Consider the following 72,089-nt stretch of genomic DNA (forward strand, 5'->3'; position numbering starts at 1 on the left):
CTGTAACGACCCGCTCCCACTCACGGGCGCCACCGGTAAATAATCGACCGGATTACTCACCCGACAAACCACAACTAAAGGGTTGGACTATGTTTCGATAGGAAACGCCCTAGGTGGGAACTAGGCTTCGTCCTTCCCTTCGCTCCACTCAGGAATCGGTCCCAACTCAAATAAGAAAAATCCAGCGGACCAAGGCCCGAAACCCGAGTGAGCTTCACCTCTCTTCAGCTCACCCCATAGCAAGCCAGAGGTGACCCAGGCACAAAGCTAGCATACAGACACTTCGCTGAGTATTGGGGATTTATGAGAACATACCTTGCTGATCTTGACTCGGTCCGAAACTTGGCTTTACCGACTATGTCACATTCAACAAGCAATCTCACAATCATCTATCACACTATGATGATTACAACAATTAAATACATTTAGACTCGATAACACAGACATTTACTCACAAGGGTATATATACATCACGCCCCCTAGCTACATACAAGCAATATTAAAAATACATAACTCGGGCAACTCAGCTAGTTGCCACAACGGCCTCCCGGCGCCATCCCTGCTTGCATCCGGACTTGCATCATCTACACATGAGGTAAAACCTCATGAGTCATAAAGACTCAGTAAGGGTGCAATGTATGTAAATATGAATATAATCATGTTTATGTATGCCAACTGCATGCAAATTAGGCTAGGCTCACACATCCTCACAACCCACTAAGGTTTGAGGCATCAACCTATCAGCCCCCACCACTAGTCCTCCATATGGCCACAGGTCCACTAGAGCTTGCATCACACAAGATATAACCACTACCTGGCTCGAACGTATTTACCGACTTGCAAAGCCACCTCCACATGGGGCTATCCCTTACCTGGCTCGAAGCTTCATCCCTGCCTCGGCGAGAACGCTAGCCCGAACTCCGAGCTCTTCTAGGATCACCGCCTCCCTGGTCGAACCTAGATACAAATGCACACAAACCCAACTCTATCAACATCCGGCATTAAACCAATGCCCTCAACTTCGCCACACACACCATCAAAACCATCCATCAACAATTTCCAATCAACCCCACCGAGGGTTCAATTCAATCAATACTACACAATTCAGTATCTCGAATAAGAGAAATTAACTCGAAAAGGAATTTAATTAATTACCTTAACAATCTGGAGGACAAATTCGAAAAATGCCCAACCCGGCAATGCCTCATGGGAGGCCACCTTGTGCTCAAAATCCCATTTCCAAGCTTCTAGCACGCTCATCGAGCCCCAAAATACTTTCCAGACTTTTCTCCCATTTTTCTGGACTTTTCTGGCATTTTTTTTCCATATTTTCCAGCATTTTCCCTTTTATTTTCTTTTTCTTTTCTTTATTTTTTCTTTATTTTTCTTTCTTCCTCCTGTTTCTTCTCCCGCGCGGCACTGTTCATCGTCTTCTTCATCATCCCCCGCGCGCGCACAGCGCTTGCCCGAGTCGCCCGCCACTGCCGTTTGCTCCACCAGCCACTACTCATGAAGCCAGCAACCGCCCCAGCTCAGCCGCGTAGGGCGGCCTCTACCGCAGCAACCATCACGACCCCCCACGCGCACGCTACAACTGACGAGGCCGCCATTGCCGTCTTCCGAAGCTCGGCCTAGCCATCATGGCCGGCCAAACGGCCTCCTGCCGCTGCTAGTCGCGACCCACTGGCCGCTCCATGCATCGCCGCAAGCCATCGTCGCTCGCTGGACCGCCTCTTCAGCCACCTCAGTTGCTGATTGCTGCTTCGACACTACTGCCATGGCGGAACCAGCCACTGCCCGCTGCTTTCCCTTGCTTCTGGCCGAAGCTCGGCGCTTCAGGCCGCTTCCAATCAGCCACCTCTCCCTCGCGATCTAGCTCCATCGCCATCGCTGCACTCGGCCACTGCAACTGCAGCGCGAGGCTGCTACCGCCATGGCCGAGTTCGGCCAGCGAGCTTTCTCTCTCTCGCATCATCTCTCCCTCACAATCTCTCGCAATGCCTCGGCATCTTGCTCTCGGCCACAAGCTCTCACTCTCCTCTGTTTTCTTTCTCTATTTCTCACTCTGCCATTCGGCCATTTCAAATGATAGAGGCGTACACTAGGAAGCTTCAAGGAAGCTTCCTCACGCCCGCGCATATATACTTCCATATATATATTTAAATTACATCTTTGCCCCACTCTTAAATTATTAATTCCACTTAAGCAATTTATTAATTGCACTTTAGGAATTTACTAATTACTCTTGGGCCTCCCAATGCTTAAATTAATTATAATTAAGCCACCCAAAATCTTGGTTTAATTGAAATTAATAACTGACCGCTACTCGAGAATACCGACCTTGTCCCTGCCCCTGCACGGGACCTTTATTCGACCCCGAAACACTTAAGGGTTGCCTTACTCAGAAAACCGAACCACCCCTAGGGTCCCTTCAGCTTCCAGGAGGTCCCCTCCGACTATTCAGTATTGGCACCCACTCGGGCTTATACAAAATTTATTCCGAAAATTATTCCCGGTCGAACCGCTTCCAGCGTCTTTAATCTCATCTCGAGACACTCACCAATCTCTTGCCCTCTTCCCTGGACATCCAAGTCCCGAGGCACTCCCAGCCGTCAATTCGGCAATTTTATTAATTAATTACTCGTAATTGACTTTTGGCCTTCTCGGACCACCCGAGGTCCTGCCAAATTAATAAAAATTTATTTATTTTCAATACCATGTAATACCGGGTATTACAGGTACCTTCGACATGAAAGTGCCCCAATGAGTATCCTTCAGGTGAGTCTAAAGACTCTTCGGAACCACCGAGTGAGTTGGGCCAGGGAGACTCAGGGTGAATCTTCAGGCTAAACATGCTGAGGCTCGATCGTCTCGGAGACTTTTTGGAGGCTCTAGGGAACTCTTGTTCGGGAGACTCTCCAGGGTCATTTGGGCTTATGCAAAATACTTCTCCGAATTTAAGATTTTTGAATTTTCTTAGGGCACCCCGCAACAATTTCCTTACTCGATTATAAGTTATTACTCGATTGAGTCCAGTATGTTAACTGATTAATCTATTTGAACCTTCAAACCCTAATATACCTTACTTGATTAATAATATTCATTACTCGAGTAATGTTTAAAAGTTAGTTAAAACTAACATTTCCTAACATAATTACTCGATTAAGATAGAATGTTATTCGAGTAAAAGGTATGTTAATTGATTAATGAGTACTATTACTTGATTAACAACCTATTTTCAATTTTATTTTAATAGATTATATTTGAAGAATATATTTTGTAAAAAGCATCAAAATCTATTATTCAACACTATGCTATGTTGTCTCCAAACTACAGGGCTTTCACTAAAAGGATTGACAATGTGAAGATACCTAATCTTGTGGGGTGCCTTAAAATCCTCCTAAATCTCAAAGCAATTTTCAAAGTTCATTCTTTCCCGGACAGTCTCCGAGACGAAAGCCTCTTGGACCCCCGATGGGTCTGTTGGGATCGGCCTAGCATGCATAAAGTCCAAGGACACCTTTCAAGGTCTCCCAGACCTAAGTCATTCGGTGGCCCAAAGCCCTCTTCGAGGCTACCCGGAGATAGCCATCAGGGTGTCCTGCCCCGAAGACTTCTCTAGACCCTCCGACCTTCCTAAGGCACTCCCCGAAAGAGTCTTTCGGCTCAACCATGGGTCCCATCATTTTGTCTATAAATACTCACCTCTTCGAAGACAAACGAATCCTTTTTAATCTTTTAGCTCTATTAATCCTCTGAACTCTTTTCATACCTTTGTCCTAACACTCAATCTCTCTCTAAAACCTATCCAGGAACATAAATATCCCTTCGAGACACAGAATAGACATACACTTGCATCATACATCATACTTCGGACATACTTTAGACTATTGTTTGACTTTAGCATCAAAGGGCTCATGTGTGGGAGTCCCCTGCATGCCTTTCTGACTTTTATTTGTGACCGCAGGGCAAGTCCAAGCCTAGCTCACTCGAAGGACTAGAAGTCCTGCCTCTCGAAGACCCATTGGGATCCCTTTCTCTTGACTCCCCAAAGGCCCATCCAAGCACCTCATCCAAAAGGCCCCGAGGACCCATTCGGGTTCCTACCTTATCTAGTTCTGGCTCTGACTCGTTCCATATCCATTTGGCCTCGCTCGTGGCATCTCGGACCCTCTATTGTGGTGAAGGACTCTACTCTGGCTGATCCCAAGACAAATAAATTTAATTATTGTAATTAGGCGACAACACCTAAGAATATTCAAAGTTGCCTCAAAGATCCTAGGTGCAAGGCTATAGTCCAAGAAGAAATGAAAGCTCTAGTTGAAAATGAGACTTGGGAGATTGTAGCACTTCCAACTGGGAAAAAAAATTTATGAGCTATAAGTGAATTTTTTCTGCTAAAGTTGGATTAGATGGAAGCATTGAGAGATTTAAAGCTAAGTTTGTGGCCTAAGAGTTTACTCAAACCTATGGCATCGACTATGAAGAAACATTTGCCCTTATTGCTAGACTAAACTCAATTAGGGTATGCTCATTTCACTTGCTGCTAACCTAGATTGGGAAGTTCATCAATTGGATGTGAAAAAATGCTTTCTTGAATGGAAGGTTAGAAAAAGAAGTGTATATGATGATTCCACCCAATTTTGAGACTAATGATCTATCTGGAAAAGTGTGCAAACTAATAAGATCTCTATATGGTTTAAAACAATCATCAAGGCCTTGGTTTACTAAATTCAATTTAGTGGTGAAAAAAATTGGATATAAGCAAAATCAATTAAACCATACATTATTTACAATAAGATTTCTATATCTTAATAGTTTATGTTGATCATATGGTGATTATTAGGGATGATTTACAGGAGATTAAGAAGCTCAAAGAACAACTACAAGTAGAATTCAAAGTTAAAGATCTTGGCTTCCTAAAATAATTCCTTTTCATGGAGGTTGTAAGAAGCAAGAAGGGGATTGTAATATCCCAATGAAAGTATACCCTTAATCTCCTAAACGAAATAAGTTATATAGGATGCAAGCCAGCAAGCACCCCTTTGGAAAGGAATTGGAAGAAGCAAATCACTAAATTGATCCTTTGGTGGATCAGGAAAGGTACCAATGTTTAGTTGGAAAATTAATATATCTCTCCCTAACCAGACCTGATATTACTTTTAATGTTAGTATGGTATACCAGTTCATGCACTCTTCTACTCAAAGACACTTAGATGCAGTGTATCAAATACTTTGATATCTAAAAGGCTACCCAGGTAAAGGTCTACTATTTAGAAAGACTGATAACAAAAAAGTGGAAGGGTTTGCTAATGCAGATTGGGCAGGATCTGTAGAGGATAGCAAGTCAATTACTGGATATTATACTAAGCTCTGGGGAAATCTAGTGACATGGAAAAGTAAGAAGTAGACTATTGAGGGTAGAAGTAGTGTAGAAACTTAATATAAGGTTGTTGCCTAAGGTATTTGTGAGTTGATATGGTTGGAAAGATTGTTAAGAGACTTGAATGTACCTTGGACAGGTCCTATGGAAATATAGTGATAGTAAATCTGCCATTAGTATATTCCACAATCACATTCAACATGATAGAATGAAACATAAGAGGATTGATTGGAATTTCATCAAATTTGAAATTGAAAAGAGGTGATCAACCTATTCTATATTCCCACAAAATTGTAGGAAGCTAATATCTTTACCAAGGCTCTACAAAAATTAGGATTTGAAGACTGTGTTGACAAGTTTAGAATGATTGGTATCTATTCCACAACTTAAGGGGGACTGTTGGGATCTGAGAAATCTGATCTGGCTGGAAATCATTCAAATTCATGATTTTATATATCTTGATTAAGTAAGATCTTTTTGATTTTTGTATCATAAGAGTAATTAATAGTTTCTTAAATTGTACATTCCTAGTTTAAGAGATGTATTTTCTTAGTATAGCTAGATATCTTGATCCTAATTTTTCTATATATTGTAAATTCTCGATAAATGAAAGATTAGAAAGAAAGTTTATTCATTCTGCCATCTGTTTCATAAACTAATAAAGCCCATTAGGTTAATGGTGGGGAGACCTAAGGGAACTCTATATAAAGGTAAGACTACTATCTTTTCCTATCTAATAGAAAATGAGTCATCATTGTCTTACCCATTGGGAAAAGCTTATAGAGAGAGAAAAAAAAGGGGGGGGGGGGGAAGTCCCCAATGCAAATTTAATCATTTGTTGATTTCGTGGCTTAAGTGAAGATAAGTGAAAGATCATATTCGTCTATGTATCCAAATTTAGTCAGTGTTCTAAGTAATCATGTATGCGATCTAGTTTATATGTCATGTTAATTATTTATTAACATGTGATATTAGAGCTGATTGCATGATCATAGAGTCTATAAAGAATCACAATGCTATTATTGTTTTTTATGTAAGCCATAATATTGTTCGTAAAGATAACAATAAACAACAAATGTCATACCCATAAATCTATAAAACTTCATGTTTTTTCAAATAGTATGAATAAATAAAATAGACCTTGATCCATTGAGACTTCAAGACGTAAAAGGCACTACCAGTTTATAAGAGAATTAAAGAATTTGATTTCTCTCCTTTTATCTCTGGTCTTGATGATGGATGAAAAATAGAACGATAATTTTGTTTTTTGTAATTGGGGTAGAGAAATGACTAAATTCCTATTTATAACTATATATGCAACCTCCCATCAACATTATCAAGAGTTATATATATCTTTATAATCAAATAGATTTCAGTAATCAATTATCTTATTAAATCTTTATTTATCTTATCAGATAAATAGGACCATATCTAATCAAATATACCTTAATTATCATGTCAACCACAGATAATTCTTACATTTTTTCCAAAGACTCATATGATATTGTTTTTACGATTTAATAAGAAGAATGTAACATGCACAAATGAATGAAATCGATCAATTATCTTTTCTCTCAAACTATGTCAATTACAACTGTCGTTGGCCTCATCCTTTAACCCGACAACCATTGACAACTGTTGAAAACTGCCATCAACGATACTTGTAATTGCTATTATCATTACCATATCTAGCAAGCAAATTGTTTCAAGAGGACTAGTTATGGTCTAGTGAGTCCTCAGTTTTCCTCCAACGTACGTTTTTCCTTTTGTTGTTGTTGAATTACAACAATGAATTTATCTATGGGAGACTGATCTAAGGATGGAGCAAGGGTGGCTTATCCGGATGATAGGTGACTATCCAAAGCAGTGGATGACTCTTTCGGGGTGGAGTGGCAACGATGGATGACTCTTCTAGGGGAAGCGACAGCGATGGATGAGTCTTCTGAGGTGGATTAAGAGCGATAGATGACCCTCCAAGCAATAGATGACCTATTTAGAAAGAAAGATCGGTTAAGGGCACGGGTGAGGATCCCCGCACAGATCCTCTGATGCCTAAGTTAGCCTCTCACAAGTATGAGTAGTCAAATGTAAGAAGGAAATGTGAGTATAAGAGAGAGCATAACGAATAGGAAGGAAGACCCCTCCCCCCCCCCCCCCTATTTATAGCAATGGAAGAGACTGTCAGGTGTCGAGTGACCCGATTTTCTCAACGAGTAACTCAGAGATGGTTTTGACCGGGTCCTGTGAGGGTAATTTTAACCTAGTCTCGTGAGCATGGTCGCACGGGCGTGGGCACACAGGTGCGCAGGTGCAAGAGTGCGTGCACGAGCATGGGCATGGGTGCGCCCATGGCATCCCCAAGTAAGGGTCACTCAGGAGTGTAGGGCGCTAGGGTTCCCACTCGTGACCCACCCTTCCCCTCCTCACGGGGTGCGGCTGCGGCCATGAGCAAACACACGACCTTGTGTAAGGGCCTCCTCGCCTGGCCCTACCACCCCTGAGTGACCCTCACCCGGGGGTGCGACCACCCCCAGGTGACCCTTACCTGGGGATCTGAGGTGACTACTCGAGTGGCCACGTGGCACGACCTCTTTCCTCCGATTCCTCTGCTTATTTTCGCTAATCCACTTTTTCTATTATTTTGCGGGGCATATCAACCTTCATTTGTTGTCTTGCTCTTTCTTTCATACACACACACACATATATATACTATATTATATACTCATATACATACATACTAGTAGACTACTGTATAAAGAAAATATGTATTGGAATAGATATATGACACATTCTCATGTATATGTATATTATTTTGACATACGTATCTACATATGCACATATATACACAGTATACGACACCAGAAAACAAATCCAATAGCTATGATATCGATGTTAGAAATATAATATATAAACACATAAATAAGAAATAAGAAAGTAATAAAATCTTATTGGTTTCTCTCGCAAAAGTACCAAGTATCTTTGAACAGGTTGAATCATTGTTCAGAAACGAAAATCGCTTACCAACCACACCTTAAATACCCTACTTTCTCGATATACAAAAAATACTTTTGAGAGATTTGCAAGAAAAGAGATTTTACAGCAAATAGTATATCAAAATTCTGCTTATACACCAGCATGCACATGCCTGCATGTTGAATGCTACCACTTCTCTCCAATATTGGAGAAAAGGGCAAAACTGCACACAGCAGTCAGGTAGCCCGCATGGGCAGGCCAACCCGGATCCGTGACCTGAATCCGGGTCCGAATCTGTTACGGTTCTTGTCTTTTTGATCAACAAGTCATCAAATTCTAGCTCTTAATATTCAACCACATCAAGCCCGCCCAGCGCATCAAAATATCAGTGTTTGATAATAGAGCTTATTAATTCTCAACGCACCCTAAACTAAAACAGTTTAATTCGAAACTCATTAATATAAAACTACCAACAGTAAGTGTCGTTTACGGGTTATCATCGTCATGGCTATGACTTCACCATCTTGTGCGATAAATTAAGAGATGGGAAGATTCTCTCCTCCTGCCCCGTACATGTACTTTCGAAGAAACTGAGTAATAGAATTAGTATGGTCAAAATCAATGAACACGTTTCCGACATTTTATATTCCTAGTTATATTAAACCCCCAATAACCCTCCAATTCAGCTTGGCCGCCAAGTAACCTCAAGCTATATAAAGGGTGAAGAAAGCTTCATAGGACCCAAGTCAAGCAACCAAAAGAAGAAGAAAAATCTCAATTAGCTAGCTAGCACTACCTGTGATCAAGCAGAGGAGTATTCTGTGTGTATTCTTCATTTCCGGCCTCCAGGTTCTCTTCTAAATATATTAGCTAGCTTCAATTTAAGCAAAGATATGACGGTGGTGGTGATGAGCAAGGATAAGAAAAGCAGTAGTAGTAGTGGGTTCACATCATCAATCTGGCGATCAGTGGTCTCCTTCTTATCTTGCGCTCCCGACGAAGGCCGAAAGAGTCCAAAGCCCGCCGCTGCAGCAGCACCGCCTTCTGCACCAGAAGCCACCATGATCGCTGCGGCTGACTACTTCTCCACCAAAGTAAAGTTTCATTAATTTCTGTAATCGAGGTGATTCTCACGCATGCGGCTCCAATCCAAAGTGAAGAAATTAATTCTTGCGCACCGCATGGCCCCGCCATGGCCTGATCGTGTGGCCCAGTTATATATTCGACCAAAAGAGAGGTGATCGGATCGTCTCTCTCATCAGTTGATTCCGCGCCTAAAGCTCAAACCGAGCGAGCTTTCTTCAGAGACTCCCGTTGTTTCACTCAATCTGACGATCTGTTGCGATTGATTGATTTTCTATATATGTTTGCGTTCCCATGTCAAAAATAATCAAGATATAAGTGCATCTTCACGGAAAGCATTACCTGTTTAATTGTTAAATAAATAAAAATAAAGGCGTCATGCCTGCTGCTGCTCCCATTTGCTAGTAACCATTTGACCGCTAAACAGTTCCTTCAAAATGCAATTAAATGAAGCATACGTAACGCCTGAGTAAAATCAGACGATTCAGTGTACTTACTTTTCATATCTAATGATGTTAACTTCTACACACACGACCCAATCGTCAAATGGAGCATTTTTCCTACATAAACCCAGTTTGGAGATGTCCAGAAAATCTATAATAATCAGCTGAACATGTACAATTTTTAAACATTTAAGGAAAGAGCATGCAAGACCCAGATTCCACGGCAAGGAAATTATGAAAACCATAACTAATTCTCCAAATTATGTAAATTAATTTCCTCACTACATTTGACTCCCACCACATTCAGAGATATTCCAAGCCATACAATACAGGTAATTAGGAAAAAAAAAAAAAACAAAACAAACGGCAACAAAACTAAAACGCCATATGGCGAGCAAGCCTGCTTCCCAATATCCTTCTGTCTATGGCTGCATCGATTGAGCTCATCTGGAACATACAAACCACAATAGAAAATGTCAGCCAAAAAGACTGCCAAAACACCATATATGTAAAACGGATTACTACAGCTTTTGCTCCCATACAAAACTTTGCGGAAGAAGCTGACCTGGCTGAGTTTGAATTCACTCACCGTTTGATCATAAAAATAATATCGAAATCACAACACTTGCACGCAAATTTCTGATGGGTATATTCTCATTCCATTCAAGTCCCAAACCTCAAAACGATGCATGACAAGGATATATGACCATAAATGAAATAAGCAATCCAAAGAGTAAATACATACACTCTTCATAATGGGGTGCAATGCTAGATCGGAGCATCCTCACATCGATCACAGAAAGCTTTGTCAGATTGTAATTTTACTAATGTAATTCCTAGTTGAATCTTTGATGGCCGAAAAAATGGTAGGATAGCTTGACAGATGGGAAAAGTGGATACAGAAAAGGAACAGAAGAAATAAAAGAAGCCATTGATCGATGGGGATAACAATTAAAAGAATGTTTTACTGCAAGCCTCATACATTCTTAGTGCAGTTCACACTATCTTCAAAATGAATAAAAAATTGAAGTATATAGCAGTACCTCCATAAATTGACATAACGCGTAAACAACCAAATCTGAAATCCAAAGGTAGGAGACTTCACTGGAAGGCTCGTAACATTTTTAGTGCAGTTCATTCGTTTTCAGAATGGATTAAAGAAAGAAAATAAATACAAAAGTACCTTTATAAGTATGAAACAATGCGTAAACCGGATTGTAACATCTACCCATCTGGTTAGATGAGTAAAGCAACCTCATTTCCACTTGAAAGAAAAAAAATAACAGGAGTGCTTATAACTTACCTGGCTAGTTTCATCATGCACCTGATACTTCGGCAAGGACATTCTTCTTTCCTCCTACAAATACCATTTTAATAGGTTGAAGAGGTGAAAAAAGATGTATACTGGCACAGAGCTAGAGAGAAAAAGAAAGAGAAAAACCAACCATTGACATAGCTTCATCATCCCAAACTAAATAAACCTCATTTGAGGCCAGCTGGGTAACAGGAGCTTTGTTTGCAATTACAGGAGGCGGTCCAATTGCAGGACCACCAGTATTTGGACCAGAAGCATAAGAGTGTGAATTCAGCAACATGCCACCTGCAGTAAAAGAATGTACATTAAGAAACTGAAATAATTAGCAAAATTCAAAAGAGTCAAACATGCCTAGGTTATCACAATCACAAAACATATTGTTTAGTTTGGGGACCCTATAAACAAACTAATTAAGCAACCAACTCTTAAGTTTCTTCTAATTGTTGCGTGCGTGCATTGTGTGTGTGAAAGAGAGAGAAGTTACGTGCAGATTTACATTATTAGCATAGTAGAATTGGGTTTACCCACAATGCGAAACCTAATATATAGATGATATAAACTGATCAGAGAAGAAAAAACAGAATCTATCCGTTGAGCCATTCATATGGACAAATTGTTAAATGTATAAAGGGCCATTGATAAAGAGAAAAGCAAACCTGTAACCTCTGAGATATTCAAATGGAAGTTCATAGTAGAAAGGCACATCCATAAGGATAAAAGCAAACATCTTAAAACTAATAATCCTCCAATTTTTGAGTACTTAAATTAATATGCAATGCAAGGAAGAAAGCTATGAATAACTCTAAATTATTTGAGCTCATAACACCTCAAATCTAATAAATTTCTGAAAGGTAAAATGAAAGCTTCTATTGGCCAAAGGGTGGGCAGCATGCCTATCCGGTTAAAACTAAAAATCATTTATCAAGAACATGGTAATTTCAAATATCAGCTCAAAAAAAAAAAACCTGAATAAAAAATATATATATATATATATGCCTGAATGCAACTTTAGTTCCTCAATTTCAAGATCCTAGTTCTATGCACATTGAGAAAATTTGTTGGATTTTCAAAAAAAACATATCAGGAATCATTTCTTTTTAAACCACAATACTAGACCCTGATAAATAGCAAGTCCAAACTTCAAAGCATTTAAGAGGAATCAGATAGTGGGAGGAGAATCCAAACCTTGATTTCCAGGCACGTGGTAGTTATTTGCCACAGAAGAATTACTTCCGTCAGTTAAGCTTTTAAGGTCTATGGGAGAGCTTGATGGAATGTTTGTCGAAAGCATGGACACAGAAAAAGGTAAATTATGACTAGGTATAGTGTTGTTGGCAACAACAGGAAACAGTGGTTGAGATGACGGGATAGATGTAGCTGGGGGCAGTCCTGGCGGAGCAGTGGTCAAAGATGGTTGAACTGATGGTATTGTAGAAGATGGCAAAGGAGGCCTAACATTCTGTACAGGAAATAGAGGCTGCTGCACAGCTCCTGGATGTGGAGGGAGGACTGAAACAGCTGGATGTGAGGGAAACCAAGGTTGTGGACGAGGAGGAACTGGCCAGCCACCAGGTGGCACTGCCAGTGCAGGACTGTAACTGCATCCAAGCAACCAAGTAACTCTCAGTGAGTAAAACTTTTACTTGCATACAAATATTAAATTCAATATTTAAGAATATAACTAACAAATGGATACGCAGATAATTATCCTTTCATTTTTTTGTACAAAAAGAGATAACAACTTAAAGCAATCCAGCAAAGAGAATAATCAAAATAGAGACTCTGGTTCCACATATCAACTACCCCATCCAAAAAAAGATTTATCCAAACAACTAAAAATAAAAGGCAGATAACCAAACTATCTAGAAAGCTCCATGGTGGTTTCTCTCTGGAAGGGTTATGGATGAATGAACAAGATACACAGATCAAGACATAAAGACAGTCTTATCAACCTAGACTGCATCCTCAACCAAAAAAAAAAATGGGCATCAATACTGTTACATGACCTGAGCATCAAGAGGAAATGTCTAAAGAAAACGTATGAATAACATGAAATGACCAAAGTAACACCTCCCAGTGTCTACATTGACATATCAAAATATGCATGCATGCGTGAGTGTGTGTTTGAGACACTAGAGGTTTCCCAGCAGGAAGTGATGATCAAAAAAAAAAAAAAAAGCAGAAACCATACACTGGCTGCATTGTGCCTAGAGTTGGCTGAGGAAAAGGGGCGCCTAACGATCCCGGTATCACAGATGAAGGAATCTCCACTTTGGCCATCTTTGATGGGCCATCATTTTCTGAAAAAAGAACAGCAGTCATTAATAAGTTTCCAAACTAAGGTAGATGATAAGACCAACATCATGTGCAACCATCTAGACATTTCATTCTCACCATATTTCCCAAGGAAGAAGCTTCACAAAGTACATAAATTTCATAACCATTGCTATTAAATCAAAGGATGCAAAGAATGAGAAATACCAATCCATCACCAGCTTCTTAATTTGTAAGAAAAATAACATTGCTATCAACAGCAAAGATCTAGAACAAAAGGAAGATAAACAATGCATAATCCCAAGTCACAAAGTGCAAAAATATCTAGCAGATTTATTCACCAGTTGACAGCAACAGATAAATGAATGAGAAGATCTCAAAGAAATTCTACTAAGATGCTAACTCAATTTTTGATTCCAGGAACTAATATAAATATTAGTCTCTAATTCAAAATCCAAACCAGAACACTATACATATGAGAAATTATCAAGCTTTCTCACACAAATCTAGTCTTTCTCATTCCTGCTGCAGTTTATCACAATATAAAAAGCGTACAAGGAGAGAACAATATGGACGAGGTTATGATGAATTGGATTTCACTATCCACAACTATAGAAAGTTATGGGATACCCTAAAATAAAGCTTGCAAAATCCTTGAGAGGCCCTTCCAGGAATATGGATGTCTCTTTACAAATGGCACACACTAGAAGACAAACGTTGAAGCTAATACTAATGGATTAACAGTGTGTGATGTAGATGCGCATAATGCTTGAAATTTCTACAAGGATATCAATAAAATGATATGTTATGCAGTCATAGTTAAATCTTTAAGCAGTCTACTCAGAATCTTAAAGTTTGCTCCCATCCCATGAACTTTTAAAAACCGAGACAAAATTATAACTGCCAAAGCAGTTTTGACCACTCACAAGTTTTAGCCTACCAAAGGATACCACAGATTAAGGACAACCCAGCCCCCAACCCAAAAATATATATATTGAATCGTATAATTGGAAAAAGCCTCTTTAAAAAGTACAATGGAGGATCCACACAGTTTACATCTCTAAATCAAGTGCAGATCAAGGTTGTGTCTCTCTCATATAATCATTTCTCAGTTTCTTGGTTCATTTAAAAATTCAGTGAGCCTAAGAAGGAAAAGTTTCAAAAGCATTTTGAAAGGATAAGGATAAATACCAACAAATAGAAAATGCAATGAACCAATTAAAAACAGAAACTAGTACCTACATAGATGACCATATGAGCTGTATACTTAAATATATTTGAGCTTTATACATATTTTTAAGGGTGCACCTTGGTAGTAACAGTAAGGTTGCTCTTTTATGACCAAAAGGTCACAGTTTCAAGTAGTAAAAACAACTCCTTTAAAAAAAAAAGAGCAAGGAAAAGGTTGTGTACAAGTACAACTCTCCCTCAACCCTCGCATAGTATAGAGCTTTGAACATTAGGGATGCCCTTTTTTTCTGCACATATCTTTTGAATAGAATGCACAATTAAATTATTGAGAGTAAAAATTACAATGTAAAGACATACAGTCACCTCTCTTGAATAACAGATGGCAATTAACAATTGAGGTTGGTCCAGAATATTCATGCCACAATCCAGTTGGGGCAAACATCTGACAACATCTGGATATGGTGGAAGGGGTGCAAATGTTTTACCAAAGAGGGGGAAGTGAATCATGAAGTTAGCAATTAAGGCAAGCAAGCCTATTCAAGTGTCTAGCCAATGAAGCTATATCTAATTCAAATTGAAACAACAAACAGAAGGTTGGAATGTCAAGGATCTGGACCTGACTTAGGGTTTTTAGTGGGATTTGGAAGAAATCAAGGGAGAGAGAAATCAGAAGAACAGAGAGTGAGATCAGAAAGAACAAAGAGAAAGAGAGAAGGATGAAGGAGAAAACAGAGAAATTCGGGACAGAATTAAAGAGAGAGAGGACTTGAATTCTGTTATTACTCAATATTTCCCAAAAGATCATCTCGAGTAGCTTATATAGCCACTCTTATAGATAGTTCTTTCAGTTATAATTTGTAACTGAAAGTATTACAGCTGTCTATTCTAAAACAGAAATATAACTGGAAAAAGACAAGTTGTGACAGAAAAATACAAAGCAATAATTGCACCAAGCTTTAATGACCATTATACCCTAGGGTCGTGACAATCCCTGCACCCCTCCTTAATGCATTTCTTGTCCCCAAGAAATCACAATAACTGGCCACTGTGTCTTCATCCAATCCCTACTTTCACTATCTGATTCATCCTTCTTAGATTGTTCCTTTGCCTTCTCTTGTTCCTTTCTCTTTCCCTTTTCCTCTCTTTCTTTCCCCTTCTTGTCTTTTTCCTCTTCTTTTTCTGAAGATCCACGAAGTAGCTTTTGAACATTCGCCTTTCCTCAGCCTCCAGCTTCTTTCTTTGGTCCAAGTACTCATTGAATGCCTGTTTATGCTCACCAAAAGTTCTTAAAGCCTCGTACCTCTTGTCACTGATGATTACTCGCATTGCCTGCTCCTAGGTCCAGTTGGATTCAACATTTACAAACTCCAATAGTGCTTTAAAAGCATCTGTTGCTTCCTGCTTGCTAGCATACACCAAAGGTTCATCTTCAACAGATTTCTCCTCCAATGGTGTCGCAGTGAATTTTCCGGCAACTGCCATTCCTTTCTTGGCATCCTAATTGCATAGGAAAAGATGAGAATGTTCCACAGGTTCCTTAATGGCTGAAACATGACCTCCATATCTAGATTTAACCACCTGTAATGATTTTCTGGAGTCCATAGGTCCAAAATTCCCAGTCTAAGGACCTCATCAGCCTTATGATCAATTTCCTTGGAACCAATATAAGATTTTTCCGGTCCAAATTGCCCAATCAGAACTTCTTTGACTGCATGTGGAGCGTCAAAAGCTTGATCCAGCCTAGAATAGATGCCAAAGGCATACATCTCATTAGATGCATGAAAGATCTCTTCATCGCGACTTTCATCTCCAACTTGATTTATAGCCGGAATATCTAATGACTCAATGTTTCTAACAAATTCAGATTGTACCTCAGCTTCTTGTACGTCAGAAGTCTGAGGAAGGACTCCAACACCAGTATCCACACAAATGAATGATCTTTCAATCAAACTTGCCTGATCCAATGCAGGCGATTCATCAACTTCTTGCAGACTGTAGGTATTAGGTAGGATTCCAGCTCCTGCTCAAATCGGTTCTGCAGTGGATCTTGGAAGACAATCCACTGGTAGATTGACCTGAAACATCTTCGAAACCTTATGCAAAAAGTCATCCAGCTTTTGGCCAAACTTAGTGAAGTCTTCCTTGATTCCTTTCTCCAGTGTCTGCATTCTCTCATGAGTCTCTTCGGCCATCTCCACAGTTAAACTTCTTCGAAATTCACTCTGCTTGCCTTCAACAAGAATCACCAGAATTAATAGCCAAGAATCGACTACTCTGATACCAAATGTCAAGGATTTGGACCTGACTTAGGGTTTTTAGTGGAATTTGGAAGAAATCAAGGGACAGAAAATAGAACGGGAGAGAGAAATCAGAAGAACAGAGAGTAAGATCGGAAAGAACAGAGCGAAAGAGAGAAAGATGAGGGAGAAAACAAAGAGAAATTTGGGAGAGAATTAAAGAGAGACAGGACTTGAATTTTGTTATTGCTCAATATTCCCCAAAAGATCATTTTGAATAGCTTATATAGCCACTCTTACAGTTAGTTCTTCCAGTTATAATTGGTAACTGAAAGTATTACAGCTGTCTATTCTAAAACAGAAATGCAACTGAAAAAATACAAGTTGTAACAGAAAAATACAAAGTAGTAATTGCAGCAAGATTTAATGACCATTATACCCTAGGGTCGTGACATGGAGTTTTAGGTTCTTGGAGGTGGTTGATCCAATAGGTGGCTTGCACAGAGTCATATTGAAACTTAGTCCAGCTGGGTATTGGCAGGTCAGATCTGCTAGGAAAATAGAACAAGCTGGGCAGAACATCACTGGGCAAAACGCATTTACCAAGAGGATCAGAAACAGATTTTGTCAGGGCAAGGAACCAAGTGGAATGGGCCACACCAAGACTCAGAGGCAGCAGATAACTCAAAATTCATTGTAGAAAGGCCAGAATCAAGGTGGACCAGTTTTTAGATAGGACCAGAAAGGTTTCCATGAATTAGACTCTAGTTTCAGACACAACATATTTTGCTCTTGCACAACTGAAGAGGTAGAAACAGCAAAGGCAAAAGGCTCATACTAGATGCAGCTTGACCAAGTTATTCCCAGAAGGAAGCAGAAGAAATTGAAGAATAAAAAGAACAGACAGAATCATCACAGGGACAGACAGATAATCATCGCAGGTAAAGGCCTAGAAGCTGTGTTAAGAAGACTTGGCACAATCTAGAGGAACTTCCCACTGGTCTCAATTGATGAATTTCACTCTTGAATCCCAAAGACTAAACATTAAGATCCACTAAAAGACCAGAAAATTATGAAATCACATCCACTTCTATGTCCTTTTAACTTTGTCAAATACTAAGTTTCTATAGAAAGAATGCTGCTTCCAATTGCAAACAAAAACAAAATACTTTGTACATTTAGGAAAGAAACGTGAAAAAAGTGCACCCACAAGCACCAAGACAACAGGGAACATAATGCAATAAGACATGCATCACAATGGGCTGCCAAGATGTCCACACCTTCCTCCCCATAATGGGCTGCCAAGATGTCCGGTGGGATGCCTTGCATTCCATATATTTCAATGTCAGTCGATTCTCTACCAGGTTTTGCATTAGGCACCCTGTAACAAGTTTATGTTGATTTAGTTAACCACAAAAAAGAAGCAAAAATGGTCATTAGTAAAGCAAAGTCAAAAGCTTATGAAAATTTAAAAAAAAAAAAAAAAAAACTTGATACAAAAGATGGAGAAAAAGATATACAAAGTAGCTAAAACAAGATATTTTTAAACCAAGTGAAATGCATAAAAGATGAAACAAATTTATTCAATTATGGATCATTTTCCAAATTCAATAATGACGGGATTAAGTTAAGGATGTGATAAAATAGTGATGCGATTAAGTAATTGGTAGAACACTTACACAATTGATTGAATTTTAGCTCTCACATTAGGAACTCCTCAATTACAATAGCTTACAGCAATGGATATTAGCAAATGCAAAGAAAGAAAACAGGCCTATTCGAGAGGGCCTCACTCTCCAATGATTTCTTCAACAATTTTCCAGATCCCTTCTCTCTCCTCCTCCCTCCCCTTTTATACCTATCTCTCATTCTGTTTCAGCCACGGGAATGAATATTCCCCTCTAACCAACTTCTGACTCTTTTGCCCCTAACTCAATTCCCTTGGTTGCCCCTATTGTTCCTCTCCTTTTACGCCTTTGATAGGTGAGACTAATGGGAGTCCTAACAATACTCCTACCCACAAGTTTCACCTTGTCCTCAAGATAAAATTCAGGAATTAATGCAGGATCTGATGATAGGGTTCCCAGGTGGCCTCTAGGGTGGCAACCCCTTCCATTGTATCAAGACCTCAAGGCCCCGTAGATTCTTTCCCCGACCCGACCTTACACCCAACAAAATTCTAGATGCACCTTCAATTCTCACTCAGCTATTAACTGGTCAGGAAATTCGATCGTTTCCCGCACTGCTCCTTCCGCTTTGCAAAGCTAGGAGACATGGAATACGGGATGGATCGCACAAGAATGGTAGGAACAGCTTGTAGGCCACCTTCTCGATCATTTTCTCCACTACAAAAGGCCGGTAGAACTTAGGTGACAGCTTCTCATTCATTCGAGTAGCCAAAGTCTTATGCCTGTAGGGACGAATTTTAACATAAACCAGGTCACCCACCTCGAATTCCACATCCCTCCTTTTATCTATTGTCTCCTTCATCTTTGCTTGTGCCCGCAACAGTTAGGGCTGCAACTCTTCCAAAACAGAATCCCGCTCCAACAACTATTGTTCAATTATCGAAACAGGCGTGGTGCCCTTCTCGAACCTCAACAGTAGGGGAGGTTCACACCCATAAACTACTTGGAATGGAGTCAATCTAGAGGAGACATGGAAAGAAGTGTTATACCAATATTCAGCCCATGGCAACCAGCTGCGCCATGCCTTAGGCTTAGAGGAGGAAAAGCATCGAAGGTATGTCTCCAAGGTGCGATTTAAGACCTCCGTTTGGCCATCGGACTGTGGGTGGTAGGATATGCTTCTTCTCAATTGAGTTCCTGTAGCCTGAATAACTCTTCTCAAAAATGGCTAACAAAAAATTTATCTCTATCGAAAACTATAAAACTTGGAACCCCATGTAACCGCACTATCTCCTTCACAAAAATCCCCCAACACTAGCCGTTGTAAAAGAGTGTTTCAAGGCAACAAAGTGTTCGTACTTACTTAGTCGATCCACAACCACCAAGATAGTATCCATCCCAGCTAACTTAGGTAACCCTTCGACAAAGTCCATGGACACATCTTCCCAAACTCGACTAGGAACTAGAAGTAGCTGCAGCAATCCACTAGGTGATAGAGCCTCATATTTATTCTACTGGCACACATAACATTGTTGAACATATTGTTGAATGTCTTGTTTCATTCCCACCCAATACACACTGGCGGCTATCCTCTTATAAGTCTTGAGGAACTCAGAATGACCCCCGACCAATCCATCACGCCCTTCCTTCAACATTAACAGAATTAATCCCGACCCTTTAGGAAGATACAGCCTGCTCTTGAATTGCAAATGGCCATCCACTAGCACAAAGTTGGGTCTGCTAGAAGGATTCGCCTATACCTCTCTAATAATCAGTTGGAGTGTAGCATCTCCTTTCACCTCCTCTTTTAGTTGGTCTAGCTACGCTATTCGGGGAATGGAAAGAGCCATCAATGTGGTAGAAGAAGGGAGGTGTGAGAGAGCATCGACTGCTCGATTCTCCAATCCGGGACAATATTGAATCTCAAAATCGTACCCCATCAGCTTCATGACCCATTTTTGACACTCCAGGGCTAACCACCAGCTGCTCCATAAGAAATTTGAGGCTTCACTGATCTGTTCTAATAACAAACTTACGCCTAAGTAGGTAATGTCGCAATTTCCTCACTGCAAATACTATTGCCATCAATTCCCTCTCATACACAAATCTAACTCGACCAGTAGGGTTCAGGGAATGGCTAAAAAAGGCAATTGGTCATTGCTGCTGCTGCATCAACACTGCCCCTAATCCATGCCCAAATACATCAGTTTCAACAATGAATTCCCTCGAAAAATCCAGCAAAGCCAACACAGGTAGATTGGTCATTACCCTTTTAAGGGATTGAAAAGCCTGCTCCGCTAATTCATCCCAAAAGAGATTACCCTTCCAGAGGCAGTCTGTCAATGGCCATGCCACTTTTCCATAATCCTTTACAAATATCCAATAATACCCCGTAAGACCCAAGAATCCTCGAAGTTCACGCAAGGATTTGGAGCTGGGCCATTCCATCACCACCTTAACCTTAGAACTATTCACAGCCAGCCCGTCTTGAGAGATGACGTGCCCCAAATACTCAATCTCCCGTTGCCCAAACTAACACTTCTTCACATTGGCATATAGCGGGTGGACTGTTAGGAGCCCCAACACACACATCAAACATTTCCTATGTTCATCCATATCCTTACTGTAAACCAAAAATGTCGTCAAAAAACTGTCATGGAACCGAGGCCAATTTTGCTGCGGATTTATTTACTTTCGCTGTTTCTCTTTATTGTTTAATTGCAATTCTCTTTTCCAGCTGTTAGTTAGTTAAAAGGAATGTCCAGGTGTAAAGGTGGCTAGGATAGGACAAAATAGTTTGTTATAGAGGTTATGATATGCTGTGGTAGCACCCTAGAACAAGCTATATAAGCTCAGATTTTCCCTATAAGAGATTATCGATTATCAAGAAAGAATTCAATCCTTACTCTCAACTTCTTTCACACTCTCTTTCTCTCGTTCTCTTCCAATCTCTCCCTTTCCTCCCACAGTTCTTCAACTATCTCTTCCAATACACATTGAATTAGAAGGATTCTTATTGTCACATTCCATAACTGTGACATTTGGTATCAAAGCGTCGATCCCAGCAGTGGAGTACAACACGAGAGAGATGGCCAAAGGGACTCGCATGAAGAATATGGAGTCACAACTCCAACAAGTCACTTCGACCATGGGAGAGTTCCAGCATCGCGTGGATCGTTTGGAACAAGGATCCGAGAAGAATTACGAGGCGATCAGGGGGACTAGAGCGTAGGCTCAAAGGTGGTTTGAATCAGATGAGGGAAGATATCAACCAGATGAGAGAGGAGATGGGGAATCAGCTTCAACGGTTCATGCTAATGTTCACCTAGCAAAATCGGGTAAGAATGGCCCCTAACTTCCCTCCTAGAACTAGAACAGAACCTATTTTACATAATGAAAGGATGAACCAGGGAAATGGTGCTTCGGAGATTGAGGTTGAGCAGGACGATGAGATCGAAACAGAAACAAGGAGGGGACGGGAGGACAAGTTTACTCCACCTCAACCAGGATTTCCCATGCCACGAATGGAGATTCCGGTATTCGAGGGAGCTAATCCCAGGTGGTGGATTAGGAAGTGTGAGTGGTTGTTCGAATGGTATAATGTGCCAGCAGAAAGAATGGTGGCCTTAGTTGTTGCCTACTTTGATGATATGGTAGATGTATGGTTCCAAGGGTGGACCCGAACTAGGTAGAATTATACTTGGAGGGAATTCTCAGAAAAGCTATGTGAAAGGTTCGGGGAGAGGACCACGTCGGACACTATAGAGGAATTCAATAACTTAAGGCAAGCTAGGAACGTTGGGTCTTACTTGAGACGTTTTGAGGAGTTGAGGTCGTTGATGAGTAACAATGACCCCCACCTGTCGAAAGCCTACTTTGTTTCTAGCTTCCTTAGCGGCCTCAATGAGGATTTGCAGCCAATGGTAAAAATGATAAGACCTTGGACAATGGAACAAGCAGCGGAGAGTGCCAAGTTGCAAGAGCTGGTGGTTGAAGCTCTTATGAAAAAACAGAGACAACAACAGAAAGCGACGTCCGGGGGAAATTGGCAACAAGGGTTGGCAGCAAAGGGACTTATAGAGACCCGATTAAAGGAAATATAGGGGGGAGAAATGTTGGTGGTCCGTATCAAGGGGGACGATTTGAGAAGCCTAAGAGGCAACCGAGCGCATGTTACAAGTGCGGTGATAGGTACTATCCTGGGCACCAATGCAAACGCCAACTATTACTGCTGGAAGGAGATAGAGATGGTGGACTGGAGGTGGAAGAAGGAGAAGAAGTAGAAGGTCTCAGGGAAATTAGAGGGGAGGATGATGGAGAAATAACCCTCCATGCCCTCAAAGGAATCACCAACAACAAGATAATTAAGGTGGAAGGGAAGGTGAAGGAGGGCAGTTTGTCAATTTTGATTGACAGTGGAAGCACACGTAGCTTCCTTGACGATAGCACTGCTAGGAAGCTAAAGTGCCAACTCACTGGAACACCGCCCCTAAGTGTGGTCGTTGCTAATGGAAATCAGGTGTTGAGCAACTCGGCCTGCCTGGGATTCATATGGGAAATGCAGGAAGAAAAATTCGAGGCAGACCTCAAGCTGTTGCATCTAGGAGGGTGTGATGTGGTGTTAAGAGTGGATTGGATGAACAGGGTGAGCCCCATAAGCTTTGATTTCAACCGTATGGAAGTCTCCTTTGAGAAGAATGACACTTACAAGTGGGCAAGAGGTTGCTACCTACAAGATGATTACGAGTAAGAGGATGCAAAGGGTCCTCAAGAGCAAATGGAGCCAGCTCACACAATTGTTTTCCATTGTGGAAGTGGAGAAGAATCCTAAAGGGGAAGGACTTGGGGAGCTACAACTCACTATTAGCCACCAGCAAAAAGGTGACCAGGTATGCACACTACCCTTTATTGATTAATTGTTGGCAGAATTTAAGGACCTCTTTGTGGAACAAAAGACCCTTCCTCCTAACCAAACTTTAGACTATGCCATTAACCTAAAACCGAATGTGGAGCCAGTCAATGTCAGGCCATACCGTTATGCCCCCGTTCAAAAAATTGAAATCGAAAGGATGGTAAAAGAAATGATGAACCAATCCTTCATTAGACCAACTCAAAGCCCCTTTGCTTCCCCGTCGTGTTAGTAAAGAAAAAAGATGGTTCTTGGCATTTTTGTGTAGATTATCGCTAACTTAACTCTCTAACCATCAAAGATAAATTTCCCATACCTCTTGTAGAAGACCTTATGGATAAGCTACACCAAGCCAAATTCTTTTCCAAGCTAGATTTGCGCTCGAGCTATCACCAAATAAGGATGAAACCCGAGGATATCCGCAAAACGGCCTTCCGAACTCACCATGGCCATTTTGAGTTCTTAGTGATGCCCTTTGTGCTCACCAATGCCCCAGCCACTTTCTAATCTCTAATGAACCAGATATTTGAACCCTATCTGAGAAAATTCATCCTTGTGTTCTTCGATGACATCCTTGTATATAGCCCCACCTTGGACCAACACCTTATCCACCTAAGAACCACTTTTGAGGTCCTTAGAAGAAACCAACTATTCATCAAAAAATCTAAGTGTGCATTCGGCCAAGACCAAGTGAAATACTTGGGACACTTAATTTCGGAGAAGGGGATCAGTACCGACCCAAGAAAGGTGGAAGCTATGCTTAGTTGGCCAAAACCCACTACAATAAGAGCTCTTAGGGGATTTTTAGGGCTCACTGGTTACTACTGCAGGTTTGTTAAAGATATGGGGTCATGAGCAAACCACTTACAAACTTATTAAAAAAGGGAAACTTCCAGTGGGGGCCGGAGGCAGACTCTACTTTCGGGGAACTGAAGATGGCAACGAGCAGGGTACCCATATTAGGGTTGCCGGACTTCAACAAGCCTTTTGTGCTTGAGACAGATGCTTGTGGGGTTGGGATTGGGGCAATTTTGATGCAAGATGGCAAGCCATTGGCTTTTCTAAGCCAAGCCCTCAATCCTAAACACCTCGGACTGAGTATCTATGAGAAGGAATTCTTGGTTGTCCTAATGGCTATGGAAAAATGACGCCATTATTTGGAGGCGGGAAGGTTTATAATCAAGACGGACCATGAGTCTTTGAAGTTCTTGCTCCAACAAAAGCTTCAAACTCAACTCTAAAAGAAAGGAATGGCCAAGCTAATAGGGTTGGATTACTCCATTCAATACAAGAAAGGAAAGGAGAACTTAGCAACAGATGTCTTATCTAGATGCCAAGAGGAAGCAAGTGCAGCCGCTTTGATTGTTGTAATCCCCGAATGGTGTAAGGAGGTGGTGGACAGCTATGAGGGAGATGTCCATATTAAAAGCCTGCTGGAAAAACTGGCTCTAGGAAACAGGGAGGCAGAAGGATATACAATGGTGGATGGTCTGCTGAGGTATAAAGGCAGGATAGTAATAGGCCACAAGGAGGAGCTCAAAATACCTACTTGAGGGTGCGGTATCTATTCCACTATCCTGGGCTTAGGGTGACAGTCAAGGATTTTGTTTTGGGGTGTGATACATGTAAGGGGTGCAAACATGAGAATGTGGCATACCCAGGGCTGCTGCAACCCCCACCCATCCCAGAACAGTCATGGACAAGTGTGTCCATGGATTTCATTAAAGGGCAGCCAAGATCCAAGGGCAAAGATTGTGTAATGGTGGTTGTAGACAAGTTGACTAAGTTTGCACACTTTGTGGGGTTAGCGCACCCCTACACAGCCCAAGAAGTGGCTAGGGCATTCATTGACCGAGTAGTAGCGATGCATGGGATTCCTAAGACTATCATATCAAACCGGGATAAGATCTTTACCAACCATTTTTGGAGGGAGTTGATGAAGAACATGGGCACGAAACTCAACCTTTCAACTGCCTATCATCCCCAATCAGATGAGCAAACAGAAATGGTGAACCAAAGCCTCGAAACCTACCTTCGATGCATGTGTTTGCTGCAACCCAAGAGTTGACATAGGTGGTTAGCTCTAGCATAGTGGTGGTATAATTCCAACCACCATGCATCTATAAAGATGTCCCCCTTTAAAGTTATATTTGGGTTTACAGTTTAAACCTCCTATCTTACTAGCCACTGAAGAGTGTACCTTAGCTGCAGCAATTGATGAATATTTCCAGCAAAGGAGAGGGGTGTTACAGCAACTCAAGCAGGAGTTGGCTGTAACTCAAGCAGGAGTTGGCATCAGCACAAAACCAGATGAAACAATAGGCCAATAGGAGGAGTGATCGAGAATTTGAAGTGGGAGAAAATGTTTACCTACGACTGAGGTACCCTCATCTTAAGTCCATTTCCCGAGGACCAGTCTCTAAACTCAGCCCTAAATACTTCGACCCTTTTCCCATAACTGCCAGGGTAGGCAAGGTGGCTTACCGTTTGCAACTTCCCGAAGGATCCAACATCCATCCGGTCTTTCATGTTTCCTTACTCAAGAAGACAACTGGATAGGAACGAGTGAACTCGAGGTTACCCATGTTACCCAAGGAGAAGGAAGCCAGAGGCTATATTGGACAGAAGAGTCATCTACCACCAAGGGGCCCCTCTTATTCAAGTGCTGGTCAGATGGCAAGGAGGATCTGCAGGGGAGGACACCTGGGAATACCTTCTCCAGCTACTACAACAATTCCCCAGGACAGCCAGCCTCTTAAACATTTCTTGAGAATAAGAAATTGCTGAAGGGAGGGGTATTGTCACGGAACCGAGGCTGGCCCAGGCTAATTTTGCTACAGATTTATTTACTTGCGTTGTTTCTCTTTATTGTTTAATTGTAATTCTCTTTTCCAATTGTTAGTTAGTTAGAAGGAATGTCCAAGTGTAAAGGTGGTTAGGATAGGACAAAATAGTTTGTTATGGGGGTTATGATTTGTTGTGGCAAGCACCCTAGAACAAGCTATATAAGCTCAGACTTTCCCTATAAGAGATTATTGATTATCAAGAAAGAATTCAATCCTTACTCTCTCAACTTCTTTCACACTCTCTTTCTCTCGTTCTCTTCCAATCTCTCCTTTTCCTCCCACAGTTCTTCAACTATCTCTTCCAATACACATTAAATTAGAAGGATTCTTATTGTCACATTCCATAACTGTGACAAAAACACTAAAACGAAGTTCCTCACATGCTCCTTAAAGACCTCGTTCATCAAAGATTGGAACGTGGCAGGGGCATTTGTTAACCCAAACGGCATAACCAAAAATTCATAATGCCTCTCATGTGTGCGGAAAGTAGTCTTAGGAACGTCATTAGGTGCTATTCGAATCTAATGATACCCCGATTTCAAATCCAACTTGGAAAAAATAGCAGCCCCATTCAATTCATCCAATAGTTCTTCAATAACTAGAATTGGAAATCTATCGGGAACTATTACCATGTTTAAAACTCTGTAATCAACACAAAATCTCCAGCCACCATCCTTCTTATTGACCAGCAACACCGAGTAGGAAAACGGACTCACACTCAGCCTGATAAGTCCTGCTGCCAACATTTCTTGAACTAGCCTCTCAATCTCGTTTTTTAGAAGGTGGGGGTACCGGTAGGGGTGTACATTCACCGACGACACTCCTAGTTGCAACGTAATCACGTGATCCCTCCTCCGGTGTGGGGGAAGCCCACACGACTCCTCAAACACATGCCTAAACTCCGCTAGCAGCTCCTGCAAGCTACCAGGGACTGCCAAGCCCGCATCTTTTTCTTGGGTAGTTAAACTCCCCAACTCCAACAGCACCCCTTCTCTGTTATCTCTAAACGCCCTCATCATTGACTTCAACATTACCAAAGTTTTGTTGAGGCTAGGATCCCCATAGAATGTGATGGTAGTCCCCCCGCTCTAAACTTCATAACTAATGAGCCCCAATCCACTTGTGTTTCCCCAAGTGTGGCCAACCACTTCATTCCAAGGATTACGTCCAAGCTCCCCAACTCCAATGGCAGGAAATCTTCACTACTTCCACATTTTGCAACGTTAAGGTTACCCCTTTACACACTCCAGCCCCCTGAACAGCCATACCCGACCCCATGATCACGACATAGCCTCTCGTTTGTGACTTGACCAGTCCCAATTTCTGCACCAATTCCGACGCGATAAAGTTATGGGAAGCCCCGCTGTCAATGAGAACCACCACCTCCTGGCCTTCTATTTCCCCCCCTGATCTTCATGGTTTGTGGAGGGGCTAAACCAACTACCGAGTTTATAGACAGCTCCACTACTTCCCATGTTTTGACCGTTTCGCCTTCCTCCCCTGAATTCTCACCTGTTTCATCTCCTTCTATAACTTCCTCTTCCCTTTCCTCCTCATGAATTACCATCACCTGCAGCTCCTTGTTCTTGCATTTGTGCCCAATCGTATATTTCTCATCACAACAGAAACGCAACCCCTTGGCTCGTTTAGCTTGTAGTTCACTCTCACTTAGCCGTTTAAACAAGGGGACTGTTCCACTTACCGACATTAGGAGGTTGGTGAGAGCAGCCGAGGATGGTGGTCATCGATCGAGGTGACGCCACCGAGGGAGGCGAGATCACTACTCACTGGTGGTTGGCGACTGGGGTTGCAGGGGTCTGTGATCTGGTTATGCTTAGACTGGAATGGCTCCCTCGCACCACCAAATTCCTCTCCTCAATTCGTTAGGCTAGGTCCATCATCTACTCCAGCCCAATTGGTCTCAGTACCATCATCTCTGCCCTTATGCCGGACCTCAATCCATTTATAAAATGGCCCTCCAGCATCGCCTTCTAGGCATGTCCTCGAGAGAATCAGCTAGCGTCTCGAAGCAGAAGCGGTAGTCCTTGACATACCCCCATTGTTGGAGTGCCAAGAACTGTTCTTCCACTGTGCCTTCCTGCGTGGGCCTGAATCTATTCCTCATCATCGCCTTAACCTCCTCCCAACTCCTCGCCCATCGCCTTCGTTGCTCCCACTGGAACCAAGCAAGAGCCGCTCCTTCAAAGCAAAGGGCAACGGAGTCTAACTCCTTCGCATCTGACAGTTGATTCGCAGAGGAGTACCACTCGGCCCGAAACACCCAACCATCTAGGTCATCACCTTCAAACACTAACATCTCCAAGCGTCGGACCCTTCCATCTGACCTCCCATATGAATCGAACTCACCGCCAGCTTCCTTATGCCAATTTCCCAGTTCCGATGTGGCCTCCCCAGTGAGGGTTGAACCCACCGGTAAGTGCTCACCCGTCTGTTTCCCCTTCCTCCCTTTCTCCTGGTCCTCCCATCTCTCCATCAGCAAGCCAAATTGTTCCATCATCATCGCCAAGTTTTTTCCGATGTTCTGCACCCTCTGGAACTCTTTTTTCATTGATTCTAATCCCATCTGTAATCCCCTCCATCTTCCCTTCAATCTGTTGTTGATAATTCTCCATTCTTCCCTCCAGATCCCCCACTCTCTCAGAGACAGTTACTCCCATGAATCGTTGCTCTGATACCAGATTGGTAGGACACTTACACAATTGATTGAATTTTAGCTCTCACAGTAGGAACTCCTCAATTACAGTAGCTTACAACAATGGATATTAGCAAATGCAAGGAAAGAAAACAGGCCTATTCGAGAAGGCCTCACTCTCCAACGATTTCTTCAACAATTTTCCAAATCCCTTCTCTCTCCTCCTCCCTCCCCTTTTATACCTATCTCTCATTCTATTTCAGCCACGTGAATGAATATTCCCCTCTAACCAACTTCTGACTCTTTTGCCCCTGACTCAATTCCCCTTGGTTGCCCCTATTGTTCCTCTCCTTTTATGCCTTTGATAGGTGAGACTAATGGGAGTCCCAACAGTAATCTAATACCATGCTTGGTATCCCAAGTTTAAAGGAGGTATAAAAGTAATACTATCCCATGTTTGGTATAATATCTTGACTAAGGCATAACTAAGCATTTATTGCTAAATAACTAAGCATTTATGGCAAGACCCATCAAAGTGGGATTTAATTATCCCACTAGGAGAGGTGGAATAGTTTTATCCCATTCTTGTGGGGTAAAATAGTCCCAAGATTAATTAATCCCACTTGAAATGGTATTGGTAGAACCTTGTCAGGTGGTATTACCTCCTTTCTATCCTCCTACCAAACGCCTCATTTAGGTACACAAACGTTATGGCAGGCCATCTTAGTAACTTTGAAGAAGATAAAATTACATGTTCTATAGATGGATATGTCCAAACGAAATAAAGCAAACATTAAAAAAGAAGAATATTAAGGTAGTTGGACGAAATAATAGACCTATTATGTAAGTAAGGAAATGCGAAAGAGAAAAAGACATTTTTTGGTTAACGAAATTATTTGACGTGATCCTTAAATCACAAAGGATGTCAGGACAACTGGAGGAAGATCACTTTAGTGCCTATTTACAATAACAATGGAGATGTTCAAAATTATGAAAATTATAGCGAATCAAGTTAATGAGCCACACTATGAAAATTTGAGAAAAAGTTATTGAAAAAGATTAAAAAGAAAAATCAAGGTATATGAGAACCAATTTAGTTCAATCCTAGTAGGTCAACAACAGAAGCCATATTTGTTCAAGCATTCAATGCAAAGCAATACAGATAAACAAAAGGATTTACATCAATGGGATTACATCAAGGATTTTCTTTTAAGTCCAACCTATTTGCCCTACTAATGGATGAATTCACTAAACAAGTTCAAGCAAAGGTGCCATGGTGTATGCTATTTACAGACATAGTGTTGGTGGATTAAACAAAAGAAGGAATGAATATTAAGATCGAGACAAGGAGGAACACTTTAGAATCTAAAAGTTCTACATTAAGTGGAGATAAAAACCAAATACATGGAAGGTAAGCTTAGAAAAAATATGACCGTAGATGATGTTATGGTAAAATTGGAAGATCAAGTCAAAACAAGAAAAGACCAATTTATATATCTTGGATGAATCATTCAAAATGACCGGGAGGATTAATGAGGATGTTACCCATAGAGTTAGGGCAAAGTTGTTGAAATGGAAAAGCGAATCTAGCATTCTATGTGATAGTACGATTACATTCTATGTGATGCTAAGAATCTGCCAATACTTCATAAAAAACATTCCAACTCAAAAGCAGTGGAATGTCAACCACATCCATCTCAATTCAATCTTTTCCATTAAGGAATAGCAGAAAGTAAGCCGAACTTTAAATCCCCCACCTCCCAATCATTCAACTCTTGTCAAATGGCAGTATCCATAAAATTGAACTACATTCTATTATAAGATATAACCATAAAAGACTCCATCATTTACCACAATTTACAATATGATCTATGCATCCAACTCCTCCTTGATCTTTTCCTCTCTTATTAAAGGTTATGCCCAAAACCACTTTCTCATTATTCCCAACAAAAAACCTAGCATGACTCCATAAATGATCCAACCCTTCTAAATACCCTGCCAGGCGTCACATAACTGCTCGCAAAGGCCAATTTACCTTCGTGCTACCTGCAAAGATACCACTTACCGCCCTTATCCAAAAACATTCTGCCTGGGAATAAATCTGATCTAGAGACATTTTATTGCTTTAGTTAAAGCAAGCGAGAGGACCTTTCGACAAATATTGTTTTATCCTGTCCGACAACTTCAGAAGCTTCCAAGAACCGAATACGGACAAAACTTGCCTTAATTCCAATATTCTCTGTCCCTAACTAAAATCACTTCCGATTTCTCCAGAGTTGCCAAAATCAAATAAGATTTCTCTACATAGCATCAAAGAGTTGCTTAGGTCTTTTTCATCCCCTCTTTTGGTTGTTACAGAGTACCTTTTTTGATTATTTATGTCAATTCATGCGTGCTTCATACATGTAGGAAAAGCTATTGTCTATCTGACATCGAATTCAGCACTAATTGTGTCCAATTGCCCTTCTTAATAATTCAGATTTATTATTTGCAATGGGATGAAATCCATCAACTCCAGCGTTCCAAGCAAACAGAAATTGACAAGCTATGATTGCGCTTCATGAAAAAAATTTAGGGATTACCAAAGGAAGTGGAGGAGGTACAACGGAGCATCTAATGGTCGGTGGAAATAAAAGAGAAAGGAAGAAGTGCATTCTTACTTGGAGACGGTCTCCTTGTGAACCTGAAGGACATGAATTACCATGCCGCCGGCGGTAGAGAGCTTCTTGTGGCAGACATGGCACTTGAAGTGCCTCGCTTTCTGGTGCTGGACCAGTATCTTCTCGTCCTCGAACTCTCGATCGCAATAATAGCACCATACCTTAGACGTCGCTCTCTTCTTCTTCTTCCCCATCTCCCCGCCCTCTCTCTCTCTCTCTCTCCCCCCGCCGCTGTTATTTGCGGATCAATCGGTTTCGTTTCTTCCTCGGCGCACCAAATCAATCGCTAGCGGGACGTATCAATCTGGCTGGACTCTTGACCCGTCCCGTTAGGTTAGGGTTTGCTAATGGTTTTCCCTGGCCCCTCTCCCGTTACCGTTATGGTATGGTATTATGTAGATCTTCTTTTGCCTTTGTACACAATGTTACTCAACCTTTGTTCTTTTTTATTAAGAAAAGGTAAATTTATACCCTACTACTTCTATCTATGACAATGCAAGAGCATTGCTCTTTCATTTTATTATTATTATTATTATTATTGAAATAAATTTTTATTAAAGCATTTAAATTATATTAAAATAAGTTTAATAAGTGTTCTTTCATTTTTCTAATTTTGAAAGGAATTTATTTATAGGGTATAAACAAATATAATGAAAAACTTTAAAGTTTTATAAATTAAAAACTATTTAAATGAATAAATAATTAAATAAATTTTGAAAAGTCTATTCATTTTCTCAATTGATTTTAATATTATTCAAAACCATTAATTCACACTATTAAGTCCACTAAATTACGTTAATATTTTTCTATTTTCTTATTTTCATGACAAATTGAATTTGCTGTGTCAATAAATTCAAAAGAACTTGTCAGAATTGTATGAATGAAAATAATTTAATTTAAATAAAAGTTCATTCCAAACAAATAAATATTTTTTTCCTTTAAGTCATTCCCCCATAAAATATTAAACTCAATACCTACTATTATTTTATAATTTTGACTATAATTTCAAAAAAAACAAATATTTTGACAATAACATAAATTAAATTACATTTTAAGAATATAAAAATAATTTATACTTTTAAACTCTGCACAATGACGTTGTGCTAAATCATTTGTAGGGTCGCAAATGAATCGAATCGCTTGGAGCTCTTTGGTGCTTGACTAGTTAAAAGTTCGTTTGAATTCGTTCGTTAAAGTAAGTAAGTCGAGTTTAAACTTAATTTTAAAGTTCAACTTGTAGATGAGCCGAACTTGATTTTAATAAAGTTTAGCTCAGTAGCTCGTAAGTTGGCTCGAATAGCGACTCGCGAGCTGGCTCGATTATAGGTTTATGAGCCAACTCGATTAGGGTTCACAAACAAACTCAATTATAGGCTCGTGAGAGCCTACTCAATTATTGGTTCATGAGCAGCTCGTGAATAGACTAGTTTATAAATACATTAATAAATTTATTCATAATTTTATAAAAATATTACTTAATATAAAATTATCAAACTTTAAATTATTATAAGAATATCATTAATATAATGTGTTGATAATAAAATATATGTTGTGACTTGAAAACTAATTAATTAATATATAAGTTTAATAGAGTAATTATCATTTTAATCGAGTGACGAAATGTTTAGTTGAGTAACAACTAATAAGTTTTATACTCGACTAATTTTTTTTAAGCTAGTAAAATCTAAATATTTAAGAGATTAATCGATTATATACTTGTTATACTTGAATATATGATGGAATAATATTATTTGAATAACCAAAGAGTTAATCGATTAAGTGGTACATTAGTTGAGTAATTATAATATTTAACCAAGTAATAAATCTAGATTAAAATGACAAGTCTCTGTACTTGTATCATTAACCAATTAAGAATAAATATTAATCAAGTAAAATTATATTTTACTCGAATATAAAAAAGACTTACTCGAATAACTCTATATTTCAATTGAGCAATACCTAATTTACTCGATTAATGTTACATTAAATTTAAAAAAATTAATTGTTACATACAGTATTAAATGCACATTTCAAGTATTTTATCTACAAATAAAATTTATAAGATGACATGATACTGTAAAATTTATAATAATTCTATATAAAATCAATAATGGTTTATAATAGTTCTATCAAAAATTAATAATAATTTATAATGCTGATTATAATTACTATTAATTTTAAATAAGAATATTATGAATAATGTAATATTACATCAATATATATATATAAATAATAGTGTCATGAAAATATAGTAATTATTTAAAAGATATGAACATTTTTACATATTTTGAGTAATATGCAGAATACAAATATTTTTTTATATATATTATATGTTAAAAAACACATTATATATTAATTTTCAGACAATACATATTTATTATATCTTATTTTTTAAGTTTAACTATTTATTGTTAATTAGTTTTATTATAATAAATGTATTATCAAAAAATATATATTTAATAATTGTTAACCATATATATGGAACACAATTCATAAAAATCAATTGACCAATCAAAGGCATTAAGTCAACCAAACTATATACTATAATCCACCATCTATATGCTGTTTCTAATTCAACTAAATTTTTCTCTTTAGCACATTAATATGTTATAATCATTGTCTTTGGTTATTGTTACCTTTTTTGAAAAAAAAAAAAGAAATTATAGAATGATGAATACTTAAAAAGTAAAATAAGTAGGGATATATGTGAAAAATAACTAAAATTATAAGGGTTGGAATAAAATAGATAGGAGAGTATTTGAAATTAATTTATAATTTATATGATATAAATAGTATTGTTACACTTTAAATCCAATTTTCAGTTTTAAGTTTTAAATTTATTTTCAATTTTATGTTTTGAGATTGCTGAAAACCATTCTTTTTGTATGTAATGTTTTCATCGTTTTAAAAATTTTAAACGTATTTATGATGAAAATAGGTCAAATGACTTTTGTTATTTTAATTTTTTTTATAAATTTTTTCTTTATTTTCAAAATATGAAAATAAATACGTTTTATTGTTTTAAAAAATTGAAAACTATAGACAGTCTGCAAACAACTACAAAGAAAAAACAGAGTCTAATAGATTCATTTGAAATTTCATTTGAATTGTAATTAATTGTTTGTAGCTTGCTATGGGAAAAGAGAAAGAGACTAAAAACCCATCGCTACTGCACATTTTCGGAGTGTTCGTCGTTATCTTACCATTCTCGCTCATTGTTGCCTAGTTGCCACCTCGCAATCTCAAGGGGAGAGATAGGAATTTATTCTCCTTCTTCAATCTGTCCACTCTAGACATTGGTAACACTTTTCATTCATTAATCTTCAATTTATTATGTATAATCAATTGCTCGTCATTTGTGTAAATATTCCTCAATCTTTTTGAACAGTGTAGGTTTAATTCAACACAGAATTTGATCCTATTTTGTTCCTTAAAAACCCTATGAAAGCTAAAATGTCTTTAACGCTAAAATGTTTTGTTCCTTCGAATTTGACCCCAAGCCCGACCTCGAGCCTAAACTCAGATTTGCCAAGCTGAGCAAGGCTTAGCTCGGTTCAATCACAACCGTAATCATTTGCATGACATCACTGTCATTTCTATTTGTAAACTACAACTTAATTGACAGCTTAACAGCTTCTCCGAATTGCGATCAATACGTATCCATATTGAGTATATTAAGGGGAGTCTGTATTTAATTCTCATATCTATTAATGTTAGCTTTTCCACACATATATATATATATAATATTGTCATCAAGAGTACGACATGACCCAACCCGTAAAATGGAGCATATTAACCACATAAACCCAGTTCGGAGATGAGGGGGAAAATCAGCTCAGAAATCGTAAAATCACCTTTGGGCGCAAGGAAAAAGAATGCGCGAACAAGATTCCAGGGCAAAGGGAATTCTTCAAACCAATGACTAATTCTCCAAATTAAGGTAAAATTAATTTCACCATTCCATTTGTTGACTCAAACCACATTCAGAAATATTCCAAGCCATAAAATACAGGGAACTAGAAAGAAGAAAAAAAGAGAAAAAGAGAGAAACAGCAGCAAATCAATCTAGAACGCCATATGACGGGCAAGCCTGCTCCCCAATATCCTTCTGTCTATGGCTGCATCGATTGAGCTCATCTGGAACATACGAACCACAATAGAAAAATGTCAGCAAAAAAGGACTGCCAAAGCCACCTTTTGCATTACATACATACATATATATATATATAAAGGATTACAACAGCTTTTGCTCCCATACAAAACTTTGCGGAAGAAGCTGACCTGGCTGAGTTTGAAATCACTCACTGTTTGATCATAAAAATAATACCGAAATCACAACACTGGCACGCAAATTTCTGTCGGATATATTCTCATTCCATTCAACCCCCAAACCTCAAAATGATGCATGGACAAAGGATATATGACCATAAATGAAGTAAGCAATCCAAAGAGTAAATACATACACTCTTCTTAATGGAGTAGTAGTGCAATGCTAGATCGGAGCATCCTCACGTCAATCACAGCAAGCTTTGTCAGATTGTAATTTTACAAACTACCAGCAAAGATAACGTAATTCCTAGTTGAATCTTTGATGGCACAAAAAATTGGTAGGATTGCTCGACAGATGGGGAAAAGTGAAAATAGGAAAAGAAACAGAAGAAATAAAAGGAGCCATTGATCAATGGGGATAACAATTAAATGAATGCTTCACTGCAAGCCTCATAAATTCCTAGTGCAGTGCAGTTCACTATTTGCAGAATGAATAAAAACATTGAAGTATATAGCAGTACCTCCATAAATTGACATAACGCACAAACAACCAAATCTGAAATCCAAAGGTAGGAGACTTGACCGGAAGGCTCATAAGATTTTTAGTGCAGTTTATTCATTTTCAGAATGGATTAAAGAAAGAAAATAAATACAGAAGTACCTTTATAAGTATGAAACAATGCGTAAACCGGATTGTAACATCTACCCATCTGGTTAGATGCGTAAAGCAACCTCATTTCCACTTGAAAGAAATACAATAACAGGAGTGCTTATAACTTACCTGGCTAGTTTCATCATGCACCTGATACTTCGGCAAGGACATTCTTCTTTCCTCCTACACATACCATTTTAATAGGTTGAAGAGGTGAAAAAAAAATGCATACTGGTGCAGAGCTAGAAAGAGAAGAAAAAGGAAGAGAAAAACCAACCATCGACATTGCTTCATCATCCCAAACTAAATAAACCTCATTTGAGGCCAGATGGGTAACAGGAGCTTTGTTTGCAATTACAGGAGGCGGTCCAATTGCAGGACCACCAGTATTTGGACCAGAAGCATAAGAGTGCGAATTGAGCGACATGCCACCTGCAGCCAAAGAATGCACATTAAGAAACTTAAATAATTAACAAAATTTAAAAGAGTAAAACATGCCTAGCTTATCACAATCACAAAACATATTGTTTAGTTTGGGGACCCTATAAACAAACTAATTAAGCAACCAACTCTTAAGTTTCTTCTAATTGTAGTTGTGCATGCGTGCCTGCGAGAGCATTTACATGCAGAGTTACAGAATTAGCATAGGTAGAATTGTGTTTACCCACGATGCAAACTTAATAGTTAGATGATATATAAACTGATCAGAGAAAAAAAACCAGAATCTATCCTGTGAACCATTCATATGGACAACTTGTTGAATGTATAAAGGGCCATTTGATAAGGAGAAAAGCAAACCTGTAACCTGTGAGATATTCAAATGGACTAGATCAAAGTAGAAAGGCACATCCATAAGGATAAAAGCAAACATCTTAAAACTAATAATCCTCCAATTTTTGAGTACTTAAATTAATATGCTATGCAAGGAAGAAAGCCACGAATAACTCTAAATTATTTGAGCTCATAACACCTCAAATCTAATAAATTTCTGAAAGGTAAAATGAAAGCTTCTATCGGCCATAGGGTAGGCACAAGTATGCATGTCCGCTTAAAGCATAAAAATCATTTATCAAGAACATGGCAGTTTCAAATATCAGCTCAAAAAAAAAAAAAAAACTGAATGCAACTTTGGTTCCTCAATTTCAAGATCCTAGTTCTAAGCACACTGAGAAAATTTGATCATTTTCAAAAACACATATCAGGAATAATTTTTTTTTAAATCAAGTCACTAGACCCAAATAAATAGCAAGTCCAAACTTCAAGCATTTAAGAGGAATCAGATAGTGGGAGGAGAATTCAAACCTTGACTTCCAGGCATGTGGTAGTTACTTGCCACGGACGAATTACTTGCCTCAGTTAAGATTTTAAGGTCTATGGGAGAGCTCGATGGAATATTCGTCGAAAGCATGGACGCAGAAAAAGGCAAACTATGAGTAGGTATGGTGTTGTTGGCAACAACAGGAAAAAGTGGTTGAGATGAAGGAATCGATGTAGCTGGGGGCAGTCCTGGTGGAGCAGTGGTCATAGATGGTTGACCTGATGGCGTTGTAGCAGATGGCAAAGGAGGCCTCAGATTCTGTCCAGGAAATAGAGGCTGCTGCAATGTTCCTAGATGTGCAGGGGGGACAGAAACAGCTGGATGTGGGGGAAACCAAGGTTGTGGACGAGGAGGAGCTGGCCACCCACCAGGTGGCACTGCCAATGCAGGACTGTAACTGCATCCAAGCAACCACGTAACTCTCAGTAAGTTGAATTTTACTTGCATAAAAATATTAAATTAAATATTTAAGAATAGAACTAGGAAATGGATAAGGAGAAAAATTATCCTTTCATTCTTTGTACAAAAAAGAGATAACAACTTAAAACAATCCAGCAAAGAGAACAATCAAAATGGAAGAACTTAAAACAACTTAAGTTCTTCTTTGTACAAAAAAGATCAACTTAAAATAATCCAGCAAAGAGAACAATCAAAATAGAAGAATTAGAATGCTGAGACTCTGGTCTGACGTATAAACTATCCCGTCCAGAATAAGATTTATCCAAAAATTGACAGGCAGATGATCAAACTATTCAGAAAGCTCCATGGTTTCTCTCTGGAAGGGTTATGGATGAATGAACATGATACACTGATCAAGACAAGAAGGCAGTCATATCAACCTAGACTGCTTCCTCAAAAAAAAAAATTGCATCAATACTATTACAAGATCTGAGGCATCACGACAAAATGTCAAAGAAAATGTTTGGATGACATGAAATGACCAAGGTAATACCCCCCAGTGTCTACATTGACTTACCAAAATATTTGTGCGTGCGTGCGTGCGTGTTTGAGACACTAGAGGTTTCCAGGCAGGAAGTGAAGATATTTAAAAAAAAAAGAAAAACAGAAATCACGCGCGTGTTTGACACACTAGAGGTTTCCCAGCAAGAAGTGAAGATCTTTGAAAAAAAAAGAAGCAGAAATCATACACTGGCTGCATTGTGCCTAGAGTTGACTGAGGAAAAGGGACGCCCAACGATCCTGGCATCACAGATGAAGGAATCTCCACTTTGGCCATCTTTGATGGGGCATCGTCTTCTGAAAAAAGAACAGCAGTCATTAATATGTTTCCAAACTAAGGTAGATGATAAGACCAATATCATGTGCAACCATCTAGACATTTCATTCTCACCATATTTCCTAAGGAAGAAGCTTCACAAAGTACATAAATTTCATAACCATTGCTACTGAATCAAATAAAGGATGCAAAGAACAAGAAATACCAATCCATCACCAGCTTCTTAATTTGTAAGAGAAATAACATTGCTATCAACAGCAAAGATCCAGGACAAAAGGAACATAAACAATGCAAAATCCTAAGTCACAAAGTGCAAAAATATCCAGCAGATTTATTCACCAGTTGACATAAATAAATAAATGAACAAGAAGATCTTGAAGGAATTTCACTAAGATGCTAATACCCTGTTTGGAATGAATGAATTCCACAAAATTTTGTGGAACTCATTTCCAATTCCAAAGTTGCGTTAAGAATTAAAAAAAGTTGTGGAATTGAATTCCATGGAGTCAATCAAAGGCAAATATTCCACCAAATTTGGTGGAATTTGCAAATGAATTCTATCACTTAAAACACAACCAGTTTAAGACCACAATACCCTTCATCTTTTTTCATATTTCCAATCATGTAACACCATATATACACACACAGTTTATATATACATATATACACAGACAATTTATAAATTTAAATTCACACTTTTACGCACACAATTTATATATATATAAATGTTTGTGCATGCATTTATATATATATATATAAACTGTTTGTATTCATATATGTTTGTGTATATATATATGTATATATAAACTGAGTATATATATTTGTTTGTGTTGGACGAGGAAGAGAAATTCAAATTTGAAGATTGATAACCAATGGATAAGGCCTTTAGTCTTATAGTTTAAATATTGTAAATTTGTATTTTAAAGTTTAAATTAGTCTCTATAAGTTAGGAGATAGAATATCCTAATATTTAGGAGATAAAATATCCTATCTCACTCCTACTTTATAGGAGAAAAGATAAGGATGTATTGTGTATATATTTCCTGCTTTTTTCGTGAGATTCAATCAAGCAAGATAGCATTTTTCAGCTTGTTTCATGGTATCAGAGCTTAGAAAAAATCTCTAGTCTATCTCAGCCAATTGCTAGTTTCCTCAAAATCATGGGCAATACAAATCAAAACCCTAGTCTCACAGAAGCTTCAGCCACCAGTTCTCCAGGTGCGGTTCATCCCTCGGCTACCTCTCAATCTTTCCCAAACCTGTCCAGCCATTCAATCGACAACCATCCATTGCAAATTACTCACCATAAGCTAAATAGGAGTAATTTTAGGGAATGGTTTCAGTCCGTTTTATTGGTGATCAAGGGAAAGGGAAAATTAGGCTATTTAACCGGTGCTACCCCTGCTCCTCCACCGACAGCAGTCACATATGGAACTTGAGAGGCAGAAAATTCAACCATTATGGCTTGGTTGATAAATTCCATGGAGCCTAGGATTGGAAGGACATACCTCTTTCACAAAACAGCCAAGGAGATTTGGGATTCGGTGCAAGAGATGTACTCAGATTTGGATAATTCATCTCAAAGTTTTGAAATCAGGTCAGCCATAAGAAATACTAGACAAGGTAATCTGAATGTTACAGATTATTTTAATACTTTGGTTGAATTGTGGCATGAGATAGATTTATTCTATACTATAACTTGGGAAAATGTGGCTAATAGCATTAAGTATAATAAGATGGTTGAAAAAGACCGGATATTTGATTTTCTCCAAGGACTTAACAGTGATTTAGATGAAGTGCGTGGCAGAATTTTAGGTACTAAACCTTTGCCCAGTTTAAGAGAAGTATTTGCAGAAGTTAGGTGAGAAGAAAGCCGACGCAAAGTAATGCTTCAATCTGCTGATGATCTATCCCATCAACAGTCTGCCCTAGCCACTGTTAGACAAGGAGATTTTGTTCAAAAGGATGCTGGGAGAGAGAAGCAATGGTGTGATCATTGCAAGAGACCATATCATACAAAAGAGACATGTTGGAAGATCCATGGCAAACCAGCCAATTGGAAACCAAAGAATAAGAGAGAAGGAACCAGATCAGCTTATAAGACTGCCACATCCGGAGAGAGTGGACCGAAATCTGTGGAAAATGGATCAAAAACAGATCTAAATCTGTCAGAGGAACAAATCCAAACCCTATACAGGCTACTAAACCAAGATACAAACTCAACCGGGTCTTCTAATCATCAACCTACTGGATCAGTTGCTTTACAAGGTAATCCTCACTGCTCATTTATGTCAAAACAGATTCCTAAGGATGTATGGATAATAGATACTGGGGCATCCGATCATATGGCTAGTTCTATGGATTGTATGACTGAATATAGGCCATGTAAAACAATGATTGAGATATCTATGGCAGATGGGTCTATTGCACCTGCATTAGGACTTGGGAAAGTTTGTGTATCTAACTTAAAACTCAATTCAGTCCTATATGTACCAGGATTAAGCTACAATTTGTTGTCTGTAAATCGGATTACCAAGGACATGAACTGCAAAGTAATCTTCTTATCATCTTGTTGTTTATTTCAGGACCAAGCCTCGGGGATGATGATTGGCCGTGCTAAAGCTAAGGATGGTCTTTATTGGTTGAAAGGAAGTCCTTCAAACCCATTTTGTTCAAATAAAGTTGTTCTAAATGTTAATTCAAATGCCAAAGCTATGTTATGGCATAAACGTTTAGGACATCCTAATTTCCCTTACCTAAAATTTTTGTATCCTCAATTCTTCATTAATAAAGATCACAATCTTTCATGTGAGCAATGTACTCTTGCTAAACAATCTAAAGCTCATCATTTCATTCAACCGTATAAACCCTCATCCCCATTCCACTTGGTTCATAGTGACATTTGGGGTCCTTCTAAACTCCCAAATGTTTCGGGCTCTAGATGGTTCATAACTTTCATAGATGACCATTCTAGGGCTTGTTGGGTATATCTTATGAAAGAGAAATCCGAAGCTAGCAATATTTTTAAACGGTTCCACAAGTTTGTCTTGAACATGTTTCAAGTCTCTATTCATATTCTTAGGACTGATAATGAGAGGGAATATTTTTCTCATGACATAAATAATTACCTTCTTGACCATGGGATTTTGCATCAAAGTTCTTGCCCATACACACCACAACAAAATGGAGTGGCCGAACGAAAAAATAGGCATCTCTTAGAAGTTGCTAGGGCTATGATGTTCACCACTCATGTCCCTAATTCCTATTGGGGGGAGGTTGTTCTTACGGTTGCCTATCTCATAAATCGTCTTCCCTCCAAGACATTGAAATTCCAAACACCCCTTGAGACCTTTTGTGCTATATATCCTCATGCTCCTCTCTTACAATCTCTTGAACCGAAGGTGTTTGGTTGTGTTGTCTATGTTCATAACCACAGCACATCTCGGACTAAGCTTGATCCCAAGGCCCTAAAATGTCTTTTCCTTGGTTATTCACCTACCCAAAAGGGATACAAGTGTTACAGCCCTATAACCCACAAGTATTACATTTCCACCAATGTCACATTTTATGAAAATATCTCATTCTGTCAGTCCAACCCATCTGTGCCTATACCCTTTCCACTATCACTACCAATGTATTCTCAAGGGGGAGAAATCATTACCTATGATAATACACGGCCAGTGGAATCTCTTCCTAAAACAGTTCCAGCAGCCCCATTCCTTCCTGAAACAGTTCCAGCAGTCCCATCCCTTTCTGAAACAGTTCCAGCAGCCCCTGACATAGCCTCTGAGTCAAAATCAACTAATTTTGAAACATCTAACCATTGTTCTGGTCAGTTTTCCTCTCAGCCACAAATTAACTCAGTTGCTGAACCTAAATTTGTTTATTCCCGACGACCAAGGAACCAAACGGAGCAGCAGCAATGCCAATCATCTCTACCAAAAGCTGGTCCATCAAAAGATGACTGCAGCTTTGGAAAGGAAATAACCAGAGATAGCACAGAAACTTTCAGATCAACACATGATGCTAACAGTGAGGCAGTTCCTGAGGATGGGCTAGATTGGGCAATGCCAATAGCCCTGCAGAAGATCCTGTGCAAAATATCCTATCAAAAATTATCTAACTTATGCTAAGTTATCTCCTAAGTTCAGAGGTTTCATTGCTAAAGTTGACAATATAGTTGTTCCAAAAGATGTTCAAGAAGCAGTGCAGGATCCGAAATGGAAAGCAACTGTTATGGAGGAAATGAAGGCATTAGTGGATAATGGAACATGGGATATAGTGAGAAGACCCTTAGAAAATAAAATAGTTGGGTGCAAATGGGTATTTACAGTAAAGCATAAAGCTGATGGCAGTGTGGAGAGATATAAAGCTCGATTGTTGGCCCAAGGATTTACTCAAACCTATGGGATAGACTATGAGGAGACTTTTGCTCCTGTGGCAAAATTAAATCTGTAAACTTAGATTGGCCACTATATCAGTTTGATATTAAAAATGTATTTCTTAATGGTGATTTGGATGAGAAAATATACATGAAAGTACCACCAGGTTTTGAAAAGGAGGCTGGTATAGACAAGGTTTGCAAGCTGAAGAAATCTCTATATGGGTTGAAGCAATCACCTAGGGCTTGGTTCAAAAAGTTCAGCATGACCTTAATTCAATTTGGGTATCAACAAAGACAAGCTGATCATACATTATTTGTAAAATCCTCAGAAAATGGAAGGAAAACTATTCTAATTGTTTATGTTGATGATATAATTGTTACAGGTGATGACATACAAGGGATTGAGACCTTAAAGAAGCAGCTAAAATCCAAATTTGAAGTCAAAGATCTCGGGCTTATGAAATACTTCTTAGGTATGGAGGTTGCTAGAAGCCGAGAAGGATTATTTATCTCACAAAGGAAGTACACCATAGATTTGCTAAAGGGCACCGGGATGATGGCTTGTAGACCTACTGAAACTCCATTAGATAAAAGATGGAAATCAAGAGAAGAAGAAGATGATGTCCCTGTGGATAAAGAGAAGTACCAACGGTTGGTAGGGAGGTTGATTTATTTGTCTCTTACTAGGCCTGACATAGCCTATGCAGTAAGTAAAATAAGCCAATACATGCATTCTCCTACACAAAAACATATGGATGTCGTGTTTCATGTTCTAAGATATCTAAAAGGAACCCCTGGAAGGGGTTGATGTTTCAGAAGATAAAGGAAAGAGGAATTGAGGGATTTGTGGATGCAGACTGGGCAGGATCAAGTGAAGACAGCAAATCAACAACCGGATATTGTACCAAGGTGTGGGGAAATTTGGTGACATGGAGAAGTAAAAAACAATTAGTGGTAGGCCGTAATAGTGCTGAGGCAGAGTTTCGAGCTATTGCTCAAGGAATGTGTGAAGTAATCTGGCTAGAAAGGTTTTTTGGAGACCTAAAGATACCTTTGGTTCAACCTACAAGGGTATACAGTGATAGTAAGTCAGCAATAAGCATAGTGAAGAATCCTATCCAACATGATCGCATGAAACATGTTAAGATAGACCGAAATTTTATAAAACAAGAGATTGAAGAAGGAGGAATAGTCTTGTCTTATATTCCTACCACTGATCAAGTAGGCAGATGTGCTCACCAAAGCAATGGTAAGACCAAGTTTTGAATTTCTAATTGGCAAGCTGGGGATGACGTGCATTTACTCCTCAGCTTGAGGGGGAGTGTTGGACGAGGAAGAGAAATTCAAATTTGAAGATTGATAACCAATGGATAAGGCCTTTAGTCTTATAGTTTAAATATTGTAAATTTGTATTTTAAAGTTTAAATTAATCTCTATAAGTTAGGAGATAGAATATCCTAATATTTAGGAGATAAAATATCCTATCTCATCTCCTACTTTATAGGAGAAAAGATAAGGATGTATTGTATATATATTTCCTGCTTTTTTCGTGAGATTCAATCAAGCAAGATAGCATTTTTCTGCTTGTTTCAGTTTGTTAATTTGCTCTTGTATTGATTTTAATAATATGATTGCTAAAATTAATATAAGAGCACATTAGATATTTTACTGCATAAAACTACCAATTTTGATCTGAAATAATTCTAGATATTTTTTTTATATTTTTTTAACTTTAACAAGGTTATTATACCAAGGGTATTTTAGGCAATAACAACAAATGAAACTTAAATTCTGGATTCATTCCAAACATAAGTTTGTGGAATTCAATTGAATTTCACATTTTAAGTTGTATCATTCCAAAAATAAGAATTCTTTTGCAAATGAATTCCCTGTAGAATTCTGTCGTGTCCCTAACTGGTTGTACTTAGAAGTAACTCGCAGTTGTACCTAGAAGGCAACAGTCCTCAGTTATACTTGATTTGAATATTTGGCAGCCTTACTAGCACCAAACCATTGTTATCTGGATCAGTATATAAGACTAATCCAGAATAATTCAAGGGCATCGATTAATATATTTGAAATATTTCTGATTTCCCACCTCCAAATTCTCTCTCTTCTCTCGATCCTTCCCTCTATCATTCTCTGTTCTTTTCTCTCCCTACATTTCCCTTCATTTCCCCCAATTCTCTCCAATTGGGTTGAGAATTCCCTTGTCAAATTCAAGGATTTGACAATTGGTATAAGAGCCAAAGGTCATTGGCTATGACTCCTGCAAATTTTTAGTGGTAATTTTGATCCGACTTTTCTGAACGCAGAAGTAGAGCAAGCAATTCCAATTGTGAATTCCAACGACTCCTAGAGTGGTCTCGGAGGCGAGTTCATGTTGTTGAAGGCAAGGACTAGAATCGATTTCAAAGGCAATTCCAAGTAGTGACTCAGTGAATCTGATCCAGCGGCAATTATCAAGCGACAGAAGAGGCAAAGCAGTCCAGGCGATTTCTGACTATCAATTCCACCTGCAATCACTATCAGAGCCCTTCCTCGACCATCGCTTCCACCTATGAGCACATCAGAGCAATTCCTCGACCGACAATTCTTCTTGCAATCAATACTCCGATGGTGAATGGCACCCGGATGAAGAACTTCAAAACACAATTGCAACAATTCAGCTCCACGATCTCCGATCTATAAACCAAGGTTGAATCATTAGAGATCGGATCAAATCGAAACCATGAGGTGATCATAGCTATGGATCGGAGATTGGAAACCATGGATCGAAAAATGGAGAATTCGATGGATGGATTGGCGTTGGATGGGTTCATGCAGATGTTCTCAAAATTACCCCAGGTAAGCCTACCCCCGACTTTCCTCCTAGAGAGAGATCGGATCCACTCCTCCCTAGGAATGGAATGATCCAAGGGGCTATCGGTTCCTCAAAATTTGAGGTAGAACCAGCTGCCATTGGGGAGAATGTAATTGAAAGAAGGTCAAAAGTACAGGCTGCATCTAACTAGCCTTGTTTTCCCATTCCCAAATTAGAGATCTGGCAGAATCCAAGGTGGTGGGTGAGACAATGTGAAAGGATCTTAAGCCTATATAATGTGCCTGATTAGCAGAAGGTCACTCTGGCCTCTGCTTATCTCAACGATGTGGGGGACACATGGTTCCAAGGGTGGATCCAGGTTAGGGATGGTTGCCATTGGGAAGACTTCATAAAAGACTTGTGTGAGAGATTTGGAGATGGAAGTATGATGGATGTGGTGGAGAAATTCAACAAGCTAAGACATGAAGGGTCAGTGCAGGCCTATTAGCTCAAGTTTGAGGAGTTGAAATCACTTATGTTGATCCTCAATCCACATTTGATCGAGGGTTACTTCATCTCAAACTTCATTAGTGGCTTGAGCAAAGAATTGAGAGCTACCGTAAAGATGCTTCAACCAAGGTCCATCAAACATGTTGCAAAAAGTGCACGATTATAGGAAATGACCGTGGAAGCCCTTATGAAGAAACACCAGCTCTTAACCGAAACTCATCCTGCAAACAGTTCACAGCCAAAAGGAAATCCAAATCATAGGGTTTATACTAACCCTAATTTAGCCAATTCTCTTTTGGTGGAACAAAGGAGATAGGTAGGGCAGTGCTACCAGTGTAGAGAAAAATTTAGCCCAAGTCATAGGTGCAGGAAATAGTTGTTATATATGGAAGGATGGGAGGACAAAAAAGAAGATGAAGAGCACGTCAGGATTGGTTGAAGCAATGGATCAATTGTTGCAAATTCTTGGGGACAAGAACTCTCTCGAGGAGGGGGAAATTGTCATGTCCCCAAAGGTATGGTAGTAATAGATAATAGATGTATTTTTTTTGTTTGTACCTACTGTTAGTTTTGATTGAACCGATTATACTTAGAAGTAACCAACAGTTGTACCTAGAAGGAAGCAACCTTCAGTTGTACTTGATTTGAATATTTGGCAGCCCTATTGGCGCCAAAACACTACTATCTACGTCAGTATATAAGACTGATCCAACATAATTCAAGGATATCAATTAATACATTTAAAATATTTCTAATTTCCCACCTCCAAATTCTCTCTCTTCTCTCAATCCTTCCCTTTATCATTCTCATTCTCTGTTCTGCTTTCTCTCCCTACATTTCCCCCTAATTCCCTTCCCAATTCTCGCCAATTCGGTCAAGAATTCCCTCGTCAGATTCAAGGATCTGACAAATTCATTTATAAATGAATTCCAAATTTTAAGTTCCTTCATTCCAAATGGACAATAAGTGAATTTTTTATTCCAGGAACAAATATAAATATTATAGCCTCTAAATTCAAAATCCAAACCAGAACACTACAAGCCTTATAAGAAATTATCAAACGTCTCACACAATTCTTTTAGTCTTCCTCATTCCTGCTGCAGTTTATCACAATATAAAAAGCATACAAGGAGAGAACCGCATAGACAAGAGGTTATGATGAATTACATTTCACTATCCACTACTATAGAAAGATATGGGACACCCTAAAATAAAGCTTGCCAAATTCTTGATAGGTCCTGCCCGGAATATGGATGTCTCTTTACGTATGTTACACAGAAAAGAAACGTTGATGCTAATACTAATGGATTAACTGTGTACAATGTAGATGCCTGCAATTTTTGAGATTTCTAGAAAAAAAGCAACAGTACAATCTGTTATGCACTCATAGTTAAATCTTTAGGCAGTCTTCTTAGTATGTTAAAGTTTGCTCCCATCCCATGAACTATTAAAAACCGAAACAAAATAATAAGCCCCGCCTAGGCACCCTAGGCGCTAGGGCCCAGCCTGGCGCCCGACTAACGCCTAGCGTGTTTTTGAACACTGTATGTACTTAAATATATTTGAGCTCTTAACATATTTTTGAGGATGAGCCTTGGTAGCAACAATAAGGTTGCTCTTTTATGACCAAAAGGTCACAGTTTCAAGCAGTAAAAACAATCCCTTTGGAAAAAAAAAAAAAAAAGCAGGGAAAGGCAGCAGACAGGTACAACTCTCCCCTGAATAGTAGAGAGCCTCATGCATTAAGGACGCCATTTTTTTCTGTACATGTCTTTTGAATAAAAGGTGCAATTAAACTATTGAGAGTAAAAATTATAGTGTAAAAGACATAAAGTCACCTCTGTTGAATAACAAATAACAATTCAACAAATGAGGTTGGTCCATAATATATATGCTACAATCCACTTGGGATGCAGCGAACATTATCCAAGAACATCTGGATATGGTGGAAGGGGTGCAAATGTTTTACCGAGGAGGGGTAGGTGAAGCATGAAGTTAGCAGTTAAGGCAAGCAAGTCCATTGCAGTGCATAGCCATCGAAGCTATATCTAATTCAGATTGAAACAACACAAGAGGATTGGAGTTTTATGTTCTTGGAACTGATTGATTCATATAGGTGCCCTGAACTGAGTCAGATTGAAACTTAGGGCTGCTGGGTGTTGGCAGGTCAGATCTGCGAGGAAAATAGAACAAGCTGGGCAGAAAATCACTGGGCAAAACACATTTACCTAGAGGATCAGAGACAGATTTGGATAGTACAAGGAACCAAATTAAATGGGCCACACCAAGACTAAGAGGCAGCAGATAATTCAACTTCAACATTTATTGTAAAAGGGCCAGAATCAAGGTGGACCAGTTTTTAGACAGGACCAGAAAGATTTCCATGAATTAGACTCTAGTTTCAGACCCAATGTATTTTGCTCATCCACAACTGAAGAGGTAGAAACAGCAAAGGCAAAACGCTCAAGCTAGTTGCAGCTTGACCAAGTTATTCCCAGAAGGAAGCGGGAGAAATTCAAGAATATGGAGCATTGAGAGCAAAGAAGAGAATAATGAAAAGAAAAAAGAATCAGACAGAGAATCATCATAGGGAAAGGCCTAGAAACTGTGTTAAGAAGACTTGGTACAATTTAGAGGAACTTCACACTGGTCTCAATTGATGAATTTCACTCCTGAATCCCAAAGACTAAACATTAAGATCCATTAAAACACCAGAAAAATAGGAAATGACATCCATTTCTATGTCCTTTAAATTTATCAAATACCAAGTTTCTATAAAAAGAACACGGCCTCCAAGAAGTAGATGCAAAACATATACAAAATACTTAATTAGATTTAGGAAAGAAACATGAACGAGTGCACCATGGGAACAAAGACAGCATAAAAGGGAACATAATGCGATAAGACATGCATCAAAATCCTCACCTTCCTCCCCATAATGAGCAGCCAAGACATCCGGTGGGATGCCTTGCATTCCATATATTTCAATGTCAGTAGATTCTCTACCAGGTTTTGCATTAGGCACCCTGTAACAAATTTATCTTGATTTAGTTAACCACAAAAAATAAGCAAAATAGGCCATTAGTGAAGCAAAGTCAAAAGCTTATGAAAATTTATAAAAAAAAAAACTTCTTATCGATACAAAAGATGGAAAAAAAGATATACAGACTAGCTAAAACATGAGATTTTTAAGCCAGGTGAAATGCATAAAATATGAAACAAAGAAGTACTAAAAAATGAGTGGGCGATCAGGGAGAGGTGGAGTATTTCTTGAATTTATTCAATTATGGATCGTCTTCCAAATTCAATAGTGACGGGATTAAGTTAAGGATGTGATAAAATAGTGATGCAATTAAGTAGTCTAATACCATGCTTGGTATCCCAAGTTTAAAGTAATACTATCCCATGTTTCGTATAATATCTTGAATGAGGCATAACTAAGAATTTATTGCTAAATAACCATTTTGCCCATTTGTCCAAATCAATAAAAAATATATAATCATATTTTCTTAGAACTATATAATAATTTTAATATAATGCATCATAGTAGTTAAATCAAGATTCGAATCTAGAATCGAAATCCTTATTTTATGAATCGTGAATCAAGAATCGAATTGAATCGTAAGATTCGGTACACATTCTTAATTTCAACTATAAATAATATATATCCATAGAAAATAAATAATATGCCCACCATGATCAATTCTTTTAAATATAAATAGATAAATAAACTTCTAAATATATTTGTTAAGTTTAAAATTATACCAAAAGGAAAAAGTATATTCATGTTGCCTTTAAATTCAAATTGCACCAAACCAAACCACTTTCAAAATAACAAGTTAGGAAAAAAAAAAAAAGAACCTACAACTATAAGGTTACTAATAAACTCCATTGTCCATAATCTTCACTAGTTATCAATTATCTTCATCTTCAAGTTCAAGAACATCATCATTTTCACCATCTTCTTTGTTTTCAAAAATAGCCAAATCGAACGAATATTTGATTAAAGCGCACATGCAAACGAAGTTGCATGAATTGGACGAATCGTACTATTCATGCAATTCACGGTTAATTCGTCTGATTCATAGTTAATTCTAAGGGATTTTCGATTCACCCTATAAATTCGACTCGATTTCTATATGAATCGAGTCGAATCGTACGATTCGAATCGCGAATCGTACTATTCTAAGACATTTTAGATTCACCCTATAGATTCGACTCGATTTCTATATGAATCGAGTCGAATCGTACGATTCGAATCGTACGATTCGAATCGTGAATCGTAAGATTCTAACAACAGTGTAATGCATAGATCTATACTATATATATATTATATATAAAAATATAATGCGGAGGAGAGAGATTGTTGTGGTCTTTTATGTGAGGGAAAAATTGTCCACAATGGCAAGCAATTTAATACTGCCAAAGTGGATTTAATTATCCCACTAGGGGAGGTGGAATATTTTTATCCCATTCTTGTGGGATAAAACAGTCCAAACTCCAAAGATTAATTAATCCCACCTGATATGGTATTGATAGAACCTTGTCAGGTGGCATTACCTCCTTTCTATCCTCCTACCAAATGCCTCATTTAGGCAGACACACAAATGTTATGGCAGGCCATCTTAGTAACTCTGAAGAAGATAAAATTACATGTTCTATAGATGGACACATCCAAACAAAGTAAAGCAAGTATTGAAAAAGAAGAATAGTAAAACAGTAGGACCAAGTAATAAACCTATATGGGAGTAAGTAAATGCAGAGGAGAAAAGGGCATTTTTCAATTGATGAAATTATGTGACGTGATCCTAAAATCACAAAGGATGTTGGACAAGTGGAGGAAGATCACTCTAGAGGCTATTTACAAGAACAATGGAGATGTTCAAAATTGTGAAAATTATAGGGGAATCAAGTTAATGAGCCATACTATGAAAATTTGAGGAAGAGTTATTGAAAAAGATTAAAAAGAAAAATCAATGTATCTGAGAACCAATTTAGTTCAATCCTAGTAGGTCAACAACAGAAGCAATATATTTGTTTAGGCATTCAATGCAAAGGCATAGAGATAAACAAAAGGATTTACATCAATGGAATTACATCAAAGACTTGTTTAAGTCCATACCTATTTGCCCTAGTAATGGATGAACTCGCTAAACAAGTTCTGGCAAAGGTGTCATGGTGTACGCTATTGGCAAACATAGTGTTGGTGGATTAGACAAAAGAAGACATGAATATTAAGATCGAGATAAGGAGGAACACTCTAGAATCTAAAAGTTCTAAATTAAGTGGAGATAAAAACCAAACACATGGAACATAAGCTTAGTAAAAATATGACCATAGATGATGTAATGGTAAAATTTGAAGATCAAGTCAAAACAAGAAAAGACCAATTTATATATCTTAGATGAATCATTCAAAATGACCGGGAGATTAATGAGGGTGTTACCCATAGAGTTAGGGCAAAGTTGTTAAAATGGAAGATCGAATTTCGCGATATACGTGATAGTAAGATTTCATTTTATGTGATGCTAAGAATCTGCCAACACTTCATAAAAAACATTCCAACTCAAAAGCAGTGGAATGTCAACCACATCCATCTCAATTCAATCTCTTCCATCAAGGAATAGCAGAAAGTAAGCCGGACTTTAAATCCCCCACATCCCAATCATTCAACTCTTGTCAAACAGCAGTATCCATAAAATTAAACTACATTCTATTATAAGATATAACCATAAAAGACTCCATTATTTACCACAATTTACAATATGATTTATGCATCGAACTCCTCCTTGATCTTTTCCTCTCTTATTAAAGGTTAGGCCCAAAACCACTTTCTCATTATTCCCAACAAAAAACCTAGCATGACTCCATAAATGATCCAACTCTTCTAAATACCCTGCCAGACGACACATTAACCGCTGGCAAAGACCAATTTACCTTCGTGCTACCTGCAAAGATACCACTTACCGCCCTTATCCAAAAACATCCTGCCAGGGAATAAATCTGATTTAGAGACATTTTATTGTTTTAGTCAAAGCAAGCAAGAGGACCTTTCGAAAAATATTGTTTTATCCTGTCCGACAACTTCAGAAGTTTCCAAGAACCGAATACGGACAAAACTTGCCTTAATTCCAATATTCTCTGTCCCTAACTAAAATCACTGCCGATTTCCCCTGAGTCGCCAAAATCAAATAAGATTTCTCTACATAGCATCAAAGAGTTGCTTAGGTCTTTTTCGTCCCCTCTTTTGGTTGTTACAGAGTACCTGTTTTGATCTTTTATGTCAATTCATGCGTGTTTCATACATCTAGGAAAAGCTATTGTCTATCTGACATCGAATTCAGCACTAATTTTGTCCAATTGCCCTTCTTAATAATTCAGATTTATTTGCAATGGGATGAAATTCACCAACTCCAGCGTTCCAAGAAAACTACTGGCGTAAAGCAGATCAATGGATCTCGTTAAAGGCCATCGGCAAACTAATTTACTTCTATGGCTCACGGCAAACAGAAATTGACAAACTACGATTACAGTTCATGAAAAAAATTTAGGGATTACCAAGGATGTGGAGAAGGTACAACGGAGCATATAATGGTCGGAGGAAATAAAAGAGAAAGGAAGAAGTGCATTCTTACTTGGAGACGGTCTCCTTGTGAACCTGAAGGACATGAATTACCATGCCGCCGGCGGTGGAGAGCTTCTTGTGGCAGACATGGCACTTGAAGTGCTTCGCTTTCTGGTGCTGCACCAGTATCTTCTCGTCCTCGAACTCTCGGTCGCAATAATAGCACCATACCTTAGACGTCGCTCTCTTCTTCTTCTTCCCCATCTCCCGCCCTCTTTCTCTCTCTCTCCCTCCCCCTCCCCGCCGCTGTTATTTGCAGATCAATCGGTCTCGTTTCTTTCTCGGCGCACCAAATCAATCGCCAGCGGGATGTATCAATCGGGACTCTTGACGCAGCTGGTTAGGGTTTGCTAATCTCTCTCTCTCTCTCTCGTTACTGTTGTGCTAGATCTTCCTTACTTTGTACTCAATATATTACTCAGCGTGCGTATTCTTTTATTTGTAAAAGTAAAAAGTGAGGAGATAAAACGTGGTAAGTGAGGGGATAAACGTAGTAATTTTATTTTATGATTTTTTTTCTTGTTAAGAAGTGTTGAATTGATCCATAATTACAATTAAGAATGTAAACTCGTCACCTTAACTTTTTAATAAAAGGATTAAGCACTTTGTTTACTGTTCATTTTGTCTAAATTAATTTACCTATTTTACAAACATAATAATGAATTTAAATGTCCAAATCTCAAATAGACATAAATATAATGAAATTTATATCTATCTATATATTTAAAGTTAAAGTTAAAACATATAAAAAATATATTAAATTACATTATATTTACCTCATAATAAATTGTCAAGATTGTTTACATTATTAAAGTTACTATATTATGTTATCCATACAAGTGTTTTTTTTATTTTCTCATTAAATTAATTAAATTTAAATCATATTATAAAACTCAACCTAAAGGCTAAAACACATTATTTTCATTAAATTAATTAGAATTAAATCATGTTAAAATTATTTACATTATTAAAGCTATCAAATTCTATTGAATTAATTTAAATTATTATTTAAGAAATATTTATAAATTTCTCAATTAAGAGATTATTTGAAAGACTTTGAATGAATAAATAAAAGGATAAATTAATGTTTTAAAGTAATAAAATTGATAAATAAGACATGAAGTACTATTCATTTCAATTTTCTTATTAAGTTATGTTAAATTATTTAAATTAATTCTCTTTCATTTTAATATTGAAAAAATTATTAAGGCTATTAAATTTCATTGAAATAATTTAAATAAGTATTTTGGTTATTGAAAGTAATTTGTAGTGTTTAAACAAGTTTAAAGGAAATTTATAAAGTTTTACAAATTAAAACTTATTTAATGTACTTTAAATGAATTTTGAAAAATATATACAATCCAAAAATTAGTTTAAAATCACATTTATACACATTATTAATTCTAATGTGTTACATTAATATCATAAAAATAAATTATATTTATATTTTTCATTTTCCTTTTTTAGATGAATTTATTGTGTTAAAAGAAATTGTTAAGTTTTGTAAATACAAATAATTTTATTTAAATAAAATAATTACTACTGTTGTTCTATGAGTATTCAAACCAGACAGGTGTTTCTTTCTTTAAAAAATTGCATACAAAATTACACTCAATGTCTACTATTATTTTAATTGAATATAATTTAAAAGAATAGATACTTTGACAGTAACACACTTAAATTATATTTGAAACTATGAAAAATAAACTAATTTTGTTCAATATAAATTAGTTTATGCAAGGAACAAATACAACCACAGAAATATAAATTTTATAGAAATTTAATTATAAAATTCTATGTCATCTCTCTTTTAAGATATACCTTGAATTACGTTTAGTACGGGAGAAGTTTTTAAATTTTTAAAATTCATAATTTTTGAAAATGCTCTTAGAATCTTTTGATTTCCAGAATTTATGCAATATATAATATATGTGTATGGAGTTATAAATGATAGAGCTGTTTTAATCCATGAGAAACATGAATTCCCAACCTCCATAAAAAAAAAATTGTGAGAAAGTTGCTTAAAAATCATTATCGGGAATCCTATTTTTAAGATTATTTTTATAAAAAAAATATACCAAACATAGAAATACAGATTCCCAACCTAACATTCTCAAAAATCTTAAAATTTTTCGTATACCAAATGCCTCCTTAGATTTTTTACTATAAATAATGTCTATCATTTGTTTAGTACCTAATAACCTTGTTTATATCCCTAACCGGAGTTAGTAAACCTCAATTGCGACCTTTTGCAAAGAAAACAATCTCTTGATACAAGAAGTACAAATCTCACATAAAATCTTAATACAAAACTTATGGAGCAACAACGTTTCAACTCCTCAAAATTCAACACATTTTTTTTGCTTTAATATATAATAACTCGCTTGTATTTTTAAATTAGCCAGTTGTGACAAAATGGAACAATGGCTAGATGTCTTGAGCAAGTACTCCTATTTCATACTAGAAACTATCAAATGTAATTCAAATGTGATATTATCTTCAAAGAATAGAGACTCTCACGTAAACATGGTTTAGAATGATAACTGTTACGTGTATCAACAAAAATAACACAAAAACTAAAATAACTAAAACAAGAAATATCTACAATCGCTTTTATTTTTGGAAGTTAAAAAGATAAGCCAAAATAATAAGTAAGAATTAATATTTTAAACATATAAGGATTAAATGTAAGTATTTGATTCGAATATATATGATGAGTGTTCTCATAAGAGTTTGTGATTTTTGTGAGAGTGTTCGAATGTCTAAAGGTATTTGTTTAGACATTTGTAAGACAATTAGATATTTGGATAGTTTTAATATAGAGATCCAAACAAGCTTCATGAACAATAACACTTATTGGACATTCTCTGAACATCTGTACCCCTTGGTTCAAACATTTGTATGAACCTTTTGGTGATTTCAAGACATTCCAGACACTCTTCAAACATTTGTATCTTGGGTTTTAAAAGCTTGTATCAAGTCTGAACATTTGGAAAGGTTTCAAACTACTATAACTACATCATTGAGCATTTGAATAAGAGCTTGAGTCCAATTGTATCAAAATCAAAATATTTTAAGATCAACATTCACCTAATCCCTATCTTATTTTTTTTTTTTTATATTATCCTGGAGTTTTCGAGCTTACGCTCAAGTAATCCCTAGGGGTGGATGACATTACGATCACAGTCTATACATATTCGGAATAGATTTTCGGAAACCAATTGTCCTCCCTGAAGACCCCCATTTACGTCATGCAATCGGGACCCCCCCAGGGTCAACGGGGTGCATCATGACCCTGCTTCCAAGAGGATTCAAATCTACCTTCTTATTTAAACCAAACATGGTTATATATGTAAGGAATGTAATATTTTTATTTAGCCTTTGAACCAAACAAGTAGTTAGGGGTGATCTAGCCTTGTATTTCAGGTTGTGTTAGGGGTGCAATTAGTAGTTGAGGTGTTTAGTAATCGATACAAATGTTAGCTTAACACGAGGGTAAATTAAAATTTTTCACCATTTTTTAAAATATGAGCTTAAATAAAAAGAATTGAAATAAGAATGCTATAAAAGAAATAACAAGTGCATAATACAGGATATAAAGTGATTCAGGCTTAAATTCTTAGTCCACTACCTTGGTTCACAACCAAGGATTTTACAAACACACTCAAAGTGTATTATATTATCTTGTAGTTTTTACAGGCTTAACTACAAACATTTACAGTTGACTTTTTACAAGTAGTCTCAGCCATACAACCATTGCCTTTTCACAAGATCAAGCGTAATCTTTATAGTTTGATTTTTTCACAAATAGATTTAGTATGTGTAAGCTTGTGAAAAGCATGAAGTATTTGAAAGAAGATTGCTTGAAGCTCTAGAAGTTCATTTATGTGTGTGTGTGTAATTCTTCTAACTTCTTCAAGCAATTCCATCTCTTATTTATAGATTTTCTGTATTGAATGTTAGTTGACATGGCATAATACAATTGGAATAATTCAATTATCCCGCAACTGTCACTTTTTGTCTCTATAAATATTAAATAATAGATATTAATTCATACAATAACGTCCATGTTGTCTAAAATGCATTAAATGAACTAAAATAATGAAACTAAATAGCAATTAATGCATCCAACGACTATATTTTTCAAAGTCTGACAATAGTTATTCGACTAATATAACACCTTACTCGATTGGACTTTTTAAGTAATCAATTACGTAAACGATGTACTTGACTAACTCAACAGTCACAGAGACTTTACATTACTCACTCGATTACAAGTTTATGATTACTCGACTAACATATAACTTCACTCAAGTACCAACATTGGTTACTCGATTATTTTTAGGTCCAGAGACTTAGCCAGATACCAATATATCTTTACTCAATTTATAAAATATATTAGTCGATTAAAAAATAAGCTTTACTCGAGTAAAAATATGCTTAAATTATATTACTTTAAAGATACTCGATTATTCAAAAAAAAAAGCTCACTCAAGTGATGAAAGATCCTTACTCGATTTCAAAAGCACCATACTTGATTTACCTTTAAGATAACTTAATTTTGCATAACATACTCGAGTAGGAACTTATAAACACCTACCACCTCAACGAGAGTTGAAGAAAATTTAGATTATGTTGAAAAACTTAAAAATGCTAAATTAATTTTTACTATTCTTTTAAATCCTAGTTCAATACTTATTACTTTGAAATTAATTAATTAATTTTGTGTATTGGTTTTAGAACTAGCAAAGTTACCATAAACAGCCCCACACTTATAAAATTTTTTAGAGTTTTAAAGATCTCATACATTTGTAAGTATATGCTTTCTATTATATATATATATTTTTTAAATTATATTATTGGGTTAATGGTTGTTTCCATTACTAAATTTTACAAAACTTGATTACTTTGCAATGAAACTAATGTTTATGTACTTGAAGGATGAGAGTTTGACATTTACATAGAAAACACTTGATTACATTGTTGCTTCAAGATTTACGTTGTGACACTCGTGACTTATAAAACATGCTTAAAAATAATAATGATAATAATAATATTCTTATGAACTTCAATGTTTAACGCAGATGAAAACTTGAGAAACAAAACTTTTATAAACTTAAGTAAAGTTTCGAACATAATAAGATTCAGAGCATGCTTTGTGTAAATATAAAGTTTGATATTGAAAATATGGCCTCAATAGGAGAAAGAAAGACTTAACAAATATAATAGCATCCATACTGAGAAATTCGGACTTAAATGAGACTTGGCTCTTTTCATAAACTTATATAAACTTTAAGAACATATGGTGTAGCAATGGTGTACATCTATCATAAGAGTGTAATATTGAAAATCTTTCTAATACAAAGAGAGAGAAACATCATTTCGACTATTTAAAATTATCTTCAAATAGCCACTCCACTCCATGTCCACATTTCGATCTCCTAATTCATAATCACCTGGGGGAGAAAAATATGGGATGAGATTCTTGCGAGTCTCAGTAAGTACAAGAGAACCATCATATGTATTTAAACAAGTCATGACATAACATAACATATCATATGGAGACACGAGAGGTTCCACCAACTACAGGGGCACGAACCCTCGTGCGTAGCACTACCGAGCTCCGGTCCCGAAACTTGCGTGAACATAACATAACATCAGGGACCACATAACATAATTCATGGGCATGCTTAAACAACATAAATAGTTCATAATGTACTTACCTCAACTTGGTTGGATGAGATTCGAATGTTTAAGGCTTCACATCTTACCGGATTTGTTTTTCTACAGACAAAATACGTATTTTTGTGAACTAAACCTCATAACCTTACATGGTATTATAGGTAATTAAATGAGGGGTTGATATGTGAAATATCATGGAAATAGGGGCTTGCACGCGCCCTCACGCGCCCCAAGAATGTTGGCCACGCGCTATTTTCTTCTCTATTTCAGATTTTGCACCTTAAAATTAAAAATGCTATAACTTGCTAATTTTTGCTCCGATTTGCTCTCTGTTTGAACATACGGACTCCTCTTTTCGTGCTCTACGACCCCATGGAAAGAAATTTGACTTACCTCTTTGATTTCCCTTCTGTTTTTCTGCTTTTCGACTAGGTGTCTTTACCGTTCCTTCTCTTTGCTTTCTTGGATTTCTTTCATTTCCTTGTTGCACTTGTTCTTTTGCTTTGTTTTAGCTTCACGTGGGTCTCTCCTCCTCCCCTTTATATAGCCTTTCAATTCCCCAAATCTCAAGATTTCACTTGGCCTCCAAGTTATTCATTTTCCACCATAGTAATCATCACAACTTTGAAAATTTTCCAATCTTCTCAAGCAAGCTTCCACTTCCTCCAATCCTAGGCTTCCAACTACACTTCCAAGATAAGCTTTATCATCTTCTTCCTTTGCAAGCTAATTCTTATCCAATCCTAATCTTCCAACTTTAGACTTTTAGGATAAAGATTAATCATTACAAACTTTGAATATTTTCTTCTTTGATTCTATCTTCCAAAGCAACCCTCAATTTCTTCCAATCCAAACCCTCACGTGGCCTCCAAGATAAGTCTATACTTCTTTTGTAAGCCAATACAATTCTTACAAATTAAGTCTTCCAAGTCAAGTCTTCCAAGTTAAGCCATTCTAAGACTTCTAGTGTAAGCCAATCTCTTTCTTCCAAGCTAAGCCATTCCAAGGCTTCTAGTGTAAGCCAATCTCTTTCTTCTAAGGTAAGTCATTCCAAGACTTTTGGTGTAAACCAATCTCTTTCTTCCAAGGTAAGCCATTCTAAGACTTTTGGGGTAAAGTTAATTATTACCACTTCCAAGCTAAGCCACCTTAAGACTTTAATTGAAATCCGGGCCAATAGATTGGTGCCACATCATCGTTGATCTTATTCTCAAACACCCAATAGGACGCTTCCACCTCACAAGGACACTTGGAGGGTGTTCATTAGCTAATCCTTGATATTTTTGGTTGATATTTTGGCTAGTTTACCAATATTACACTTGTGCCCGAGTTTTTCCAAGAATTTCGCTTTTACCCGGACTTAGTAATTACAATTTTGCCACTACTTCAAAAACTAAGTTTTTGTCTTAGGACTTTCGTAACCTTTTGAAAATGTCTCATTTCATCATGTATCTAAACTTAAATATCCCTGGTATATATCATAATTGAAAGTTCTTAGATATTACAAAAATCTCGGGTGTTACATACGCACTTGAAGAATATGCTTATTTGTTTGTTGTTTGTTAAAATTGCACTTGAAACTTGAGAATGGAATACAATCAAAATGTTGCACTTGAAACTTGAAAATCGTATGCAATCAGAATGTTGATTACTTTAAATGTTGCACTCGAAACTTACTAAATCATATTATTGAATGTTGATTACAAGAAACAATTTTGTTTACTTTATTATTTTCTTTTTTGAGTGTTGATATAATTTTTTTGAACAAGAATGTATCATATAATTTGAACAAGAACTGAAGTTGACAATGCAAGGTGAATAGGAATCGAAATTATTTTATACAAATAATTGTGTGTGTACATTGGGAATCAAGTTCATCTTTTAGCTTCTTCATTTCATTCTCCAAATTACTTCTATTTGCTTGCACTTTGTTTTTTTTATTTAAGTAACTATCCGTTCGGTTCAGTTTAGTTTTTAGAAAATGTTCCATCTATTTGATTTGAGCAATTTAATCAGTTCGATAACTAAATTAACCGAATGCTTATCCCAACTCTTTTGTGTTATCATTTTGCTATCTTAATTCACCATCTCAAGTTTATTATATATGTGTGTGTGCAAGCACGCGCACATCTGAAATCATTGGGAATATTATTCAACCAAACAATGAATCCCTTTCTTTTGTACTATCACATTCATTGGTGTTTTGAATATTTGGATGCACTACTAATATTTTGTGAACTTTAGAGAGGCTTTGACTTGGACCAAATTTGTATTTCTTGGTATCAAATTTGGCTTCAGCTCGACCCATCCACTAAAATCAATAGTTTTTGTTTATAAGCATTATAGATTGGATCCCTCATAAACCTGATTGTACCGACCGATGTCATAAATCAGTAGGCAATCCATATTGTTAAAAAGAAATGGATGGTGTTGTTCTATTGAATAACAATATTCTCATGGATCTTAGATGCATGCATATAAATACAAGTATACTTAGAATCCAAAGGCAGTAAAATGATAAAGATAGAGAAACAGAGCCAACTATAATTACCAAATAGAGAAATGATTGAAATTCCTTTGCTTGATTATTGAAGTTTTGTGGATCGATTTAGGACCAGCAATTGAAGAAGAGAAAGGCAACGGTGATGGTTGTGAAAGAAGAGGGTTGTGTGAATTTTTATGCTATATTCAATAATTGTTAGAATTTTTTGAATTAAACAACATTAAAATATTATTTTATCCATACCTAAAAAAATAAAAGTAAAATTTTATTATTTTTTGTAGCGTAAGGGAAAATTTGTCATTCAATTATTTTTTCATTCTATTTGAACAAAATTAACTGTTTCAAATATGAATGTAAAAGAATGACTCCATTTTATTTTCATTCATTTCAAAACCATTCCATCCATCCAAGTGTGACCTAAAAGAAAATGTGATTTTTGTTTAAATCTCTCCACTTTGACCTAAGAGAAAAGGTTTTTAGGGTTTTCTTGGTTGGACAAAATGATTTTATGGGAAATGATAGTCATGCTTAGCATGATTAGACTACTTTATGCCATTGTTATGTTTGCTATATAAGAATTTTGATAGAATGGAATGAGAAAAAAAAAATACAAAATCCTCAAGTATATATATGTCTATATGTACACATTTATTTTTATTTTATATTGTAAATTAAATTCCAAAATTAATTAATAAAATTAAATAAATATATTTATTAAAATTAAATAAAATTAAAACCAAGATGGAGACATGCTTGAGGGTAACCAACAATAGAGGTCGGCAATGAAGGCATAACCTTCTGGAGAGAAAGAGAACGATGAAGACATATGTCGATCTCATGGATAGGCAAGGAAATGATGATGGTCTTGATTTAAGAAGTGGTGTGGCTAGATGTAATATCTCAAGAAATTCTACAATTTTTGGGAAATAAACAATAAAAATAAGAAATACATGTGTGCGTAAGGGGATTGTAGGAACCATATCTTCATAAGGTTACCACGTAATTTAAATAAGTTTATAATACCAAAAAATTGACTTGATAGCAATTATAAGTACTGAATCGACTGCAAGGAGTGCCTTGGAGTCGAGAAATCTAAGGAAGATGATACGATTTTGGCGAGCATTTCGAGACATGATTTATGGTATCGAAAGAAATTGTATTCGGAACAATTTTCGGTACAGCTAAAATAATTGTCATTTAGGCTGCAAAAATTAAATTATCAAAAACGACTTTTGGGAAGTCAATGGAAGCTTGAGTGGGCTTCGGTTTTTCATAAGGAATAACCTTCACTGGTTTCAGGAAAAAACGGATGGGTTTAAGGCCAAAATGAAGATTCGGACCTAAGTGTAGTTTTTTGAAATTGTCGGAGGGAGGTCGAAATGACATTTTTCTGGAATTTTCAAGGGTCAAATGAATGTTTTAGAACTTGGGGGTATTAAGTGCAATGATGGAAAATTAAGGGGCTAAGTGAAAAGGGCTAAAGTGAGAAAGCCAAAGTTTGAGGGGCCAAAATGCAATTTTAAGAAATTTCCAAAGCAACAATGGCTGACCAACCATTCCACTTCACCAAATTGGCCACATAGAACCCATGAGCAATGGTTGGAGACACATTTGAGTCAAATCATGGTCGACAACAGCCACCGTGGTGGCCAGATTTGAAGAAAAATCCAACCAGAAAATTTGCCGATTGTCGCGCATCTGCAAGTGAAATTTTTTGGTCGATTGAGGTCGCTTGGAGGTCGATCTAGGGTACGTATATGCTCTAAGGCTCATGGGCTTGCTGATACTGGGCATTTGAAGCATCGAAGATGCCTATAAATAGGTATACATGAATGCCGAAAATGGGGAGAGTTGGAGCTCAAAATCGAGGGCTTTATTGAACAAATTGGGCAAGGAGAATAAGGGGCTTTTGTTGCCCATAGCCTAACGATGGTTTATGGAAAATTAGAAGCATTTTGGTTGAGTTTTGAGGGAGTTTCGAGCTTCGTCGGAGTTGCAAGGCGGGCGGTCTTGCCGAGCATTCAAATGGCCGGTTGAGGCCTTTCCGATGATCCTTTTGAGGCACAAAATATGCCATCTGGATCGACTGAAGAAGAGCAAGAAGATGGCATCAAAATCCAAGTTTTCTGGTGTACCGTTGCCGGGGAAGACGATCGGCACGTGAGCCACACGTGTTGTGTTAGAACAGGTAGGTTCTATGGCACACACCAAGAGGGAGGGTGAATTGGTTATTTTAAAAACCTTTGATAGAACTTTGAAATCCTTTTGATGGAAAATTCGATGCAAGTGAGGATTATTGAATTGCTTGAAATAATAAATGAAATAAAACCACAAGCACAAGAGAAGAACACAAAGGATTTATAGTGGTTCGGCTTAACCCAAGCCTAATCCACTACCTTAGCTCCTCACTAAGGATTTTTCAAACCATCCACTAAAACCCCCTACTTAAACCAAGTAGGTCCTCTAGTCCAAGACTAGGAATTACAACCTCTTGCTTATACAAGCAAGCCCTCTAGCACCTAGCTAGGAATTACAGCCACTTGCTTCAACAAGCAAGTCTTCTAGCACAAAGCTAGGAAAATAAGAACGATATAAATGAAAGAGAGAAGCTAAGAGTTAACACTCTTAGTTATAAGTTCTCTCACAATGAAAACAAGGCTTAATAATAAATTTACAATAATAGAACAACAAAGCCTTGGATATAAAATACAACAGTGAAAGCGCAAAGATTGTAAGCTTCGAGTAAAAATGATTTGAACTCTTTAGATCAACTCGTTCCCATCCATTAGCCTCCTCTTGATCATCTATGACATGTATATATAAGTGTCCCACGAAGTTGAAGAGAAATATAGCCGTTTGGAGCCGTTGGGATTTGAAAAAATAGCCGTTGGAGCTTTCTGCAAAAAGAAATAGTCGACAGAAGAAATATATAGTTGACTATTTTTACAACTAAAGTAAGAAATAGTCGACAGACAAAACGAAATAGTCGACTATTTTATAACACAAAATTTCAATAGTCGACAGACACATTTCAATAGTCGACAGATGCTGAGATATGAAGAAATTTTTGAAACTTATGAACAAAAATAGTCGACAGATCAGAAGGCATAGTCGACTATTTTTACTCGATAGTCGACAGATGCTAAAATAGTCGACAGAACATCAAAAATAGTCGACTATTTTGAAGCATAGTCAACAGAATGATCCTGATAGTCGACTATTCTATAGAAAAACTTGAATTTTCAATACATCCTTATTCGATTCTTTAAAAACTCATTTTGATTATCTTTAAAGCAAGTTGAGATTATCAAAATTATGATTTGAAACAAATTATTCTTAACAAATCAATCTTTCATCCATACTCAATATTTCTTCTATAAGTTTTCATATCTTGCTTCAAAACTTATATACTAAAAATTCATTTTCTCATTCATATAATCTACATAGTAGAAATTGATTTTCATATAGACATTCATCAAAACCATTTCATTACTAAGAGATATTAGATATCAAAATACTAGGAGATAGTTTTCTAAAATGAACATACTTTCAAAAACATGTTCTAGTTGGTCTTTTACCTTAGAATTATTTTGACCAACGATTTCAAGGAGATTCTTTTTAGATCTTAAAACTTGTTAATGCTAATCTCCAACTAATATAAAAGATCATAGATCATTTTAACAAAGCACTTTGAAATTGATTTTTGTTTCCAAACCATATGCTTTGATTGAGAAAAAATACATTTGAAATTTTTCATCATCAAAACTAAACACAAGAGTAAAATATCACGTTGGTCTTCACGCGCCACCAGTCGCCCTAGGCGAGTGTGGGCGTGTGCGGACGCGTGGGTGGTCCAAAAAATCTAAAAAAATTATAGAAAAATCAAAAAATTATCTTATGGGGATTTGTGTAAAAAGATTTGGATTTGGTCTTCTTAATGACTCGATTTCGCACCAAATAGCCTCATTTTTCGTCCAAACGAGCGTTTGAGGTAAGTCCAGTAATTTTCCTTTGATGTTCTTAGATTTTAATGAATTGTTGTGGAAAAAGATTGGAGAAAATAGACACGAAGCTATTTATTTGAATTATTAGAACGAAAAATGAAAGAAAATAGAAAGAAAATGCAAGAAATTATGAAAAAATAGGTTTTAATACTTATTTAAATAAATATGATGATTAGGGTGTTTTGAGGTTTAAGTTGAAGTGACCTGTGTGAATTTTGAGGTTGGCACACAAATTGAGGCAATGCACATATTTCGAGGTAAGCGCGTGAGTATTAAGGTAGCCCGATAAGCTTGAGAAGGTAAGTGGTACTTCCTAACTAGTCTAAGTGTTATGATCTTATCATGTTGTCATGCCTTATTATGAGTATGTCATGTAAATTGCATTTACATGTTTTGATTTATGAAATACGCATATGAGCATAATGAGATTCACGGTCATATGTTGTATGGATTTGGGATTAGGTACTGGCTCCATTACTCTGCCAAGGGTGCACCCATACACCCCGATCTGGCAGGGAGATTGGAAAAATGGCGGGTAATCTTAAGATGCAGTCGACCCAAACATGAGAGTTATGATGTTATGTGTATTGCATACATATATGAGCATTAAATGTGTTGTTTCCCTTACTTAGATGATTCATCATCTAACTTGGCTTTGTAATACCCTAGAAATTCTAAAGGACTCAAGGGTAATTTATCTTGGGTCAAAAATGAAATTTAAGGATAAATTGAGGATATAACGGTAATTTATTATCGTATGGATGACCGAATCAACTGCCGAGAGTTCCCTGGAGTCGAGATTCCAAAAGAAAATAATGTAACATTAACGAGCACCCCGAGATAGGATTTATGGTGTCGAAAGAAATCGGATCGGGAATAGTTTTTGGTACAGCTAAAATGCAGCTGCCAATTAGGCTGCAATATCGAATTGTTATAGATGACTTCTGGGAAGTCAACGGAAGCTTAAGGGGGCTTCAGTTTTTCATAAGGAGCAACCCTTCAGTGGTTTTAGGAATAAACGAAGAGGTTTAGGGCCAAAACGAAGATTCAAGCCTAAGTGCAGTTTTTCGAAATTGCTAGAGGGAGGCCGAAATGATATTTTTTTGGAATCCTCAGAGGTCAAAGTGATGTTTTAGGACTTGAGGCTCCTAAATGCAATTATGGAAAGTTCAGGAGTTAAGTGAAAATGGGCCAAAATGAGAAAGACCAAAAGTTGAGGGGCCAAAATGCAATTTTTCAAAGTTGGCCAATGACCAGCACATGGCCGATCGGCCATGGCCGATTTTGGCCACAAGGTTACACGAGGCTTGGTCGGGAGAGCATCTTTTGTAAAGAGCTTGCCCGACAACAGCCATCATGGTGGCTGGAAAAGCAAGAAAAAGCAACTGAAAGTGGTTGCGCGATGGAGCTCCTGCAACTCTTTTTTTTTTTGTCTGGTGAGGCTGCCTCGAGGTCGATCTGAGGTAGGTTTAACCTCTAAAGGGCTTGGGTTGCCCGATCAATGCCATTTGGACGCTCCATTTTGTTTATAAATAGGAGCTCGAATGGCCAAAAATTTTTAGAGAGGAAAGCTTCAAATCGAGGGCCTTTTCGATCCAATTGGCATTCCAAAATAAAGGGCTTTTGAAGCCCATGAGATGTAGATCATTTCTGGTAAGTTTCATGTATTTTGGTTTAGGTTTGAAGGCAATTCGAAGTCTCGCCGGAGTTGAAGATGGGCTACCGATCTGAGACTTCAAGCGGCCGATTGGCCATGCTCCGGTGTTTCTTTCAGCCTCCAAGGCATGCCAAAAGGATCGAGTGGATGAGGGCTACAAGGTGGCATCGGAAACCAGCATCGCTAGCATGGCCGACGCCGGAGAAGATGACCGGCGCGTGGGCCACACGCGCTGGTCAGCACGCGCAGTCCACGCGCCAGCACGTGAGGGCACGTGGGGCTTGGGAAAAATCTTGTAAAAATCGGGAAACTATTTTTTAGGGGTTCGTGCAAAAATATTTGGATTTGAGATTCCCGGTGTCTCGATTTTAGTACCAAGGAACCTTATTTTGTATGAAAACACAGTATTCGGGTAAGTCTAGTATTTTTCCTTGAAAGTTTATAGTCTATAATGAATTGTTGTGAAGATAGATTTGAGGAAATGGTCCCGAGGTATTTATTGGGATTTTTAGAAGAAAAAATGAAGGAAAATGAAGAAAAAAATGAAATAAATGGAGTATTGAGATATTTAGTGATAAAATATCATTTTTATGATTGAGGTGATCGAGATGATGAGATTGGTGCAACTTTTAAGAGATGGCACAAAAATTGAGGCAGGGCACGCATATCGAGGTTTTCTCATAAGTATGATTTGGTGAGTGGTTTTCTCACAAGTACTTATATTTATGATATGATTGTTTATATGCATGCTATTTATGAATGTAATGTTCATTTTGTCATATTGCATTGAAAGTCATGATATTTGCATGGCACGATATTATTGTCATATTGATATCTGTGCATGGGAATGGGATGTCGCCCCCAGAGTGTAGTCGTAATTCTACTAGGGCATTGAGGAAATAATGTTAGACTTATCCTGCAGAGGTTCGGGATTTGCCTAGGATTCCTAGTCGAGCTGGTGGGCCTGGGAAGTTACATTAAAGGGCAAAAATGTTGTTCATGTTATTGCATCATGCGTTCATATGTATGTTTTTGGACCCTCACTAGAAGTTTCATCTTCTAATGGGTTATGCCCCTGGAACATTCAACGTTCCAGTTGAGACTTGCAATTAGGGCAAGGAGCAGGTTGAGATATGACGACACGTGATGGCGTGGCCGATGAATTCAGTGAGCTGATGCTTTATTGATGATTAGCCTTGTTAGAATATTATGGATTCTTCATGTATTGAGTCTATTAAAGATATGATGTAATATATGGTACGAATTCTTTATGATATAATATAAGTTGAATTCAGGTATGTACTATATCAAGTTTCGATTATCACTTCCGCATATTTTTAATGATTTGCTTGGGGTTTTGTTTGAAATTTGGTACTTAAGTTTAAGTTATGTGCAGAGAAAGAAAGGAAAAAATAATTTATGTATATTTTGGGCCCCAACATAGTAACATGCTCAGTAAGAGAAAAGCGAGGTGTTACATGCTTTGTCATTGGAATATTCAAACGTTCCAAATGGAGATTGTAGCAGAAACGAGGATGAATGAGGCATGAAAATGCACTTAGCAAAGTGCATGATGAGTTGTATGATCAATTGAATGTATATTATGTAGCTCATGTATTTAAATTCTGCTACATTGAATTCTAAACATTTTGAGGAATGCTGATGTAGAACCCTATCTAGGGTTAATGTTAGTTGAGAACTTATGTTATGTATTAAGTCACGTTGAGAAATTTATGTTCTCGTGATGTGAGAACTGATTTATGATTAATGTTATGATGTTAGGTTCGATTCTAACTTCCGCATTTGATATTTATGATGATTCTCCTTAGAGATAAATGAATGGAAATTTTGGGATGGATAAGAGCAATGATATGATTTAGTCTTAGTTTTAGTAATATTAAAAAAAAAAAATTATCCCAGAATTGTCCTGAGTTTTAACGCGCTCGAAAAACGGGGCGTTACAGGGATAGCATTTTGATAATTAATTAAAAGAAGAATTTAAAACCATAACTCAAAAAATAAAAACAAGGGTGGACATCTATAAATACAAAAGACTACAGAGGAATTAAACATATTAATAGGGACCGAGGTGTAATCTCAGAAAGGCATCAAAATATTAATAAGGAGAAAGGAAGGGGACCAAGTGAGATTTGGAAAGAAAAATGGGGCATATGTGGAATTGCATGAAAAATTTAGGAGACTAAAATAAGAATTTGAGAAAACTGAATGATGGGTTCCTCCTTCTTTAGCTCCACTAGTTGGTGATGCTCACAAGTCACACTTGGATGGTGAGCTATGGCAAAGATGCTTGGATGTCTTATGCAAGGGATGGGCAAAAAAATTAGCAAATAGTGGAAATCGTTCGCATTGAACCATACCGTGTGATTTTTAAGGGGGAGCAATTCAGCATTGTTTGAGAAATCTCCAAATTGTGCGATTTGTGGTTTGCAGATTTTTCAGTTCAGTTAAAACCAAACTACCCAAGTAGTGTATTAATAAAAAAATTTAAAAATAAATTTAAAATATATAAAAAGCTTATCATGTAGTTATGTTGTAGACTTTGAACTTTGCATTTTGGATTAGATTATAACTTATTTTACTTTTGAACTGCAAGATATTGTAAAAATTTGAAAACAATCATTTTATGCATTGGTTTTGTTATTTTACTTAAAAATTCACAAGATAGTTGTTGAGCCAACTTGCTTATATTAATTAAGTTTTGATGATTAACAAAAATATTTTTATGATATAAATGTTTTCTTTTACTCATGCAAAAAGTAAATTTATTTTGAATTAAAAGATAATTAATTTTAGACATGTTTTTTTTTGTTTTAATTATTTATGTTTCAAAAGTTTATATTTGAATTTTCAAATTTTGAATTAAAGGAGAATTATTTTTAGACATGTTTCTCTTACTCATACAAAAAATAAATTTATTTTGAATTAAAAGAGATTGCTTTTAAACATGTTTTTTTGTTTTAATCATTTATGTCTCAAAAGCTTATATATGAATTTTCAAATCTTAATTTTTCATATAAAAAGTAAATTTATTTTAAATTAAAGGTGAGACATGTTTTCTTATTGTTTGAAAAAATCTAAACATTTTTTGAATTTCAAACTTCATATTAACCTTTTCTTTAGTGGCTAAAATGCTTATAAATACCCCCAAACTCATTTTTTGAGCATCTAAGTACTTCCATTGCATATCCAAAGCACTCGAAGGCTTTCAAACGCTCTCAAGCAAAGCATCCGATCAATCTGGGGCTCTCAAACTATTATTGCACATCCACTGAAGAACCACAAGGCAAGAGGAGAAAAGTTCTTTAAGTCTTCTACGACAAATCCAAACTTCTCCATTTGAGGTTACAAATTTATTTATTTATTTAAATATTATTGTATTGTATAATTTGTTCTTAATTGCTTATTTGTGTCCAAGTTACAGGACTTGACCGACAAAGGATTCATTAGACCAAGTGTGTCACCTTGGGGAGCACCGATATTGTTCGTAAAGAAGAAAAATGGTACTTTGCGGATGTGTACTGACTACCGACAGTTAAACAAGGTAACCATAAAGAATAAGTACCCGTTGCCTAGGATTGAAGAGTTGTTTGATCAACTTCAAGGAGTTAGGGTATTTTCTAAGATAAACCTTCGGTCAGGGTACTATCAAATGAAGATAAAGCCAGAAGATGTACCCAAGACTGCATTTTGATCACGGTATGGTCACTACGAATATCTAGTGATGCCGTTTGGACTGACCAATGCATCTGCTGCATTTATGGATTTGATGAATCGAACTTTTAGACCTTACCTGGACAAGTTCGTAATAGTGTTCATAGATGATATTTTGATATACTCTGCAAGTGAGAGTGATCATGAAGAACATTTAAGGATAGTCTTGCAGACTTTAAAGGACCATAGATTGTATGCCAAGTTCTCGAAGTGTGAATTCTGGCTTACTCAAGTAGCATTCCTTGGACACATAATTTCTGCCGATGGTATAGCTGTCGATCCAGCAAAGATAGAAGCGATTCAAAGGTGGCAAGCACTTAAGACCGTTAGGGAAATCCGAAGTTTTCTTGGACTAGCAGGATACTACAGAAGATTTGTAGAAGGGTTTTCAAAGATATCTGCTCCACTTACTCAATTGACGCAGAAAAAAGTTAAATTTGAATGGGACGACAAGTGTGAGCAAAGTTTTCAAGAGCTTAAGGCGCGATTAACTACGGCACCGATTCTAGCAATGCCAACAGAGTTGGGAAAGTTTGTGGTGTATAGTGATGCTTCTGGGATAGGGTTGGGATGTGTTTTAATGCAAGATAAGAAAGTAATCGCTTACGGATCTCAGCAACTGAAGAGGCACGAGCAGAACTACCAAACTCACTACTTGGAACTAGCAACTATAATTTATGCTTTGAAGTTGTGGAGGCATTATCTCTATGGAATACAGTTTGAGATTTTTACGGACCATAAGAGTTTGAAGTACATATTCTCTCAGAAGGAGTTGAACATGAGACAAAGAAGATGGATGGAATCCTTGAAAGATTATGATTGTACCATTTCCTACCATCCAGGGAAGGCAAACGTAGTTACAGACGCTCTTAGCCGAAGAAGCTCCGAGATTGTGGCTAATATGATGATCGAGGAATTCAACCACCTGACAGTAGGTGTTAAGCCTAAACCCATCAAGGGATATTTGGAAAATCTGACAATTCAACTTGATGTGGTGAAACAAATCAGGTTAGCTCTTCAGACAGACACAAGGAGAAGTCAGTGGATAGACGAGAACGATCAAGTTAAGGCACTTGAATTCAGTTACCGCGACAGTATACTTCGATTTCAAGGAAAAA

The 72,089-nt window shown here is 37.3% G+C and overlaps 1 protein-coding gene and 1 long non-coding RNA gene across 6 annotated transcripts; both read right to left on the reverse strand.

Moving 5' to 3' along the window:
* Positions 1 to 10,114: 10,114 nt before the first annotated feature.
* Positions 10,115 to 53,782, reverse strand: LOC127796728 (protein SUPPRESSOR OF FRI 4-like). 5 transcript variants are annotated; one of them, XM_052329071.1, is made up of 8 exons: positions 53,565 to 53,782; positions 31,596 to 31,756; positions 18,180 to 18,280; positions 13,389 to 13,497; positions 12,383 to 12,795; positions 11,328 to 11,482; positions 11,186 to 11,239; positions 10,115 to 10,329 (listed from the first exon to the last, which is right to left on the reverse strand). In XM_052329071.1, exons 1-8 carry the CDS (start codon positions 53,595 to 53,597, stop codon positions 10,258 to 10,260), a joined length of 1,098 nt encoding a protein of 365 aa, XP_052185031.1. In that variant the 5' UTR covers positions 53,598 to 53,782; the 3' UTR covers positions 10,115 to 10,257. The 5 variants fall into 5 exon arrangements, with proteins under 5 accessions (XP_052185031.1, XP_052185029.1, XP_052185028.1 ...); XM_052329069.1 differs by lacking the exon at positions 31,596 to 31,756 and having other exon boundaries at positions 53,404 to 53,782; XM_052329068.1 differs by lacking the exon at positions 53,565 to 53,782 and having other exon boundaries at positions 31,596 to 31,981.
* A 4,921-nt stretch (positions 53,783 to 58,703) lies between these two features.
* Positions 58,704 to 59,665, reverse strand: LOC127796442 (uncharacterized). The gene is made up of 3 exons (XR_008022012.1): positions 59,469 to 59,665; positions 59,117 to 59,177; positions 58,704 to 58,849 (listed from the first exon to the last, which is right to left on the reverse strand). It is a non-coding gene; the product is annotated as an uncharacterized LOC127796442 (long non-coding RNA).
* Between the last annotated feature and the right edge of the window lie 12,424 nt (positions 59,666 to 72,089).

Source organism: Diospyros lotus, chromosome 3 (genome assembly GCF_014633365.1).
Source record: "Diospyros lotus cultivar Yz01 chromosome 3, ASM1463336v1, whole genome shotgun sequence".
In the NCBI taxonomy this organism is placed as follows: Eukaryota; Viridiplantae; Streptophyta; class Magnoliopsida; order Ericales; family Ebenaceae; genus Diospyros; species Diospyros lotus.

What these genes read in the sequence shown, in the direction of transcription:
- LOC127796728 (XM_052329071.1), bottom strand. Translation starts at nt 53,597, where the DNA reads ATGGGGAAGAAGAAGAAGAGAGCGACGTCTAAG. An exon ending in CACAAGGAGACCGTCTCCAA is followed by an intron (nt 18,281 to 31,595) that starts GTAAGAATGCAC and finishes AACTTGTTACAG; the next exon opens with GGTGCCTAATGCAAAACCTG. An exon ending in CCACGTGCCTGGAAATCAAG is followed by an intron (nt 11,483 to 12,382) that starts GTTTGGATTCTC and finishes CTTTTACTGCAG; the next exon opens with GTGGCATGTTGCTGAATTCA.